This window comes from Lactuca saligna, chromosome 5 (assembly GCF_052625555.1).
Source record: "Lactuca saligna cultivar CGN05327 chromosome 5, ASM5262555v1, whole genome shotgun sequence".
In the NCBI taxonomy this organism is placed as follows: Eukaryota; Viridiplantae; Streptophyta; class Magnoliopsida; order Asterales; family Asteraceae; genus Lactuca; species Lactuca saligna.
In genome coordinates, this window is record NC_136421.1 from 129,713,268 (window position 1) to 129,785,356 (window position 72,089).

The 72,089-nt window shown below is 35.4% G+C and overlaps 3 protein-coding genes across 4 annotated transcripts in view; all 3 read right to left on the reverse strand.

The window, feature by feature from the left end:
* The window catches only part of LOC144997200 (uncharacterized), a 15,848-nt gene extending 15,352 nt beyond the window's left edge, over positions 1–496 (reverse strand). The window contains exons 1-2 of the mRNA XM_078957052.1: positions 419–496; positions 189–321 (exon numbers count right to left, since the gene is read on the reverse strand). Of these exons, the coding sequence (XP_078813178.1) occupies positions 189–317 (129 nt within the window). The 5' untranslated portion in view covers positions 318–321; positions 419–496. The remainder of the gene's footprint in view (positions 1–188; positions 322–418) is intronic.
* Positions 497–37,851: 37,355 nt separating this feature from the next.
* LOC144997104 (uncharacterized) lies at positions 37,852–46,584 on the reverse strand. The gene is made up of 7 exons (XM_078956932.1): positions 46,446–46,584; positions 46,219–46,348; positions 40,589–40,746; positions 40,436–40,508; positions 39,770–39,964; positions 39,324–39,417; positions 37,852–38,750 (listed from the first exon to the last, which is right to left on the reverse strand). Exons 1-7 carry the CDS (start codon positions 46,475–46,477, stop codon positions 38,011–38,013), a joined length of 1,422 nt encoding a protein of 473 aa, XP_078813058.1. The 5' UTR covers positions 46,478–46,584; the 3' UTR covers positions 37,852–38,010.
* Positions 46,585–67,223: 20,639 nt separating this feature from the next.
* Positions 67,224–72,089, reverse strand: part of LOC144997500 (uncharacterized) — a 6,130-nt gene continuing 1,264 nt past the window's right edge. For both annotated transcript variants that reach the window (XM_078957407.1, XM_078957405.1), the window contains exons 4-8: positions 71,230–71,387; positions 71,056–71,128; positions 70,722–70,916; positions 70,400–70,493; positions 67,224–68,111 (exon numbers count right to left, since the gene is read on the reverse strand). In XM_078957407.1, the coding sequence (XP_078813533.1) occupies positions 67,402–68,111; positions 70,400–70,493; positions 70,722–70,916; positions 71,056–71,128; positions 71,230–71,387 (1,230 nt within the window). In that variant the 3' untranslated portion in view covers positions 67,224–67,401. The remainder of the gene's footprint in view (positions 68,112–70,399; positions 70,494–70,721; positions 70,917–71,055; positions 71,129–71,229; positions 71,388–72,089) is intronic.

Here is a 72,089-nt window from a genome sequence, read left to right on the forward strand (position 1 = left end):
TGTATGATGAGATTGTATGATAAGAATAAAGCACATAATAACTTGTTTTGGTATTATCTAGGGATGTAAAGTGGCCCCGGTAAAATAAAATTGCATTCTCCTTCCACTAATCTTCATAAATAATATAGTAAACCAATTATACTTGGCTCTCCATTCATAACAATAATAAAATAGTGTTGTATATGCACCTGGATTCCAAGTATTGTGTCAGCATTCCCTGCTTCAACCAAGAGACGCCTCAGCTTGGCCTCTACATCTGAATGGATTGGACTGTCATACACCCAATTCGGACTGTAGGATGGTCCATCATTATGCATGTTGCTGAAAAAGAATAGTAGCTGGTAAAGAAGGATACATATGACAAAACATATAAATAAAGAATCAGTAGCGACAGGATAGAACTGAAGAAATATTGTACCTGTCGAGAAGAGACTCAACAAATGGTCTCACAATATTTAGATAGCATATGCGAACACTGATCAAGGATGAAAGCCCTGAAACGATGTAAAATGTATATAAATACTCATCTCGAGTATTGTAGTGGCAGGAATTAAAAAAGAAAGATTTTTTTATGATGATAACGATCGTAGGAGCAATGGGGCCAACGGTAGTTTACCGGCATTACAGAACTCCGGGTTAGTTTTTTAGTCTATCCGTCTCTATTAAGTTGCAGTCGCATGCACAACATTTTTGAATGTATTCGTTTATCGACATGTTGGATCAATTATATAATAGTATTGTGTCCAGCCCCCAAATTAGACATACTACGATTGTCCATGTTTCTTTACATTAAATATTATAATGAGCAGTAGATAGGCCGATGTTTCTTTTTCTAGAATTTTTTAGCTACATTTTATACAACTACCTTTGTCGGCACAGTTTTGTCCATTTTCTTGGCTTTCTTCCATAAATCACGGGAAAAAAAGCATTTGTATATGGCCAAGGTGGAACAAAACTGATAGTATGGTATTATGGTACATCAACATTGACCGTTTTCTTTTGCTTTATGTAGTCTTGACCGTTATTGTGACTAAAATTTTCAAGTACAAAGAAACCATCCATCTGTAAAAGTAAAACAGTAAAACTAAATAAGGGTTCGAATCTTAACAGCTTTAGTAGGAGAGTTTCAATTCTAATATGTATCCAATAACGTGTAATTTATATCTATGTTTTCAGAGTGGGGTGGTGTGGGCTGTTGCGCTTATCTATAACTAAAAAATAAAAATTTCTTTATAAATTGTTTGACTTTTCCATGAGATTGTTTGTATAAAAAAAAAAAAAAAATTTTGAAAAATGATTTTCAAGTGTAATTAACTGTCGTTTGTTCTTATTTGGTTAATTTTTTTTTTGTACTCAATATACCATCGAACTTGTTATTTGAGTTCACCCTAACCCTTTTGACCGGCTTTTGACGAGTGATAGTCAGTCAAAGGGTTATGATAAACACAAACAACAAGTTCGATGGTATATTGAATACAAAAAAAAAGGAAATTGACCAAATGAGAACAAATGCAACAGTTGGTTACCCCCTGATTCATTTTCGCTTTATTCATTTACAACAAATCTCACGTTATTTCCTGCTGATATTAATGAATTTATGAGATTCTGTCACACCACCAAACCGAATTGGTGGAAACATTCGGGGGGCGGAGGAAGTCATGTACAATATCATAATAATAGATAATAGTAGACAAGCAACAATATCATCCATTGCATTAATAATATAATCCAATACAAGTGTGTTATGTATAGTAATAAGACACCAAAAAATGAATACTCAAAATGAAGACGAGTCTTGAAAGCTCCGCCTTCTCAAAACCTGGCATCGGTACCTGTCTACTGATGACTTGAGAGTACAAATTATTTTGAAAGAGAGGATCGACATTTAAGCTGATGAGTTCATAAGTATTTTAGTGTCATTGTTTGTATGAAAATGTTTGTACGTGTTTGATGTAAAAGTTTGTAAGTGTTTGTAAATATTTGTGAATGTTTGTAAATGTTTGTTAGTCCTAGAAAATCCTATATTTTCTACTAAAATGTAGCATTCTACCAAGACCCGAATGTTCTGAATGTTTGTTTCTAGTAAAAGTGTGTATTTTCCCAAGTGCGACTATCATTAACAAAAATATAGTTTTACATTACCGTTTATATGAGAAGATCAAAATGTGAATGCAATGGGAAAATAATAAAGTACTATAGTGCTGTATATAATAACTATTGTTGTACTAACTACCTTAAACCAATTGTTAATTAAGGTATAATGTGATATGGTTGTAACCATAGTTGATCGACTAGTAAGACACGACGCTCGAAGACGTCAAAATGGTATGACATTCATCACCCGTAGACCTGAAGGACCCACTGTAGCTAGCAGCAAAGTGTAGGACGACCAGTCCTGTATAGATCTATACACAAATTCACGCTCTCCCTCCGGGAGACTCTGGTTACAAAACGTGATACAACAGAAGACCGTCATGCCATGAAGTAGTGGCTCACATTAATGTAACAATATTTTAGTGTTTGTATAGTATTTTCTAGTGTATTGTATGTTCTCTCTATACTAGTGTATAGTATGTTCTCTTTGTATAGTGTAGTGTATGTTCTCTTAGTTTCTCATCATAGTATGTTCTTTCTATTTCACATAATAGTAAGTTTGTATTGACTTATGAATGAACTGACTCTTGTATGTTTCATTGTAATAGAAGTAGTGAGTAGTAATCTCCTAAACTATACCTATTATAGTTTACTAGTAATGTTGTTTGAATGACTGAGTGTGTTTGAACTAAGATAAAAGCTTTTATATTTATATACATATACATAATATATAACTAAGGTTCAAACGACACTCGGACAAACAACCGGATACTGTAAGTCCACAACCAAAAAAGGAACAGGAAATAAAGCGAGTTATAAGTCCTAAGTCCTTTCAACCTTACTTATATAACTATATCTATATAGACATGATTTTGAAAATATATAAGTTAAAAAAGTTTGATAAATAGTTTTAGCATAAAAAGAGATTGATAAAGATGTCTTGAAATAGATATTTGATAACATAGTTTTGCCGTATAAGAAATCTATATGTTTGTTCTAGTTATTAATCACATATGATTGATATAATAACTACTATGTTTCAACTTGTATCCACCCCCCCCCCCCCCATAAAAGCATTTAAAATCATTTTAAAAGGTTGATTAGGGGCATGAACTCAACTGTAGTGAGTGATACGAATGAAAGATCGGTTTGTAGGATGCGAAGTGTCAAGTGAAGACTTGAGCACAACGGATCCTAATAAGCATATAATGGCACATATATGGATGTAATTAGTTTTTATACAACAAATCAAGTAAGGGAGACACCTTAGGGACTTGGATACACTTGAATGGAAGGGTATAAGACACAAATGATTGTGTATAGGGGAGTTTACGACCATACTTAGTGTTTACAGCCTTAGGAGTTCACGGCCATAGGGTTTACGGCCTCATGAGTTTACGACTGTAAACTCATGATGACTTGTGCCAAATGGTGTTTTAAGGTCTTATAATCAACAAGGATGTGTTCTAGACTCAACTCCAAACCTTAGGAATGGTTTATGGTCACAAAAGCACCCTTAACAAGGGTTTACGGCCAAGGGAGATGCTCTTAGCCGTAAACTCTTATTGATCTAGTGAAATGGTTGTTTTAAAGGTGATAATCAAGTTTTTCAACTAGATAACAAGTATATGGAAGTGATACCAACGATATAGAAGCTAAAAAGGGTTTATTTTGGCCCAAAACACTATACTGTTCTTGGTGTTCTTGAAGATCGTCTTGAAGATCTAACCCCAAAAGATGAAGTTAATGGATGAAATCAAAGGGTGATGCTAGTTAAGAAGATGTATCAACTAATCAAGGGCTGAAACACTTACATTTTTGAAGAACAAAGTGAAGATCCTTATGATACTCTAGAGAGAAATCGGGTTCTTGACTTGAAATGGTGAAGAATGAGGGAAACATGAAGGAATAACACACTTAAAGCCAAGAGTTTATGGCCACCATGAGTTTACGGCTGTAAACTCATGTGTCTTGGCCGTAAACTCCTTATGAAGGAGTTTATGGCTTGTTTGTTGGCTTTGAACTTCAGCAGATACTTCCTAACACTTATTCCTCAGATGTACTAGGCTTAGAACGATCAAACAGGCTCTAAACAGTGCTAAAAAGATAGCAGAGCAACTTTGATTTTGATTGAGTTGAATGGTTGTACAACATAGAAATTTCAGGTTGTAACATCATCCCCCCGTTAGAGAGAATTTTGTCCGGAAATTAGAGTTTAAGAAATTCAGTAGTTATAAATAACTAAGCGAAAAGGTGAGGATCTTTCAATTTCATTTGATCCTTGCATTCCCAAGTGAATTCAGGTCCTCGCTTGGCATTCAATATCGGGATACGACTTTGCTTCATTTGCTTAACCTCTCGGTCCATGATCTCTACAGGTTCTTCCACAAAGTTGAGGCTCTCATTGATCTCGATTTCGTCGAGTGGGATTAGAAGAGTCTCATCGGATAGGCAGTTTTTCATTTTCGAGATGTGGAAAGTAGAATGTACGTTACTAATTTCGCGAGGTAGGTTGAGTTTGTAAGCTACTGAGCTGATTCTAGTGAGAATCTCAAAAGGCCCTATGTATCTTGAATTTAGCTTTCCACGCTTTCCGAAGCGTATCAAGCCCTTCTAGGGTGAGACCTTCAATAGAACACGGTCACCCACCTGGAATTAAAACGATTTCCTTCTCCTGGCTGTGTAATTTTTCTATCGGTCTCTAGAGGATTTCAATCATTTACAAATTTGAACGATTTTCTCTGTTTTTTCCCGTATGATTTTTGGATCTATGAGAGTGTTGTCAGGGACTCGCCCTTTAGCTAACTGGGTGTCACCCACCTCAGCCCTACATAGAGGGGATCTGCACTTTCGGCCATAGAGGGCCTCGAATGGAGCAACCTTTATGCTTGTGTGATACCTATTATTGTAGTAAAACTCGACAACGGGTAGATGAGTATGCCATGCCTTCTCGAAGTCTATTACACAGGCTATCAACATGTCTTCCAAAGTTTGCATAGTCCTCTCACTTTTCCGTCGGTCTGGGGATGGTAGGCTGTACTCATATCCAGCCTAGTTCCTAGGGAACTTTGTAGCGACTGCCAGAACCTCGAAGTAAATCTACTATCTCTATTAGAGATAATGGATATGGGAACACTGTGCAGTTGTACAATCTCCTTAATGTATGTTCTTGTAAGTTTCCCCATCTTGTCAGTCTCCTTGATGGGCAGGAAGTGTGCGGACTTTGTTAATCTGTCTACGATCACCCAAATGGTATCGAGACCACCCGTTGTTTTGGGCAACTTGGTTATGAAGTCCATTGTGATCCGCTCCCACTTCCATTCAGGTATCTTTGGTTATTGTAGTAGACATGATGGTTTCTGGTATTCGACCTTAACCTTTGCGCAAGTAAGGCATTTACTTACGAAGGTAGCAATCTCTATTTTCATGTTAGGCCACCAGTATAACTTTTTAAGATCCATATACATCTTATATGAACTTGGGTGGACAGAATATCGAGTTTTGTGTGCTTCGTTCATGACCAAGTCTATGAAACCACCTTGTTTTGGTGTCCAGATCCGATTTATGAGATATAAGGGTCCGCCACCCTTGACTTCCAAGTTCTTATCCATCCCTCTCAGGGATTCACCCACCATATTTTCAGGTTTCAAAGCTTTGAGATGAGCCTCCTTAATTTGTGTGGACAAGTGTGAATGGATAGTCATAGTCAATGATTTGAATTTACGACTAGAGTATTCTTTACGACTCAAGGCGTCAGCTACTACATTGGACTTGTCGGGATGATTACGAATTTTGCATTCGTTGTCACTGAGTTGCTCGACCCACCGTCGTTGTCTCATGTTGAGCTCCCTCTGGTCGAATATGTGTTGTAGGCTTATGTGGTCTGTAAAGATAGTGTTTTTTTTGTACCATATAGGTAGTGTCTCTAGATCTTCAGAGCAAGCACTATTGCTCCTAACTTAAGATCATGTGTGGTGTAGTTGACCTCATGTGTCTTCAGTTGTCTTAAGGCATAGGCGATGACCTTACCTCGTTGCATCAGGACATAGTCGAGTCCCTAGTTGGATGCATTGCAATAAACCGTGAAGTCTTATATCTCTTCTAGGAGGGATAGTATCGGTGTGGTTCATAAGGCTCGCTTCAGCGTTCAGAATGCTTTTTCTTGCTTCTCTTCCCAGTCAAAGGCCACACCCTTCTGGGTCAATGTTGTAAGAGGTTTTGCAATCCTTGAGAAATTGTGAATCAATTTGCGATAGTAGCCAGTGAGGCCTAGAAATTGACAAATTTCTATAGGCGTATTCAGTGCTGACCATTTCTCAATGGCTTTGATTTTGGAAAGGTCAATGTGAATTCCCTCTTTGCTAACCACGTGACCTAAGAATTAGAATCTTTGGATCCAAAATTCACATTTAGAGAACATCGCGTAGAGCTTCTCTGACCATAGTGTTTCCAAGATCAGTCGCAGGTGTTTGCTGTGCTCCTCCTTATTACGAGAGTAGATGAGTATGTCATCGATGAATACAATGACGAACTGATCCAAGTAAGGACGAAACACTCTATTCATTAAGTCCATGAATATTGCGGGCACATTAGTCAATCCGAATGGCATCACTACAAACTCGTAGTGTCCATAACGAGTTCGGAAGGATGTCTTCGGAACATCCTCCCCAAGCACTCATAACTGGTGATACCCGGACCTCAGTTCTATTTTTGAAAAGAAGTTCGCAACTTGAAATTGGTCAAACAAATCGTCAATGCGAGGCAGAGGGTGACGATTTATGACGGTTAGCTTGTTGAGTTCTCTGTAGTCGATACACATACGGAACGATCTGTCTTTCTTCTTCACAAACAAGATCGGCGCTCCCTTGGTCTTATAAAGACCTTGTTGAGTAGTCCCTTAAGTTGACCGGATAGTTCCTGCATCTCAGTTGGTGCGACACGATAAGGTGATTTGGCTACTGGGGTAGCCCCTAGAACTAAGTCGATTCTGAACTCGACTTGACGTTGCGGAGGTAATCCTGGGAGTTCTTCTGGGAAGATGTCAGGAAGTCGTGTACTACTGGAATACTCTTTAGATCCTTTATATGTTGGCTCGTATCGACAACATGAGCAAGGAATTCATGACATTCCTTTCGCAGAAATTTCTGGGCTTGAATACTTGAGATGATACGAAGGTTCGTGTCAGGTTTGTCATCGTAGATAATAAGGGTTTTGCTAGACAGAAAGTTAAGACGAACAACGTTTTCATAACACATGATGTTAGCATGATGAAGACTCAACCAATCCACGCCAATTATGATGTCAAAACTTTTAATTGAGACTGCCATGAGGTCGATTGGAAATGAATGGTTATCTAAATTTAGAATACATCCTATGTATATACTGCTAGTGCTCTTAGTTCTCCCATTAGCCATCTCTATAGTGAGTGGTTCCTTAAGTGCATGAGACTTATGTTTAAGTAAGTGAGCAAATTTCTGGTTCACGAAACTCCTCTCCGCTCCACTATCGAACAAAATGCATGCATAAGAGTTATTGAGGAGAAACGTACCAGTGACCACTGTGGGGTCGACAACTGCTTCCTTGTGGCCTATAGCCAAAACTCTTCCCACTCCACCGACATTCCCTGCCTTCGGGTAGTTCCTTTTGTAGTGGCCTACCTCGCCACAACCGTAGTAAGACTGTCCCACACCAGCGTCGGGGACCTAGGTGATTGGCCTTGCCGGAGCTTTGCAGAAACAGGCAGTGTGCCCCTTCCTGTTGCAGTTAGAGCACTGGATTTCTCGGTAGGGTCCATTGTGGTCGAAATTGCATTTATTGCACTCCGGCAAGTTTCCAGCGTACCGCTTCATCGGCGTAGTAGCAGTAGGTGATATCGCAACATGAACTGCTATGACCTGCTGCTTTTTGGCAGCTTTCTGTGCAACATTCTTCTTCTTTTCATCCCAGAACTTCTGCTTGTTATCAGCGGATTTGGAGGGTTCTGAGATGGCCAGGGTTGTTGTTGTTGACGGGGTACGGACCCGATGGTCAATGAGCTGTTGTGCCAATCGTTTGGCACTATCGAAGGTAGCGGGGTTCGAAGCTAGGACATTCCCCTAAAATGGAGGCACCAGCCCCCATATATACCTCTCCACCTTCTTCGCCTCAGAAGGGACCATTCCTTGACATAGTGCTACCAGATCACTGAATCTGGTAGTGTAGGAAACTATGTCGGAGCCCTTCATGGTTAGGCTCTAGAGTTCTTGTTCAAGTTTCTGAACTTCACCCCTCGGGCAGTATTCTTCGATCATGAGCTCCTTAAGAGCTTCCCATCCCATAGCATTAGCCACTAATAGAGTTAGTGAATTGACATGGCTATTCCACCACATCAGGGCTCTATCCACGAAGGTTCAGGTGGCAAATTTAACTTTGCTTCCTTCCAGATAGGAACAGATCTCAAAGATCGATTTCGTCTTCTTGAACCATTGCGAGAGGGAAATGATTCCGCCAGTCCCATTGAAGGACCGGGGCTTGCAGCTGGTGAAGTCCTTATACGAGCACTCCCTAAAGCGCACTAGAGCATCACCTTGAGTGGAATGCACAGTCGTTCCACTAGCACTGAATTGAGCTAGGGCTACCGTAATAGCCACATTTACATCAGCTTGGATAGCCGTTGGGCTGTATTGTGGAGAAGGTGGAGGTTGCGTAGGAGTTATCGGAGGGTTACGCCTTGTCACTCTTCGAGGAGGCATTGTTTAACTGAAAGTTTACAAAGATTTATGATGATAGTAAGAATAAATTGGAAGTATAATGAGTGTTATCCATGGACTAACTCTCCATAGTCCAACAAAACAAATGATAGTATGATTGATGTAGAGATCTAGTAGTAGAAGTCTGAAAACATTTGGATATTTATTTTTGAAGAAATTAGATAACAGTCAATAATATTGGTATTAATGATGTAATAAGATCGGAAAAATGACCTAAAAGTAGGTCTTACATCAAACCATATAGGGAAAATTTTGACAGTCTGCAAAAACTAGTAGTTGGAAAGTTCAAAAGTCTAGCCATAGATAGAAACTTAAAACTAGAGTTTTTACATAGACCTAAGTTATATCCAAAAGAGAAGGTAGAGTAGGCTCTATTTGCGACGAGAGCTGTTGGGATGATTCCTTGATTTTGCTAGGAGAAGTTCCAAAAATTTGCATGCGCCTTTCAACTGTGGCCTGACGGGCTCGCAGTCCCCTGACTTCGTCTTGGGTTTCAGTAAGTTCCCTTTGTAGGGATGCATTATGGTTTAGGTCTCTTACCTGAGTAGACTCCAACTGACGTATGCGAACGGTATTGACTCCTGTATCAGCATCAACCTCCAGGATCCGACCTGTATTAGCCCTTCCCTATATTACATTGTGGGAAATCATGTGAACGAAAATTAGCAGGACCCTGTCCTCTGAGCCTCCCTTACTCAGATTGTGGAAGCTTCGGTCTCTGTTGTAGGGTAAGGGCTGACCCTGTTCGTGACTCAATCGGTTCATGTTTGTTGCTCACAGAGGTGTGGGACCTTGAAATCCTAGACAAGGGTTAGGATTTGGGACATGAGCCACTGGGGGTAGATTATTGACTACGGGCTCGGAGTCAGAATCCTCCGAAAAGTTCTCTGTGAAGTCATCATCTAAAGGGATTGCAGGTTCTTCTTCTGGTTCGGCATCGAGCCAACCAGAATTTCCTTGGCTTGGGAAGTACAGGTCACCGGGAAGATGGAATCCATCCATGAGATCTACGCGAGAATAGAGATAAAAGAAATAGGTAATAGACGTACTAATTAGGATAATTATAGGATGATCTTTACCCGTTACTTCAATGCTTGTGTAGTGCATACCAGTCGTATGTAACCAAAATAGAATAGAATTTCGAATAAGTGACCCTAACTCCAAATCCACAACTAAATAAGGAATAGGAAGTAAAGCAAAGATCACAAATTCTAAGTCACTGAAACCTCAGCCACATATAACCATTAGCGTATCCACTAAGAAACTATTTATCTACTAATAAAGACCTTTAGTTCTCAAACAAGTAATTATAGTAACACAAAATACTCCTATAGTATTTTAGGTTTATGTTATGTTCTAATGTTTTAATTGTAATAGTGTTGGTAAGTTTTTAGACTCGTAGCAATACCACAACCATTCTTAGGCACTTGCTAGTTATTCCTCGGAAAATATAGGTGATCAGGTTATATTGCTCCCGAATCTGACTATATATCTCTAAGCCTAATTGTGTTGTTCAACAATCGCAATACTTTTGTTCTGTCCTAGTGACACTGATTTTAGTATGAATGCAGATATGCATACTTAGTTAAATATTGTATTATTTAAAAGTATAAACTCTCGGTTAGAGTATTTTAATCTCGTTGTGTTTATAGTTTGTATATCTTTTATGGGTTGATATACTTGATTCACTAAAAACAATGCTCTAATACCAATCTATCACACCCCCAAACCGAATTGGCAGAAACATTCGGGGGAGGCGGACTGTTGGAATAGTGTCTAAGGCTGCAACTATATTAGGCAAGTATTTGACCCGATTGTGCATGGTCCTTTTGGGTTGCCTTCACCATAGCAACTTGGTAGGATGATTTATTATGAGAGAATAGATATTATTAATATATTATGAGAATAATATAAGGAATAATAATATTGTTATTTGATTAATATAAGTCATAGATTAATTAGTATTAATTTGGTGACTTAAGAAGATTAATTAAATAAGAGGGTATAAACTGTCAATTGGTTGATAGTTAAGCTTTAGACTGTAAATCGTTATTGGATAGGGGTTGGACGATTTCTAGGCTAGGATAAGCCTCAAATCGTCCAAGGCATTATCTTGGGAAGGATTTGGATTGCTTTGAGTAATAGTTATCCAATTAGGGTTTAAGTTGTAACCCTTAAGGAGTCTACAAGTATAAATAGACCCTATGGCAAAGAGAATTCGGTACTTGATCAAAAGTAGAGAACCCCTGGCCGAATTCCCTCCTCTCTCCTCTCTCTCAAATCATCCTCTTTGCTAGTTGGTGTTTGTAAGCCATTAGAGGAGTGACAATTGTGACTCTAAAGCTCCAAGAACAAGAAGATCAATCAAGTGTGTCAAGGTATGATTCTAACTCTGATTTTGTGTTGTTCTTATACCTAATTAGCCATTAGAAGTCTTGGATTGGAAGCATGTTTAATAGAGAAACCTAGATCCGAGCATTAGGGTTTGTATGCGCACTTAGGAATGTTCTTATGTACAAATCCCATTAGTGGTATCAGAGCCTAGATTGGTTTCTATTAAATTAATGCTTGAATGTTTGAATCTTAAATGCAAAATTCGATTTTTGTGTTTTTGAGTCATGGACTCAGCGAGTCCCATAGTGGACTCGGCGAGTTGGCGTGACTCGGCGAGTCCAGTGTGGGTACTCGGCGAGTCCGAGCGTCAGGATTAGCCATAAACGGGATTTTTTCATATTTATCTTATGGAAACTTACCTTAATCATATTAGATCAACCCTAATCCGATTTTATGATATATATGACTATATTTTTTATCTAATTGAAGATATTTATCAATTAATAAAATATTTGATTTCCTTATATGATAATTATTAATCAAATATGGATAATTATGTGATTATTTGTTAATTTAAAATTATTTGTTATTTGATCCTTTATGTTTTAAATGTTTAAAACCTGTCCTTAAGTTTTGAAATTTATGTTTTGTGATTAAAAGTTTAATTTAGACAATTTAAATTTCAAACCCTAGAAGTTTACAAGTTTAAAATACAACCCTATACTAATATAATATTACAAGATTAATATCTATATATGTATAACTTAAATGCTAGTCTTACCGTTAGTATGCCTCATTCACGAAGCCGGTCTATAAGGTGGGTATAAGGTTGCGACCTATAAAATAGCGCTTAATGGGTGTACACTCACACCCACCGCTCGCTTGATTGGTGGAGGGTCGTTAGCCGATCGGGTAGGATAGGGCAACCTCATCCTCTCATTAAAAGTATAATAAGAAATACAAAGTAACTACATGTTTTCTTAAAATTTCCCAATCTTAGTTACTTTAGGAAAAGTGAATTGATGCAATCCCATGAAATTACACTTTGCACCTTGCTAAGAAGTTAGTGGAGCGTGTGTGGTTTACCGGCACACTAATTAGTTCTAAGAGAAGGTGGCAAAGGGTGATTCATTGTTTATCATAGTTCGATGGAGCGTGTGTGGTTTACCGACACATCGAATAGGTGATCGTTACAATGAAGGCACCATGTTAATTTGCATGGTAATTCACACCCGCTTTGTGATCCTCGGTATCCCAGTCACAAACAAGAGGGGCATATCGAGATTTATACATGCCATTGAAAAGTTTCAATGAATCTCATCCGAACCTAGGAATTCTCAATACATTTAGGACTTAAAGTTATGTTTTTCATGGTGGAGAATTAGTGAATCGTCATTCACTTACCTTCAAATTGTTTGCATATTAGATTACGGCATCCCTTTTCTAGTGTGTAAATATTTGTTGTTGGATTCTAGCCCTAATTTTTCTTATTGGGTGATAATTAGGGATTCACATTCATATCTATCTTTGTCCTTTCTATTTATAGATGTCAAACGCCAACAATGCTGCTGCGAGTTCTTTCACTTTGATGAGCCTTTGTCAAAAGGTCACCTTTGATGGAACGAACTTTAGCGAATGGATAAGATACATTCGTACGATTGCTCGCTATGAGGATAAGGAGTATGTCCTCGATGAGAAGCTCGAGAAAATCAACCCCGAAATTGCTACTCCCGCCGAAATCACCGCTTTGGAAACTCACGAGCATGATGCAACGAAAGTGCATTGCATCATGATCACGACAATGAACTCCGAATTCCAAAAGTCCTACGAGGACATGTATCCGTACAAAATGCACCAAGACTTATTGGAGAGATACCATCAAAACGCGAGACAAGAGCGTTATGAGATTTTCACGAACATGATTTCCGCTAAGATGGGTCATGGAGAGTCTCTTACCGTGCACTTTCAAAAGATGCAAAGGTATGTCGGCCACCTTCGCAAGTTAAATGTTGACTTTGGGGAAGACTTGGCGATCGACATGGTGCTTCACTCTTTGCCTCCAAGCTACAATAAATTTAGGATGACCTATCACATGAACAAAGAAGAGGTCACCCTAAGCAAACTCCAAGATCTCTTGAGGGTCACTGAGAGCAACTTCAAGGACAAGTCTGTTGCAGCAACTCCCAATCCGCCCGCTGCTCCTGTCTTGGAAATTGGACAAGGAAAGGGAAAGAAGAGGAAGGCTTCATCAAAGAACTATCGAATGGTTAAAGCCCGAGATGGTTCCTCTTCTAGTGGGACCAAAGTTGATCCCGCTAAGCCCTGCTCTAACCTGAAGGAGGCAAAGTGCCACAACTGCCACAAGATAGGACATTGGAAGAGAAGCTGCCCGGAGTACCTGCAAGCCATCAAGGAAGGAAAGATCAAGCCATCTTTCGCAGGTATATATACAATTAAATCTAATGATTCATCTCACAATACTTCTTGGGTTCTTGATACCGGTTGTGGTTACCACATTTGTTCTAATGTGCAGGGACTAAGAAGAAGTAGAGACGTGGAGCATGGAAGAATAAATCTAATCATGGGAACAGAAGATCGTCGCATGTGACCCAGATTGGAGTGTATTCTTTAGTGCTTAGGAATAGTTTATCTTTAGATTTGAACAATTGTTGCTATTCGCCAGAAATGGCTAGAAACATCATTTCTTTTCATGGTTTGTTTAGACAAGGTTTTAGATTTTCTTTTAATAATGAGAATGGTTCTATTTTAGCTTATCTAAATGGTGTCTTTTACTTTGAAGCTATACCATGTAATGGAATTTATGAAACTGTTCTGATTGTTGATAACTTAGGAAATGATGTTTTGTACTTGGATTCTTCCAATAGTATGGATAAGGCATCCTTATGGCATTATCGTCTTGGACATGTCAACAAGAAATGCATAGCCCAACTCCAAAAGGATGGAGTGTTGGAGTCATTCGACCTTAGGGAAGATGACACATGCGAGTCTTGTTTACTTGGAAAGATGACTAAGTCACCCTTCGCTGGTACGTGCGAAAGGGGTGAGGGTCTATTGGACCTCATACATACCGATGTGTGTGGACCGTTTAGATCTACCACGAAGGATGGTAACCGCTTCTACGTGACTTTTACCGATGACTATAATAGATATGGGTATATCTACTTAATCAAGCAAAAGTCAGAAACTTTTGAAAAGTTCAAAGAGTTTAAGAATGAAGTGGAGAATCAATTGGGCAGGAAGATCAAGATGTTTCGATCCGATCGAGGAGGAGAGTACCTAAGTCTTGAATTCCACGATTATCTCAAGGAGTGTGGAATAGTTTCACAATTGACGCCACCTAGGACACCACAATTGAATGGTGTGGCAGAAAGGCGTAATCAAACCTTGTTGGACATGGTTCACTCTATGATGAGTCGTGCTTCACTATCTATCTCTTTTTGGGGGTATGCCTTAGAGACTGCCACCCATATCCTTAACCGATTCCCTACTAAGAAGGTTACCAAAACACCTCACTAGATGTGGATGGGGAAAGCTCCTTCGTTATCACATATCAAGGTTTGGGGTTGCGAGGCTTTCGTAAGACGAGATACTCACGACAAGCTCGAACCTCGTAGTGAGCGATGTATTTTCATCGGCTACCCACAGAAATCCTTTGGATATCTCTTCTATAGACCGAAGGACAATGTTGTCTTTGTTGCGAGGAGAGGAGTTTTCCGAGAGCGAGAACTCATAGGCCAAGGAGACAGTGGGAGGCAAATCGATTTGAAGAGATTGAAGAGTCGATAGATGAAGGAACCTCAACCGATGGCGCTCAACCCGAGGAGGAAACTCCGGTTGAACCAATTGACGTATCATTACCTCTTAGACGTTCCGAAAGAGTTAGATTTCAACCCCAGTTGTATGGTTTTCATATTACTACCGAAGGGGACACGTATATTAGTGATAGTACACTAATAAATCTTGATGAACCTAATAGCTTAGCCATGGCAGGCCCGAAGTCTGCGAAATGGAAAGAGGCAATGGATAGCGAGATCCAATCCATGTATGACAACCAAGTTTGGAATTTGGTTGATAATGTGCTTGTACGTAAGACCGTTGGGTGCAAATGGATCTTCAAGAAGAAGACCGACGTGGATGGAAAGATACACACGTTTAAAGCGCGATTAGTTGCTAAGGGCTTTACTCAAACTCCCGGAGTTGACTATGAAGAGACATTCTCACCAGTTGCGAAGATAAAATCTATTAGAGTAATGCTAGCTATTGCCGCATTTCATGATTATGAGATTTGGCAAATGGATGTCAAGACCGCTTTCCTTAACGGGAAGTTGGCTGAGGATGTTTACATGGCTCAGCCAGAGGTGTTTGTGGATCCAAAGCATCCGAATAGAGTGTGTAAGCTTGAAAAGTCCATTTATGGACTAAAGCAAGCATCTCGCAGATGGAATCTTTGCTTCGATGAGAAAGTCAAAGAGTTTGGATTTGTACGAAGCGAAGATGAATCGTGTGTATATGTCAAAGCCAGTGGGAGTGTAGTAAGCTTTCTCGTTCTATATGTCGATGACATATTACTCATAGGAAACGACATCCCGACTCTGCAGGAAGTTAAGTCCTAGCTCGGGAAGTGCTTCGCTATGAAGGACCTCAGAGAGGCTTCCGATATTTTGGGAATAAGGATAGTAAGAGAAAGAAGGACTTAGTCAGAACACTTACTTAGAGAAGGTACTAAAACATTTTAGTATGGAAAACTCAAAGAAGAGAGAATTACCGATACAAAGCAATGCCAAGTTGAGTAAGACTCAAAGTCCGAGTACTGAAGCCGAGATAGCTGAAATGAGCCGAGTTCCATACGCTTCTGCAGTTGGCTCAATCATGTATGCTATGACTTATACTCGCCCTGATGTAGCCTTTGCTTTGAGCATGGTTAGTAGATATCAAGGGAATCCAGGCAGAGCCCATTGGATTGCGGTGAAAAATATCCTTCAGTACCTTCGGAGGACGAAGGAATGGTTCTTAGTCCTCGGAGGGAGTGATGACTTGAAGGTGCGAGGGTATAGTGACGCCAGTTTTCAGACCGACATGGACAACTACCGTTCGCAGTCGGGCTGGGTCTTTACTTTGAATGGAGGAGCAGTAACTTGGAAAAGTTCCAAGCAGGAAACCGTAGCTGATTCAACGTGCGAATCAGAGTACATCGCAATGAGCGAAGCATCGAAGGAGGCAATATGGCTAAAGAACTTCATTGGTGATCTTGGAGTTGTACCTACCATAAAGGAGCCCATGGAGATTTTCTGTGATAATGAAGGAGCGGTTGCCTTGACCAAGGAACCGAGAGATCATGGTAGATCACGATATATCGACAGAAAATATCACTTTATTAGACATCGTGTAGAAGAAGGACAACTCGTAGTAAAGAGGATATCATCAGAAGATAACCCAGCAAATCCGCTTACGAAGGGACTGAGTAAGGTTAAGCATTTGCAGCATGCAAGGAGTATTGGGCTGAAGGATGATATTAGCATAGATTAGATAGTATTAGAAACGTGTAATAGATAAATGTAATTAACATTTGATGATTAAATAAAGGAGTTTTATTCATAAGTAATGTTGTTGTCTTATGTTAATTGTTTAACTATTGTTTCACTTTGCATGTTTTGACTTCCAGAATAATTGAGTTTATTAAGAATAATCGAATTGTTCAAATAATCCACAATCGTTCATATGTCGGAAGTAGATATGAATGAAGATTGTCATGAATAGGTGTGTAGAGTGTCTAAATGGTGTTAGACATAGCAAAAGATTGTTGCAACATTCATGAGTGCTTATGAACTAGATTTGAGCATTGGAACAAACCCGTGCTTGCTGGAATCACCTTATGGAATAAGATAGTACAAGGTGATCGCAAGACGATAATATCATATAGTCTTAAAACCTAGATATATGGTTTGTTATTGGTTAATTGATTGTACATTGATAATGCGAAAACGCATTGGTAACTCGATGTTATAAAACGCATTGTTGTGTGTAGTTGGTTAATGAATAAGTAAATGCATATAAGTCGAAGTTTATCTGTAACTTTTATCCTTTGAAGGAAAAAGTGATATCTCGGCCGCTTGATGATTTGATTTGACTTATGTACCGGGCCCAGTCAGAACTGAATTGATGTGTTCGATTAAGTTCTATGTCAAATAAATCGGAAATCGAGAAACCAAATGCTAGACTAACTATTCCATAGTATTGTCAGCATCATATCTAACAGAGGACTGTACGATCACTTATCTGAAGGACAAGATTGATTAGATCAGAGTTTGACAGCGTCTTTGAGAGCAACGATTGCAAATCGGAATGTACTTGCGCATATAGTTACTAGACTTATCCAAGTGGGAGACTGTTGGAATAGTGTCTAAGGCTGCAACTATATTAGGCAAGTATTTGACCCGATTGTGCATGGTCCTTTTGGGTTGCCTTCACCATAGCAACTTGGTAGGATGATTTATTATGAGAGAATAGATATTATTAATATATTATGAAAATAATATAGGGAATAATAATATATTTATTTGATTAATATAACTCATAGATTAATTAGTATTAATTTGGTGACTTAAGAAGATTAATTAAATAAGAAGGTATAAACTATCAATTGGTTGATAGTTAAGCTTTAGACTGTAAATCCTTATTGGATAGGGGTTGGACGATTTCTAGGCTAGGATAAGCCTCAAATCGTCCAAGGCATTATCTTGGGAAGGATTTGGATTGCTTTGAGTAATAGTTATCCAACTAAGGTTTAAGTTGTAACCCTTAAGGAGTCTACAAGTATAAATAGACCCTATGGCAAAGAGAATTCGGTACTTGATCAAAAGTAGAGAACCCCTGGCCGAATTCCCTCCTTTCTCCTCTCTTTCAAATCATCCTCTTTGCTAGTTGGTGTTTGTAAGCCATTAGAGGAGTGAAAATTGTGGCTCTAAAGCTCCAAGAACAAGAAGATCCAACAAGTGTGTCAAGCTATGATTCTAAGCCTGATTTTGTGTTGTTCTTATACCTAATTAGCCATTAGAAGTCTTGGATTGGAAGCATGTTTAATAGAGAAACCTAGATCCGAGCATTAGGTTTTGTATGTGCACTTAGGAATGTTCTTATGTACAAATCCCATCACGGACATCATGTACAGTATCACAACAATGCATAATAGTAAACAAGCAACAACATCATCCATTCCATTAATAATATAATTTAATTCAAGTGTGTTCTGTATAGTAATAAGACACCAAAAACGAATACTCAAAGTAAAGACGAGTCTTGGAGGCTCCGTCTTCTCAAAACCTGGCATCAGTACCTGTCTACTGATGACCGGTGAATACAAGTTATTTTGAAAGAGGGGATCAACATTTCAGCTGGTGATTTCATAAGTATTTTAGTGTCATTTTTTGGATGAAAATGCTTGTGCGTGTTTGATGTAAAAGTTTGTAAGTGTTTGTAAATGTTTGTGAATGTTTGTTACTCCTATAAAATCCTTTATTTTCTACTAAAATGTAGCCTTCTACTAAGACCCGAATGTTTTGAATGTTTATTTCTTGTAAAAGTGTGTATTTTCCCAAGAGCGATTATCATTAGCAAAAATATAGTTTTACATTACCGTTTATGTGAGAAGATCTCAATGTCAATGCAATGGGAAAATAATAAAGTACTGAAGTGTTGTATATAATAACTGCCATTGTAATAACTACCTTAAACCAATTGTTAATTAAGGTATAATGTGATATGATTGTAACTATACATGGCCGACTAGTAAAACACGACGCTCAGAGATGTCGAAATGGTATGACATTCGTCACCCGTAGACCTGCAGGTCCCACTGTAGCTAGCAAGAAGGTGTAGGACGGTCAATCCTGTATATATCTATAAAAAAATTCAAGCTCTCCCTCCAGGAGAATCTGGTTACAAAACGTGACATTGCAGAAGATCGTCATGCATGAAGTAGTGGCTCACATTAATGTTACAGTATTCTAGTTTTTGTAAATTATGTTCTAGTGTATTGTATGTTCTCTCTATACTAGTATATAGTATGTTCTCTTTGTATAGTGTAGTGTATGTTCTCTTAGTTTCTCACTGTAGCATGTTCATTCTGTTTCTCATAATAGTAAGTTTGTATTGACTCATGAATGAACTGACTCTTGTATGTTTCATTGTAATAGAAGTACTGAGTAGTAATCTCCTAAACTATACCTATTATAGTTTACTAGTAATATTGTTTGAATGTCTAAGTGTGTTTGAACTAAGATAAAAGCTTTGATATCTATATACATATACATAATATATAACTAAGGTTCAAACGACACTCAGACAAACAACCGGATACTATAAGTTCACAACCAAACAAGGAACAGGAAATAAAGCGAGTTATCTGTCCTATGTTCTTTCAACCCTACTTATATAACTATATCTATGTAGACATGATTTTGATAATATATAAGTTAAAAGAGTTTGATAAATAGTTTTAGCATAAAAAGAGATTGATAAGGATGCTTTGAAATAGATATTTGATAACATAGCTTTGCAGTATAAGAAATCCATATGTTTGTTCTAGTTATTAATCACATGTGATTGATATAATAACTACTATGTTTCAACTTGTATTCCCCCCGTAAAAGCATTTAAACTCATTTTAAAAGATTGATTAGGGGTATGAACTCACTTGTAGTGAGTGATAAAAATGAAAGATCGGATTGTAGGATGCTAAGTTTCTAGTGAAGACCTGAGGACAATGGATCCTAATAAGCATATAATGACACACATATGGATATAATTAGTGTTTATACAACTAATCAAGTAAGGGAAACACCTTAGGGACTAGGATACACTTGAATGGAATGGTATAAACCAAAAATGATTGTGTATTAGGGAGTTTATGGCCACACTTAGTGTTCACGGACAAGGTGTTCACGGCCATAGGGTTTACGGCCTCATGAGTATACGGTCGTAAACTCATGATGATTTGTGCCAAATGGTGTTTTAAGGTCTTATAATCAACAAGGATGTGTTCTAGACTCAAATCCAAAACTTAGGAATGGTTTATGGTCACAAAGGCACCCTTAACATGGGTTTATGACTTAGGGAGATGCTCCTGGCCGTACACTCTTTTTGATCTAGTGAAATGGTTGTTTTCATGGTGATAATCAAGTGTTTCAACTAGGTAACAAGTATAGGGAAGTGATAATTACGATATAGAAGCTAAAAAGTATTGATTTCGGCCCAAACACTAGAGTGTTCTTGGTGTTCTTGAAGATCTTGAAGATCTAACCCCAAAAGATGAAGTTAATGGATGAAATCAAAGGGTGATGGTAGTTAAGAAGATGTATAAACTAATCAAGGGTTGAAACACTTACATTTTTGAAGAACAAGGTGAAGATCCTTATGATACATGAGAGAGAAATCAGGTTCTTGACTAGAAATGGTGAAGAATGAGGGAAAAGTGAAGGAATAACACACTTAAAGCCAAAAGTTTACGGCCACCATGAGTTTACGGCCGTAAACTCATGTGTCTTGGCCGTAAAATCCTTATGAAGAAGTTTATGGCTTGTATGTTGGCTTTGAACTTCAGCCTATACTTCCTAACACTTATTCCTTGGATGTACTAGGTTTAGAATGCTCAAACAGACTCTAAACAGTGCTAAACAGATAGCAGAACAAGTCTGATTTTGATTTAGCTGAATGGTTGTACAAGATAGAATTTTCGGGTTGTCATAGATTCATTATTGGATATCTTCAGAACATAACCCACGAAAGAACATTATTCATACCTGTACAACTGTGTAAAACACTTGAATATTTATTAGGGGAATCTTGAATAAGCAGATGCATTTTATGACTACATTTACATTCAATCAAATAATTTATTGTATCATGGATTCTAGACAGGTCTACAAACGAGTGGAATCACAAGTGTTGTGATTTTGAGTTTACTTAGACTTAAGATCGAATTCATGGGATAAGATATGACATCAATATGTACAATATCATGCAACTTTTGCAGACACGTCACCGTAATATAGCTTGAGGTAACGTTTATGTTGATAACTATACCTCTCATACACAATCATATCCTTTTGTAGAGAGGTATTCACAACTAACCACAATAAGCATAGCATAGACCATGTTTTAACGAAATTACCCCTCCGAAATGTTCTCCATATACGTTATGACCAAAGAAGGTTGCAGTCTTTGATAATTTTGCAACTTTAATTTCATTTAACTTTTCGGTGAAAATGACTCACGTGGGTAACCAACTGTTGAGTTTTTTTTTCTCATTTGGCCCATTTCCTTTTTTGTGTACTTAATATACCATTGAACTTGTTGTTTGTGTTCACTATAACCCTTTAACCAACTATCATAGGTCAAAAGCTGGTCAAAAGGGTTATGGTGAACACAAACAATAAGTTCGATGAAAGGAAAGTGATCAAAAGAAAACAAACGTAACAGTTAGTTACCCTTAAGAGTCATTTTCCTAATTTTCTCAAACTCTGTGTCCTACTAGAAAATTGAATGAATACCTATAAAAATCAATGAATGAAGTTTGCCATTGGAAATAAGTTACAGAATTCCAATGGAATAGTGACACAGATAAAAACTCTAATTTTAGTGACACAATTCTAAGACAATAAGGATAGAATTATTTCTGTCGGATATCCGTTGGTTATTACTGACGAAAAACTGTCATATTACAAACAAAATCAAACTAATGTTTCCTTTTGCTATTTGTTTACGTCAGTCATCACACTAATGAATTTTTGAAAAAAAAATGTTCTTTTAGAAAATAAATGAATTTTTTAGCATTAAGGTAATTTGATTATTATTATTAGTATTAGTAGTTAAATAATTTTTTAAATTACGCACAAAAATATTTTATTAGAAAATAAATCTTATATAGTATAAAAATAATTCAATTATTATTTGTATTTGTTATTACATTTAATTATTTTTGAAATAATTTAATTCTTCTCTTTATTATTAAGAGTAAATTACTGAAATCGTCCCTGTGGTTTGGTCGAAATTCCACGTTTGACCCTTAACTTTTTTTTGCATTCGGATCGTCTATGTGGTTTGATTTTGTTGCGTTTTTCGTCCCTATGGTTTGGTAAAAATTGCATGTTTGGTCGCTAACTTTAAGTATGTAAGGGACGAAAAATGCAACAAAATCAAACCATGGGGACGAAAAACGCAACAAAATCAAACCATAGGGACGATCCGAGTGCAAAAAAAAAAGTTAGGGACCAAACGTGCAATTTTGACCAAACCACATGGACGATTTTAGTAATTTACTCTATTATTAATTACTAATTATCATAAATATCATTAATATTTATTATCATAATAATAAAAAATTAATTAATCTTAATACTATTAATAATAATAATAATAATAATAATAATAATAATAATACCAACAACAATAATAACAAGTAAAAACGATGATGATGATAATAATAATAATAATAATAATAATAATAATAATAATAATAATAATAATAATAATAATAATATATAAAAATACTTACAATAATAATTATAATAAATTAGAAAAAAAATGTAGTAAAACAACAACAAATAGGAAATAAAAAATGTATAACAACAACAACACCACCACTACCAAAAACAAGAACAACAAGAACAACAACAACAATCATTTGAAAGGTTACCCCCGCAACGCGGGGGCAGAAGCTTTCAATATTGTTTCCGAATCGATAAATATGACAGACGTAGAAAGTGCAATGATGAAAAGCCCGAAATTTGTCCCGGACCGTTTTTTTTTCATGTTTTTATGAAAAAATGTAAAAGTTTTAACTGCAATGATCAGAAGTTTCAAAACGATTAAAGAATTAAAGGGGTAGGAATTAGCAAATTTTTAGAAAAGGGTTCAAAGTTGTCAAACCCTTAAAGTTTTGTGACCAAACTTTAAATATTAAAAGGTTCCTAAAAAGTGTAAAAATATTGACTGCAAGAACCAAAAATGTCAAAATAGGTAAAGAAGAAGGAGCAAAGTGAAGGGACCATTTCTGCTAAAAAAATCGATAAATATGACAGACGTAGAAAGTGTAAGCATGAAAAGCCCGAAGTTTGCCCTTGACCGTTTTTTTCATGTTTTTATGAAAAAATGTAAAAGTTTTGATTGCAAGGATCAGAAGTTTTAAACGGTTAAAAAATTAAAGGAGTAGGAATTAGCAAATTTTTAGAAAAGGGATCAAAGTTGTCAAACCGTTAAAGTTTTGTGGCCAAACTTTAAATATTAAAAGGTTCCCACAAAGTGTAAAAATTTTGATTGCAAGGACCAAAAATGTCAAAATAGGTAAAGAATGAATATCAAAATGCAGGGACCATTTCTATCAAAAAAATGTCAAGTTTACTATTCCTAAGCTTCATATCTTTATATATATATATATATATATATATATATATATATATATATATATATATATATATAATAATAACAATAATAATAATAATAATAATAATAACAATAATAGAAAGTTTATACGATTGTATGTACTATATTTGCTCTACTTTGTACCGTATGTATTAATTGATGTATAATGACTACTACAAAAATACCCTTTAATGACACGCATTGCGTGTCATAAAAGCCATAGATGACACGCAAATACGTGTCAAGTAAGACACTGTCATAAAGGAAGACGACATGCATTTGCGCGTCCTAATCTTATGACGTGCTCTTACGATACGAAATGCATGTCAAGGAAGGCCCTATCATAAGGAAGATGACATGCATTTGCGTGTCGTAACCTTATGACACGCATTTACGACTCATATTGTGTATCATTACGACTCACATTGTGTACCATTAAAGCCCATTTAATAATGAAACGACGACACACATTTTTGTGTGTCATAATTTTAAATGTTTTAAAAATTATGTATTTTGATAGATTTTTTAGTTTTCAAATTAAATAAATATTAGAAGTCTCATAATACAAAATAAAATAAAATAAATAAGAAAGATAATTCATTGCACTAACATGTCAAATACAAATAATCATTCCAGTAGTAAGACTGAGTAAGACTTAGAGCCCTAGTACAGAGGCTAAGTTAGCTAAGATGAGTTGAGTATCGTACGCTTCCACTGTAGGCTCGATCGTGTATGTTGTGACTTGTACTCGTCCTGATATGGCTTTCACATTGAGCATGGTCAGCAGATATTAGGGGAACCCTGGCAAGGCTCACTGGACTGCGGTAAAGAACATTCTCAAGTACCTTCGGAGGACTAAGGAATAGGTCCTTACCCTCAGTGGGAGTGATGACTTAAGAGTAGTAGGGTATAGTGATACTATCTTCTAGACTGATAAGGATAATTTCCTGCTCTCAGTCAAGTTGGGTCTTTACCTTAAACGGAGGAGCAATTACTTGGAAAAGTTCCAAGTTGGAGACAGTGGATGATTCAACTTGCGAATTAGAGTATATAGCAGCAAGTGAGGCAACGAAGGAGGCTATATGGCTAAAGAACTTCATTGGAGGCCTTGGAGTTGTATCGGCTATAAAGTAGCATATGGAAATTTTCTATGATAGTGAAAGTGCAGTTGCCTTAGCTAATGAACCAAGGGATCACGGGTGATCCAGACACATCGACAGAAAATATCATTTCATCAGACATCGAATAGAAGAAGGACTCATCGTGGCAAACAGGGTATCATCGGATGAGAACCTAGCAGATCCCCTCACAAAGGGACTGGGTAGGGTTAAGCATCTCTAGCATGCGAGGCTCATAGGGCTGAAGGATGATATTAATTTTAATAGTTAGATAGCTTTGAAATTTGTACAGTGTAATTGACATTTGATGATAAATAAAAGTTATTGTTTATTTATAAGTATAAGTATTTCTATCTTTTGTCAATCGTTTACTATCATTTCATTTTTGCATGTTTTGACCTCCAGAATAATTATGTTATGATATATCAAATTATTCAAATTCTCCACAGTCAATCATATGTTGGAAGTAGATATGAATCAAGAATGTTATGAGTTGGCTTGTAGATGTCTAAGTTGTTGGACTAGAAAGTGGTGCTACAACACTCATGAGTGCTTATAAGTTATGAGTATTGGATTCAACCCATGCTCAGTTGTATCACTTCATGGAATTTATCTCGAGTGATCGTGAGATGGTAATATCATATAAGTATTCAAACCTAGAGATATGAGTTGTTGACAATGAGTTGGTTATACATTGATTGTACGAAAACGCATTGGTAACTCGATGTTATAAAATGTGCCTTTGTGTATAATTCAACAACTAGTAGAACAAGCATATGAGTCAAAGTTTATTTGTTCCTTCTTGGATTAGAAGCGATATCTGGGCTCCTCGATGATTTTGTTTTGACCTATGTACCGGGCCCGGTCAGAACTAAATTGATGTGTTCAATTAAGTTCTATGTCAAACAAATCAGAAATCGGGAAACAAACTACTGGACAATAAGCAAGACATTGTTCCATGTATTTGTCTAGCTAATATGTAGCACATAGGATTATATGATCACTTATCTTAAATGGCGTATCATCATCATCTCAGTTCCGCGAGACCTTGATAGAGCTACAATTTTTAATCTATTCCTGAAGTCATTCTTGTAGTAATAGTTATTAGACTTATCCAAGTGGGAGACTACTGGATTAGGTGTCTAAGTTCATAACTATTTCTATAATGTACTTGACCCAGTTGGCATGGTCCATTTGGGTTGCATAGCATTGCAACACTTGGATAGACTAAGTGAGAGAGAGGACACTTAAGTATTATTAATATATTATAAGTTTTAATATATTAATAATATTATTGAATTAGTATTAATGAAAGAATTAATTTGGAATTAATTAAGTGATCAAAAAGAGACTAATTAAATATATGGGGTTGATTGTGTAAATAATCTATTCTTTTATATTTGGGCTAATGATCCATGGTTTGTATGGATTGGGTTAAAACCCATAATGTGCTACATGGATAGTCCATGGAGGTTACAAACCTATGGATCATGGAATATGAAAAGACATGACAATTAGGGTTTACATGATGTAACCCTACTTGTGACACAACTATATAAAGACCCCACGAATTACCAAAATTAGCACTACAAGCAAGTAATAGAGGGCTAGTCGATTTTGGGGTGTAAGTGATCTTCTCTCAAAGTTATTCTAAGTGTTGTGGTGTTGTGTGAGACATTTGAGGTATCACACTTGAGGTGCTAGGTTGATAAGGTTTAAAGGAATCCAAGCAACTAAAAGGTATATTCTTCTACTAGCATTTATTTTTTAAAAGTTCCCCATGCCATGCTAGTTAAGTTAAGAACCTTGGGAAATCATTTTTGGATGTATCTTAGTAAAACATAGATCCAAGGTTTCTAGGTTTGCTTGTACACCTTATGAGTGTTAGAATGCTCAAAACCCTTCAGTTCAAACCTTCATGGGTGATTTTAAAACTTCTTTTGAATAAAAAACTATCATGCCAAATAAAGCGATCACCAGCCTTGGTTCTACACTCCAAATAGAAAAGGCAGCTATTACGAAGGTTCGTACTGAAATACAAGCTGGCAATACGGAGTTTCAAACATCCATCTCGTCCGAAATTGAAAAGCTTCAGGAAGATTTGGCAATAGAGAACAAGATCATGGATGAACTTGTTGTTCAAACAGAAAAGATGAAGGTTCTATTTGTAAAGTTATCTTATGCGAATAAATAAATTGATGAACTCAAGTCTGAGAAAGTTGTGATCAATAGTTGTGTAGTTGGTGTAAATGCTCACTTGCATAATCTCATTGAGACTTGTGATTCACACCTCATAGTTTCTGTTCGTCAGCATCTTACTGAGAAACTAAAGCCCATTTTTTCCATGCTTGACCGAATTGGGGATTTTTCGTAATCCTTTGCAATTCGAAAACAATGGGGAGAAGCAAAGAAAGTATCAGGTGAAGAAATTAAGAAACCAGCTTGTAGCTATGATAAGCACGAACAAAAACCACCCAAGTCAAAAGATCTGAAGGATAATTTAGCTTCGGCATCAAAAGGAAAAGAGAAATTGGTTGATGATGATGAGGAGGAGGAAGAATAAGAAGATGATGAAAATGAAAAATTAACACACAAAGTCTTGGGACATAGAGATTGATGAGAAAATACAAATAGCCAAGGAAGTTGAAGCTAAAGGAATGGAAGCCCGTGAAGCCCAAGTCACCCTGGAAACTCAAAAGCTTCTATTTCCTGCCTGGTCCATGGGGTTTATTTTGAATGAAGCCATTGATAATCTAAATATTTACTAGCTTGAGCCTGTATTATCATTTGATTTGGAGAACTCTTTAGATTCACAACTTGATCTTCCAATCACATAGAAGGCCTTTTAGTTTCATAGCTTTGACAAGATTGCAAATGTTTCTCTTCCATACCATGAAATTGATTAGGTGCTTTTATCGTTCTATCTCAAGCACATAAAGCCTCAGTACCAAACCTGGAGCTCAAAGAAAATTACTCTTGTCAAGGTTTTTAGACCAATTGAATCTGAGAGCTTTATCAATGCTCGTTTCAAGGTTGCTCGTGGGGAAGCGAGTTCTGTCTTTGAATTTACTCTGGCTGATTTTCCCTACCTTAATCCATAAAACTGGATTTCTCTGTTGCATCTATTGCTAAAGGATGAATAGTAATTCGAACCTATAGTTGCACATCTTAAAAGAATGTTGGTTGGTTACATCCAAGAAATTAGGAAGATGGATGTTGAAATTGCGACTGTCCTTCTCAAGTAACCTACATTGCTTCCTATGGAGCCTCCTAAAGATCTTGACAAGATGAAACTGGGGAGAATACTAAAGGATGATTGAAATGTGGCATTTGAAATACAAGAAAGAGCTAATGCTAATTTTCAGAGTTTGCTTCTTTCTATCTGACAAGCATCTATACTCCACCCCATGCCTGGAATACATTTTGGAGTCTATAAATTAGTGCAAAGCGAACAGTGTTGCGGACAATAAATGTTTATCAAATATACTCAGCTAGTACATCTTATTTCCCAAAACTCTGTTGGGAATGATGCCAAAACTTTTCAAAGTTCAAAAGTGCCAACAGAACTGAAGAATTTGCTTTCCTTATTTGACACAAAAGGAGGAGATTGTTGGGTTATTTAATAGATTATGTCAAATTTTGTTATTTATGCATTTAGCCTTTTTACAGATTGGGCATACCCATTTGTCTTGATGTTGCTAGGGCTAGGCTTTAAATACGGCATGCATGTATTGTATTAGGGTGAATCGTTTTTTGTGATTCCTTACCGTGCCTTTACAGTAGAAGTTCTTAATCGAGATCTTCCAAGGCATTTATTATTAATCATTCGACACTACTTTGATCAATGCATTCATTGTTTGATTTACTTTTCTATTAAGAATCTTTTGATCAAATCCTAATTATTCTAACAAAACATCGAATTATATGAAAAAAAATCAATTAATTCTAACTTCATATGATTGAGATATGTACATTTTACAAAGCGGAAGAGATTCCAAAAAAGGTGTTGAAACAAAAAATATGTCGCATTAACATGATGTCTTAGCCAGTTTAATATATAGCGAAAATATGTGTTTGAATAGTCTAAAATGAAGTATAAATATCAAATTACATATTAGAAAAAAAATCAAGTAATTTCGAATTCATACAAGTGATTTATACATATTTTAAAAAGCAAGAAAAATTCTGGTCGGTTTCGGTTTTATATCAGGGTTTTGTATAACCCACAACAAAAGAATGTAACTTTAGCGGTAACACAAATCGTCGCAATTGATGTCCCTCGTCGTCGCTAAAGGTATTAGCGACGACATGTCGTCGCTAAAGGGTTGTCGCTATTACCTCGTAGATAATACTCGTTTGTTGTCGCAAACAGCGTCGTCTCTAATACGTATTTGTCATCGCTGCAGAGTCGTCTCTATAAAAATTCCAGCCACCGGCCGGAGTTTTTCTAGCAAAGCTTCCCGGAGTTATTGATCATTGCAATTGGTCATTGCCATCCCTAAAGGTGTCGCTCCTAATGTTTTTTTTTAGAAAAAACATATTTTTTATGGTATTAGTTTATATATATTATAAAATCCATGTTTGATAAATATAAAAAAATAAATACATACCACATTAATTAAAACATCAAACATAACATATTACATAAAGCATCTAATGCATCCTAAATAAACATCTAATATACCATCCATAAATATCTAATAAATTCACAATAACATCATCCATAACATAAAAAGACGAAATACTATGTGTCTTCATCTTCCTCATCGTTGTTTTCCTCATTGTTGACTTGGTTTTTAAACGAAAGAATAATGTCTCCAATGGCCATCACAAATGTCGGTTTTTCAAGAAAAGTATTCACATCAACATCCTACAATTAAGTCACAAGCACATTAAGTCATAAACAATTCAACAAACTATCAAACCATCAAAGCACCAAATGAATTAAGTCGTTAACAATTTAACAAACTATTAAGTCGTGTGACTGTGACTGCCATTAGGATGGAGAACTTGTACCCGCGGCTGAAGAAAGTTTAAGCCCAATGCCTCTCACATTCCGCCTTCATGTACCCAACACCTTCTCAAATATTGCGATCCAATCAATGGTGTACGAATCACCACCAGAGTTGGCTATGTGACGAGCCTATAGAGCAACCTCAGCAACTAAGGCATTCTGTATTTCACAAAGATTGTTAATATACATTAAAACTAATACAAAAAAACCAACAATTTACTTGCATTTTAAGTAATATTAGCTTACATATTGGTCTTCAACCAAAGGATCAACAAATTCGCCTTTTTCATTCACATGTGCACTATGACATGCTTCAGGTCTATTCAAATTCAGTTTAACATTACAAAATATGTTACAATTGAATAAAAATTAAAAAATATGTTATAACTGAATAAGCATTATCATAACTTACTTTCTTTAAACAAGCACTACCATAGCTGCACGTCCTTCCACGATTCTTAACTATTTGCTTCTTCCGACATTCTTTGTTTCCAGCGGATCGTTTTTTATGCTTTTTTGTTAAGAAGTGGTCAACAACAGCATTCCAACACTGCAGATCCATACCCATAGGGGCTTGAGCCCTTACTGCCTCCACATCCCCTGCTTTTCTGTTAAGAAGTGGTCACCACCGTCTCCTCCATGACCCATCACACCAGCCATAAGATGGAGCAATGCAATCCAAAAAAATGACATTGTGAAAAATTATAACACAATATGAATATATATATATATATATATATACACACACACACAATAATATGATATGATTACAAAATACAAACCTTATTTTACTAGTCAAATGTAAATATTTTTTTAATCATTCTCTCCCTCGGACACTTTAGTGTCTGCTCACACATCACTATCATAATCAATCTTGCAATCAGACACATTTTTAATGATACTCGTTGGTAGGTCAACTTCAATATCATCTTTAACTGATTGAGAATTTTGAAAGTACTTACTAAAGTTGATTGAGAGAGTGAAATTAGAAGAAGCATTACTAAGAACGAAAACAGTTGAATCATTGTCAACATTTTCAATGGGATCATGGCCGACATCGTTCATCGTTAGATCCCAAATTCTTCCATGATTAACATTTTCAACAACCCACCGTTGATTGTCATTTTCGTCACTTCGAGAAGGTTCTTAGATGTAAAATACTTGCTTGGCCTACGTAGCAAATATGAGTTGATCTTCATTGCTTAATTTGCGTTGTGGGTTGATACTGGTGAAATTATTATTAGATTTATCTCATGAAGTATCGAACCACTTGCAATGAAAAAGTACGGTGGAATATTTATGAGGATAATGCAACTCGCTAATCTCTTCTAGCTGACCATAATATTTCTGCTTATTCTCTCCCTCAGTTAGAACCCTCGAGTTTTGTGTTGATTGTTGGGCATCACGCATAAGTACAATAAACCTAACACTATTCACTATGCACTCGGTGTAAGTAAAGGCATTTGCATGCGCACCCATTGAAAGACTCGATAACTCCTTGTTAAACTTTGGAGATTTTTGCTTTTGCATATCATAGACCTTATGAAGGAACCACTTAGGGAATTTGGTATTTTCACCACTTTTAGGATGTAATCATTTGAATTCACTACATTAAAAATAGACAATGAATTAAAAGATAAGAACACTTACGCAATATACTTTCTGACTTCCTCACAACTATCAAGCAAAAACCAATGTAGACGTTTTCTCTCCTCTAGACGAAGATTTTTCATTTTCTTTGTGCTAGCCGGTCGACACATAGACTGAAACACCCATAACATTGGTTCTTCTATGACAACATCCTCATCTCTTTCGAGGCGATTGAATCGAGTCTCGACATCTTTAAGGTACATCGTACAAAATGATAATGCCTCTTCAGAGACATAACCCTCATCTATAGAACCTTCCAGTCTCGCCTTGTTTCTAACATACTTTTTTAGTTTTTTCATATACCTTTCGAAGGGATACTTCCATCTCATACATACTGGGCATCCGAAAATAGCTTCATCAGGTAAATGTAAAACTAAATAAACCATAATTTTAAAAAATGCAGGAGGATAGATCACTTCTAATTTGCACAATATTTTAATAATGGTTGGTTTCACTTCTTTCATATCCTTCACCGATAGTGTTCTTGAGCAAAGTTGCTTAAAACCATACAAAGCACTATTATTGCTATATAAACACCTTTGCCCAAAAGATCTTTAACTCCGATGGGTAAAAAAACGTTGCATAAGAATGTGATAATCATGAGATGTCAACCCAATAATGTTAGTATTGGTTTCATTCACTTTTTAACGACGTTAGATCCAAACCATCTAGCGGTTTCACATTTCTTATAAACTTACAAAAACGAATGCGGTCAGGTTTCGTGAATGAGTAAGGTGGATGAGGTTTAAGGAACTTGTCGTCACTCTTTTTCAACCATTGACTTTTCCGAATGTTCATTTTTGTCAAGTCCACCCGAGCATTTGATGTGTCTTTAGACTTATGATTCATCAAAGAAGTACCCACAAGACTCTCACCCACATTTTTTCAATATGCATAAGATCGAAGTTGTGCTTCAGCTCCAGAGAAGACCAATACTCAAGTTCAAAGAGTATGCTCTTTTTAGACCAACTAAACTCGAAACCCTCACGGTCTCTCTTAATACTAGCTCGTTGAGCAACTACTTTACCCGATGGATGAAACAATAGACGAGCATGTTGTGCTTGTATTTCTTCCTCACTAAACTGTCTTGGAGGACCTCTTGTCTCATGTTCGTCATTATAGTCCAAACTTTTTCTCCATGGATGATCAATGTCTAAAAACCGGCGATGACCAACATATACGACTTTATTTGATACTCGGTATGATGGAGTGTCTTCGTTGCAAGTCAGATAAACTACTACGAGCTGGAAAGTCGTTTATTGTCCATAACAACATTGCTTTCATATTGAAGAATGTATATATCGCTGTGTCTTTAGTACATACTCCAAAACTTTATAGCTGCTTCAACTCATCCACCAACGGCCTAAGGAACACATCCAAGTCCTTCCCGGGTGCTTTAGGGCCGGGAATCAACAAGGTCAACATGAAAGATGAATCTTTCATGCATAGCCATGGTGGAAGATTGTAAGTGGTGAGTATGACGGGCCACGTGCTATGAGGATTACACATGTTACCAAGTGGATTAAAACCATCAGCAGCAAACCCTAAGTGTATGTTTCGGGGTTCCCTCAAGAAGTCAAGATACTTCATATTGAATATTTTCCATGAAGTACCATGAAGAATCGTACCATCTTTAGATCGTCCGGTATTGTTCCAAATCATATCTTTAGTTGTGTGTCTAGAACAATACAAACATTGTAGTCTTGGGGTCACAGGAAAGTATGGTAAAACCTTATAAGCCACTTTCTTACCCTTTGTATTTTCATCAACCCACCGACGCTCATTACAAACTGGACACTTTTTCAACAACTTGTGTTCTTTCTAGAAAAGATAGAAGGCGTTTTTACATATGTGTATCGACTCATAACCCAATCTGATCTTTTTAAGTGTCTTTTTTGCTTCGTAATGTGACCAGGGGAGGGGGTTGTTTCCTTGAGGAAATGCAGTATGCAACAACTCAAGAAGCTGATCGAAAGAACTATCAGTCAATTTGTTGATCAACTTGATATGCATCAGCTTTGCTAAAAAGTCAAGGGACGAAGACGAACATCCATGATATAATTTTAATTGGATTTCCGCTAACAACTTTTGAAATCCATCATCGACACCGCTATCGTCAGTATATGGGTTCCCTTCTTCGCGGTTGGTATCATTTTCAATCACACCCCGTAACATCAACAAAAACATCGGTCATCTCATTACCATGCTGTATGTCTTCGACAACCGGGTGAGTTGTATTTTCACCGTTATACTTCCATATAATATAATGTGGACTAAAACCATGTTGAAGTGTATGGAATTTCATTATGGCTAGTAGTATAAATTTAATGCCATTACATTTGTTACACGGGCATCTGATTTATCCATTGTTATCGATGTGTGGTTTGGACCTCTCGAGAAAAGATTCGAGTCCTTGTTGGAACAAGGTTGAGTTATGGATTTCAATAGTAGTCCACGTTTTATTAATAAACATGTTGCAACTGAAACATAAGTTAGGTTTTAGTGTTTACTCTACAAGAATTAGAATTAGGATTGAATATTTATAATGATAGAGTAACCACTCAATCAGATGGAATAGAAAATCAGACAATGGTAGAGTATTCACAAGTGTAGGCTTCTAAATCTACTTTTTGAATACCTTACTTCATATGGAAATGTGTATTACATGATTGACCATTTAAGAAAAATTCGGCAGCATTTCCCCTTGGATCCTAAGTGTATATATATATATATATATATATATATATATATATATATATATATATATATATATATATATATATATATTTCTCTTTGCTCATCTGTATATATATATATATATATATATATATATATATATATATATATATATATATATATATATATATATATATATATATATATACAGATGAGCAAAGAGAAAATAACAACCGAATATTTCTTAAACAATCAATCATGTGATACACATATACATCCTAAATGAGGTAAAATATTCAAAAAACAGTCTCTAAACGGGGATCACCCGGAATTAGTTTGTAAATCAATTTCGAACAAGTATTTCTAGGCTTTTGATGATTTAAAAAGAAGAGATTTAAAATAAAAAAAATATTTTTATTATAACATTGTAATTTAAATAATTCAGTTATTGAATTAAAACTTAGTAGATGTATTGTATTAACTTTATATTTTTATTTTTTATTATAGCAATATATTTTAAAAGATAGTATATATATATATATATATATATATATATATATATATATATATATATATATATATATATATATATATATATATATATATATATATATATAGTTTCAGTTTCATTTGACACCATTTTAATTTTGTGAAACCGTGAGACTAAATCTAAAAATAATTTTAAAATGCAAAACAAATGAAAAAATCCAAAAATTCTTTTTTTAAATATTATTTTCGGAACTTGAATTAACTAAAAAAATCCCGTTATTTTTGAAAAGTATGTGAAATGTTTTAATAGAATATTACACTGACATATTCTAAAAAATAATTTTAAAATGCAAAATAAATGGAAAAATCTAAAAATTCTTTTTTTGAATATTATTTTCGGAACTTGAATTAACTTAAAAAAAATTGAAAAAAAAAAAACAATAAATAAAAATAAAAAAATGCGTCTCACGGTCTCACAACATATAAGTGGTCACACATGAACCTAACTATATATATATATATATATATATATTTCTTATTTATATCATTTTTTTTTTCATATTTTGATTTTTAGTATCAACTTTTTTTTTATTTTTTTTATTTTTGTATTTTGAGTAAATTATAACTTAGTAGATTTAACATTTTAAATTTAATTTTTTATTTTTTCTTATAACATTGTACTTTTAAAGGATATTATATATTTGTTATTTATTTCATTTTTTTGCCATATTTTAATATTTAATATCATCTTATTTTTGTTTTTATTTTTCTATTATCACATTATACCTTTTGGTATTTATTTTTATTTATATTATCTTACTTATTTTGTTTTTTTTATTATATTATAATAATTTAAAAAGAGTTCTTTTTTTTTTTTTAATTTTCAATTATAACATCCTATCATAACATACATATACATCCAATATACATATATTTTATCTTAACATACAATATAGACACATACTGATGCACTTATACATATTTTTTCTCGTATATTTTTCATACATACAAATACATTTCATATTAAAATCCATATATACATTTGAATACAAACACCGAGATTTTCACATAAAAATATCTACATTTCGTATACATATATTTTTTCACATACATTTGTTCATATATGCCCATATACATACATTTCACATAGAAATACACTTATACATATTTTCACATACACTTTTTCATACATACACATACACATACATTTTTTCATACAAATTCACATATACACATTTGCATATTCATTTTTACATACATATTCATACATGTAGATTTCACATATATACCAAAATACACACATTTCGCATACCAAAATATACATTTCACATACCAAAATGTATACAATTCACATATACTTCATATACATTAAGAAAAAAAGGGAAAAGAAAGAGGAACATGCTATTTTTGCCAGAAAAACAAATAAGTTGCCGGAAAATGGTGACACCGATGGTGCTGGGGTGGTGATCACCACCGGAGACTAGTTGCCGGAAAATGGTGACGCTGATGGTCATGTGATGGTGTTCACCACCGAAGACTACTTAAAAGCACCAAAAACATGAAATTAGAGCTAAATATGGTAAGAAAACAAGAGAAATAGAAAGGAAAAGGAAAACGTACGTTACACGAGGTTTAGGGTCGTCGGAAAAACTTGGAATTCGTCGGAAATCGGTGGTAATCGCCGAAAATCGATGGACATCAACAGAAATTGAAGCCTTACAAGCAACCTACGGTTAGTGGTGGTATGGGTTGGTGTATTAAGCCGGAAAAAACGTAGGTCGTCGGAGTTTTGCGAGAATGAACAGATGCATAAAATGGGTCGTCTGGGACGAAGTGGGAGTCAAAAAGGTGTCACCTTTAGCAGCGACGCATTTAGCAACTACAAATACGCAATAGCGGCAACACGTTGGAGGGAAAAACATGTGCCATTATGTGGTTACTATTCACCGTCTGATCCAAGATTAATCGAACGATCAGGATGACATTGACGCGAATCGCCATCAATAGCGGCAACGTGTCGTTGGTGACGCCGCTATTAGTTCCCACGAGATGAAACCCTAGCAGATGGACCAGTTTAGCATCGTACAGTCACGATCAAATGACGTGTGGCAGAAGAGGATCGCCGGTGGCAGACCTTTAGCGACGACATATATAGAGACAACAGGACGCTTTAGCAGTGATATGAACTATTTTCGTCGCTAAATGATGGTGTCGTCGCTATTGATATCGACATGAACTAAGATGTACCATTGTACATTTATACGCCATGATGAAGCAATAAGTTTTGCTCTTGTAATATGTACAAAGCATGTGCGGCTAGATTATCCTATAGAGAAATTATATATTATGATATTTTTTATCCATATAAATCATTATGATATTATGATATGTATAGAGAAATTATATATTATGATATTTTTTATCCATATAAATCATTATGATATTATGATATGTGTAATATTTAATGTTAATTTAATGAAATTTAATAATATTTTATTGTATTAATTTTACGAATGTCATTATTTAAATTGATAGATAGGGTATGGATAGGAATAAAAAAACATAATGATATTTAATTTCTGTATCCAATAACATAAACAGAATGATATTTAATTTCTGTATGTTGGGATCAAGAGAGGAACACTTTTCCAATCCTTTAGCCATTAAATTTCTACTTGACGTGTATTCTCTTTTTAACGACTGTGCAACCACAATATATAATTTTTCGGCTTTGAAATCATATCAACGACGATAACACTCATCACCTTCTAGTAATTAATCTGTGTAGGGGTTATTGTTGTATTTCTCTTATTTCTTCATTCCTTTATTGTATCTTTTGTATCTATTTATAGATACCTTCTCATGTTATGCAATTCATTCTAAACCATTTGGGTTGTGGTGACTTGGTAAGGCATGTGGAAGATATGGTGGATAACCTATTGACCCATGTTCAAATCCTGGCACCACTCAACTCAGCCCTTGTGGCCATGGAGGTTCGCCTGCAGTGACTCCAGGGCATGAAGCAAAGCTTTATGTTTGCAGCGGGGGATTAGTCGGTGCGCGAAAGCTGGCCCGGAAACCCTCGTTAGGGAAGTTCCCTTTCCAAAAAAAAAAAAAAAAATTCATTCTATTCATCTTACTGTCACATATTAATCACGACAAAAACAAAAATAAAATAGAATACATGACGTCTATTTTCTTTTTAACTAGTGTGCAACCACAATATATAACTTTTCCGCTTTTAAATCATATTAATCACGACAAGAACAAAAATAAAATTAATGCGCAAATGAGTGAAGAGAAGATCGCTATACACAACAATTGTATACTTCCTTAAAACAGTTTTACTCAAAATTGCTATAAAAATACTAGAATAATATACACGAATACTAAAGTAGTAAAGTTTCCCTCGAATACTATGAGCACGTTTCCATCAAATTAAGCACCTTTAATTGAACACCGGTTTTTCCATGAACTTATAAGAGCCCCCATAATCTTTCGGCACAGGAAGATCAAGTTCCGAGCAAACAAACCGGATTATCTCTCCGGTCAAATCCCCGAAGGACAACTTGTTTAGGGTAACCGCAATAGAAAACCTGTTATTAATGTCACAGTAAGCCGTGGACCCACCCAACCCTGCGTGACCAAATCCAATCGTCGAACATGCATCCACCGTGCAAACTTTCCTAAACCCAAGTCCAAATTTTCCTTTCGGCAAGATTAAATCCTTATATTTTCCGTTTCCCAAGAACGCATCATGAAGTTTTGATTTTGAGTTGCTAAAGATTTTAGTCTCGATTTCATCACCTGTGGCGTCTGTTTCGGGGTTTCGGATGAAATAAGTGTCATTACTTTCATCTTTCTGGTTCTTGGAGGGGAACGTGGCGGGGTGGTGAGGGTGGCTTCCAAGTGGTGGGAGGGAGGAGGAATGGCGGGGAGGGATCGTACCACCGTCCACAAGGGCGGCATAGTAGCGGGCTAATGCACGGGCCGAGAAGTGTCCGTTAGAGGCAGGTAATATAGCACGGCGGATATTGAGCTTGTCTGCTAAGGAAATGAGGTTTTCAAGTATGTGAGGCATGAATGAGGAAGGTACGGCAGTCCTGTACTTACACTTTGCTATTAGATCTGAAAACGTATGGAATTCATTTCTATCGTACGTAAGATTTGCCAGACGAGATTCCACACCTGAATTTTATATAAAATCATAAACTTTTTATGAACTATATATGAGGCAGGACAAGACGTACAAAAAAAAAAGTTATACTTTATCGTTTTGTATTGTCATTTAACAATAAAAAATGGTCCTTTACAAGGTCAAAAAAAGATAGAATAAACTAATCATGATTACTTTATTAATTTTTTTAAATTTTAAAGTATAGAAAACCATGCATTGCCCCGTTACCTAATTTTCCCTTCTTCTTCATCTTACGGAAAAATACATAGAATTACATTGTTTCATAACATTATCCATTTAACAACTGGACTATTATTTTTTTTTATTGATTTAGCCACTTGAATGTTAATATAATACTCATAAAAATAAAACAGGTTAAATTACTGGCTAAATCAATATCATGATGAAACTCTGATCAAGGAAGTTGCAATTTTAATTTTTAAGGGCCACTATGAAAAGCTTATTATTTATATGGTGAAAAATATAGCGGTATAAATAATTCCTACGTAAAATAGTTTAAATGGCTAAAGTAATATAAACAAATGTACAAAGCCTGTCTTCATTGAGTTTTTCATGAATCTCACCAGAAGGAATCCCTATATAAAATTCGCCTTCAACGTTTAGTGGGCGAACAAAAGCTTCCTCAAGAACATCTTGAAACTTCTTTCCGGATGCACGCTGCACGTTCAAGAACACATATATAGATGAATCGAAAATAATGAATACATGAAAATATATCATTATTCCATTCATGTTTCATGTCATTTATACCACAAAGAGGCACCAAGGGCCCATTTGTTACTCAAGACAGAAGATCATAGGATAGGTTGTACTTCATTTCATGTGCATTGGATGGAGACTAGGACCAATCTCAATAGGATAAAATGTATTCTTTTTCCTACACAAAAAGATGGAACAAGGTAGGACATGGAATGTGTCTAAATGTCTTGTCGCTGCAGAACACGTAAAGGTTTTTCTCATCCTCATCAATAAAAATAGCCCTAAACATAGAAGATGCATGTTATCTTACCTCAATGATTCCACCACATAGCCAACCATATGAGAGATAATGATATAATTGATCACGACCAGGTTCGGTTTCTGGTGCAACCTCCGCAATGCGTTTTACACACTCATCCCAATCACAAAATAATGTAGGATCATTTCTAGTATTGTCAGCAAGAGCGTTGTGCAAACCAGATGTATGATTCAGTATATGATGAACCTGCATGAGAAAGGAAAAGTGATGGTCCCTTTGAATATGGATATACATTTACAACCTTATAAAGAAAATATACAACAGAATGCTACCAAATAAAGAGATTGTCACAAGATATCACACTAAATGGTTTCTCTTTTTTTTTTTTCTACAAATAGGTTATTCTTCCGACAACCCTAATTAGCCCACACCAACCTTCCGAATCCACAGTTTGGGATTTAGAGTTTAGGATACACAATGGCCCATTATATGGATGACATAGAGCCTACCATAAGGAGCCAATCAACTATGGAATTAAATCTCCCATGTTATGGTTGTTGAGACTATAACTATAGTGTGTTTCTAAAACGATATATACCACTCCAAACAAACCTCTGTTATGTCGTGAGAGTGTTTTAATAATGTTTTCTCTAGTGAGATCAGGTAAGTAACGATAACATTAAGAATAAGGGGGGAAAACAATTGAATGAGGAGAACCTTTATTTGATCCTTCCCATTTGTACCAAACTCTGGCCAAATGTTTGCGACCTTTTCATCAAGGTTTAGTTTCCTAAAATGAAAATACATATTTGCTTATATTTCCTTGCTTATATTTCGTTGATGTTAAAAATATAAAATTGAAGAAGATACCCTTTATCAGCCAGCCAATGTATCATTCCTGCTGTGACACCCTTAGTTACTGAGAAAGCAGGAAATAAGGAATCAGGTTGAACTGGACGAGGGTTGTCTTTTCCCAGCACTCCAGCTGCAGTATCAATGATCACTTGCCCATCTTTGTAGGCACAAACCTAAGAAACATAAACCAGATTTTGAGTGATTACACAATGTATAACTCATGTACATTGATGTTATTAATGACATGTAAAAAAAATACTAATTCAAGCTAGGTTTTTAATAGCATGCTCCAATCTGCAAAGTAACGTTGCCATTATGAACTATTAAAGGGTATCAATTATAGTTATAGGGATAGGGTTGGAGCAACGAGCAACACAAACTTTCTATGGTTATTTTCAATGATGAAGATATATAACGAGTACACTAAGGTCTTTGATACAATCAAGTAATGTCCCAATCTGCAAAGTAACGTTGCCAGTATGAACTATTAAAGGGTATCAATTATAGTTATAGGGATAGGGCTGGAGCAACGACCAATACAAACTTTCTATGGTTATTTTCGATGATGAAGATATATAACGAGTACACTAAGGTCTTTGATATAATCAAGTAATGTCCCACTTTTCTCGATGGGGCTGAAAGTTGCAATAATCATGCCACATTTTTCCAAGTCAAATGAATGCCAAACATGGTACAAGTAATAAAGTAAACTAATTTTTCCACTTGAACAAGTCTTATAATGTTATTTTCAGTATGAGGATATGGAAGTCTTTGACATCATTTTCAAAATGCGAGATTGAGAGCTAATCTCTATTTCACGGATAGGAAAAAAATTGCAATTTTTGTCCCTCATTTCAGTCTAGCGAACATGTGCCAAGGGCAATACAACTAATATGGCAAACCACTTATACACTGTCTTATTAAGTGTTTTATAGGGATATTTTAGATGATGATTGTTAGCGTAATATTTAATATTTATCATATTTGGTTTTAAGGACAAAGGGGATTAATGTGTTTAAAACATATGTAATTGAACACACATGAAACACGACACAAGTAATATTCATGTAAACCAATTATACATGGACTAAACTCAACCGAATAGACATATTTCTAGTGTTTTTTTAGCCCTAACAATACTAGGAGTGAGGGTCGGAGTTGAAGACGTGTCAAGTGTGTCACCGTACAACCTGTGTCGTAACGGGGACCGAAATATTAATCAATCAATAATTTGCCGTTAATTACTCTCAATCAGTTGCTAATCCGTGCTAATCTAAGTTCTGGGACCTACTTTTAGTCTTCGCACAATCCTACTCGAACCAAGCAACCGTTGGGGTATGAAGTTTTGTCCAACATAGTGCACTTAGAATCAAGTGGAACACTTAGATGGAGCATTTTGAGTTCAATGGAAGACTTTGAACTTAATGGAGCACTTAGGGTTCATGAAGCATGTACTAAACGAACACATCATCTGAGAATGCATCGAATCATCTGACAAAGGAATGGATCTAGTGCCAAAGGAACGAATCATCTAAAAGGGAGTTTGGGGCACCTGGGAGCAACTTGGAGCAACTTGGAGCACTTGGAGCAACTTGGAGACTGCTCGTGGAAGTTTCTCATGAGATGTTTCTAATAGAAGTTGCTCACACGATGTTGCTCATGGAAGTTGCTCACGTGATATTGCTTACATGGCATCGCTCATGGAAGTTGCTCGTGATGATGCTCATGGAAGATGCTCATGGAAGATGCTCGCAGATGATGCTCATGGAATATGCTCGCGGATGATTTAAGGGAACCCCTTCATGGGCTAATTATGGGTGGGCATGACCCATCATAATTAGGGTTTTCCATGCTTGCCTGTAAATAGGCTCATATGCCATCATTGTAAAATTGCTAGAGTTCTGTGAGATTTCAAAGTAAGATACACTTTTGAGTGCTTGTAATAGTTCCAGAAAATTAATAAAATATTATCTCTCTCTTATTTTCCCGTAGACATAGGTCACATTGACCGAACCACGTTAAATGTTATGTTCCTTTGACTTATATTTTTTGAATTCATAATTCTATAAGTTCACCGTAGTTTGTTTCAGTATTTGTCTAAAGTGCTTAACTTGTTTTGTTGCAACCCAACAATGGATGATGTTCGGATTCGTATATGTAAGCCATGGTTCAAAGACCTGTCACATCAAAAATATTCCATTGGGATTATGGGATTTAACTTCTTTAAGATGGGTCCTAGGACACAGTCGACATGGTTTGTCTAGAGTGTTAAACACCTCTCTTCTAGAGTTATTTTGCATGTTAAGAATAAATCGGCCATTATTATCGTTTGAAGGTGAGATAAATAATACATCTTTGTTCAAACTATCAGTCTGATAACTCAAATAAATAAATAAATATTATTTAAATCACACTATATATATATATATATATATATATATATATATATATATATATATATATATATATATATATATATATATAAAAGTTCCTATGTCAGTAACTAAGTAAATTAATTAAGTATAATTAGGAGGAAATTAAGGGTGTTAACATTCAAAATTGTCACACTTAATTGATTACTATATAGATTGAATGGGGACATAATGTGAGTAATCTTCAATAATATAATGAGCTCAAGAAATTGTGTAGAATGCTCACTGGAAATGTGATCTATGGGGAAATTGAAGTAATATGTACTTGAAGATTTTTGGAGTTGTGTAGATAATTAAGGCATGCTCTCCTGATTTAAGTCCAAATTAGTTGTACAAATAACATTAGATCATGTGTATTGTGGTTTTGATTCGATAATATGCGTTTGTTGGAACCGAAAATAGGTGAAATGATGAAATATTAGTGATTTTGCTTAGTTTTTGTTTTTTAAAATGTAAATGTAACCTTTACTCCTAATAATAGGAGTATTTTAAAAAAGAATTGTACTTCATTTTTAATAATATATATTACTCATCATCGTACAACGAGTGAAATTGCCAACGTGCAACAAGTTGCGCTGCTAAACCTTTTTGTATAGTAAATCTAATTCTTTTAAAGACTACATCTATAGATCTAGGAGATATAACATTGATATGCATGATCCACTGTACTCTATTAAGAAACTTCACCGCATCCGGCACGAGGAAACCAAACATATCAAATGCAAATGGTATGAGCACATGTTGATTTTCTATGCACGATTTCTCTTGTTTGGTGACTTTGATTGTAGCAGCTTTTGAAACAGTCTATCCCGTCGTGAAACCCCCAATCCTCCAGCCCACAAGAGGTGATACCCCTATAAGGTCCACACATGCGTGCTTCCCTCCAACCGACCCATCCAAAAATCAAAATGTCAAACGATCTTAGGGCTGAACTTTCTTCTGTCGCGTCAGTCAAGAAATTCATAAGTGTCTCTTTCATGGCGGTAACCCCAACATGCTTAAAAATGTCAAACAAAACATCCCTAACCATATCGTGCCTGTATATTAACTTTGATAGTTCTTTACAGTGAACTGCATGCGCTCCAAAAGAATCCAAACATGCCTTGTGACATATCTCGTCGGCTGGGAATATTGGAATTGTGAGTAGATATTTGAGAATAGTACGATACTCCACAAGAGACATATGTTGGCATAGCCATCTATAGGGATAACTAGAATAAAATCTTGAACATGTGGTACACGTAAGCAAATGAAAAACCGCTTTTTGTCGAGTAGTTATGTCGAGATGCACTTACATATCTTAGACAGTTTTACGAAAAATGGCACTCACCAGTCTATTATGGGATTTTTTTTTTTTTTTTTTTTGTTGGGGGGGGGGGGGGGGGGGGGGGGGGGAGGGGTGTCTTTACATATATGGCCTGCGAGTAATCAATTTTGAAACACAGGTGTGTCTTTTAGTTTTTACAATACTTTTGATCAGTTGTTAGTTTTTTTAGGGAATTAAAACTGATAGTTACACATATGGCCCGATGACTAGAAACTTTCGAAACATAAGTGTGTCATTTGTTTATCTTTCCTAAATCTTAAACTAGTAATTTTTACATTAGTTGGTAGATAAGTATACAAGGTTGGTACCACTTACTAACTCTAATTTATGTCGTTGAATGAAAATATACATACTATATGTGACCGAACTAATACGTCGGAAATGTTCATATATATATATATATATATATATATATATATATATATATATATATATATATATATATATATATATATATAACGGATGGGTCGTGACATGTGAGATGGAAATGAACATTTGGTTTCTTGTTAATATATAATTATAAGTTATTTTTCATAAAAATTCAAAAATTTGTAATGGGGAAAAATTCCTGATTACGCATTGGGGATCCCCCATATATATATATATATATATATATATATATATATATATATATATATAACGGATGGGTTGTGACTTGTGAGATGGAAACGAACAATTGGTTCCTTATTAATATATAATTATAAGTTATTTTTCATAAAAATTCAAAAATTTGTAATGGAGAAAAATCCCTGATTACCCATTGGGGATGTGGATGGGATAGATTTCATCATAACCCTTTAGTTTCAGTATCACCAAAATTGCTTATGTCTCACATCAGTTTAAGATACGTGAGCTTAAACACCCAAATCACGATATGGAATGCATAAACACGGTGTTGTCATTACAATAATATAATTACAAACGAAGTTGAAGAGTTATGAAGCAATTTGGGTGATAGTGGATATAATAACTAAATCAACCAATTTGGGTGATAGTGGATATAATAGTGGATATAATAACTAACTCAACCAACTACATTCCAATTAAAGAGGTGTATTGTGTATCAAGGTTAGCTAAGTTTTACGTTGATGAGATAGTGAAACTAAATTAAGTTGCTATATCAGTAACTAAGTATTTTAACAAGGTGTAACTGCTTTTAACCGGAGCAAATTATGGGTTTTAACATAAAATTAGTCGACATAAGCATCATGAACACGTAAGACACGATTCCCTTAGAAAAACGTGTTGGTGGAATATAAGTTGGAGGTAGCATAATAAGCTTTGGTTAGGTTCGTCAAAGCACGAGGTGAGTTTTCATATCAATTTTGTAACTACTTGCATGAAAATATCTATCATGCAATAATTGATTCAAATATACTTTGTGAAAAATGTTGTCGCATGAAAAGTGTTCGGACTTGTTTATCTAGTTTGTTACTATCCGGGATGACACCTTTAGTGGGTACTAATGGGGTATTTGATAGTTAGACATATGAGGGATGTATTGTGACTCTCATGGATACGATTTGACATTTTACTATTTTCTTGGATATATAAATGCTTGAGCATAACGTATAGGTTGTGCCAAGTGGAAAGGGAAACAAATAATTGGTTTTTTCTTTAGATATTTGAAATATTCCTTAAGTTGTGTCTTCAGTTGAAACGTAATAGAGTAACTTTTGAATTAGAAATGCATGATAAAACTATAAACTTATACCTTGTTTTATTTTATGGATTCCATGCACGAAAGTTAAGACAATATTAAAAACTTCAACTGATTTAGGAGATTTTGGAACTTATTGATCGTCTATCGTATTTTGAAATTTGGAGTTTTACAACCTGTCATATACTAGTAACACAACTATATTGGAGGAGGGAGTGGTATGCACCTGGATTCCAAGTATTCTATCAGCATTCCCTAATTCAACCAAGAGGCACCTCAGCTTGGCTTCTACATCAGAATGGATTGGATTGTCACATAACCATTTTGTATTCGAGGCTGCTCCGTTAATTGTGTTGCTGAAACAAATAAAATCTAGTAAACATGGGTATGCCCGAATATGATTAGAAAATCAACAGCGACTGGTTGGAACTTGGAAGTGAAGAAAAATCATACCTTTCCAGAACAGAGTTAGTAAAACGTCTCATGATATATAGATAGCTTATCGGAATAACACTCAAGGATGAAAGCCCTGAAACGATGAACTATACTTTTTAAATAGTCATGGCTTATCCCAACAACACAACATGTACAAGGCTAGGTCTAAACGCTGTCGAGTTTTTAATTGATGGAAATGGAAGGAGAAACCGGAATACACGTGTTCTCATGTGGCAAGGGTTGGGAAACAAATGTACATCAGGTCTTAAAACGTTTAACTTTCTTGTATAAGTTTCAATCTTGATGTTTTGCCTTTTGCTCTTTCAAAGGTTTCATGTTTTCCAGGACCAAAACGAATCTGTGTATTTTATAGTCTATCGTCGTCATCCACTTTTAGTATTATTTAACTATGATGACAAACTTTTATTTATAAAAAATTAAAAGTTTTTAAGAAGACGCTTTAGTTAGGTGTTTTGGTTATTTAACTCCGGATTCTTTTTCCAACCACCCTAAATGTATCTAAAATCTAGATAATAAATTGCAGAAAGCTATTGGACGAATATTTGTGATTAAAGTTGCTTTTCTTTTAAGACAAAAATACATGGTAGTAAAAAATATATGGTTTTGGTAATGTTTCGTAACAAGTGATCTAATTGTGGATCCTTTACTGATTTTGGTCTCAGTACAAATAAAAAAGCCGATTATAGCTTTTATATCTTTTTATCTTTATATTAATTTAATGATTTAAAGTAACTAAAAATCTCTCTCTCTCTTTTTATATATATATATATATATATATATATATATATATATATATATATATATATATATATATATATATATATATATATATATATATAGACACACACAAGAAATGCGAGTATTAGCGGTTAGCGGTAAGAGACATCGCCGTTGAAAGTCAGGTATGTCACCGCTAATAGTTTCTGTGGTGATGCATTGCCACTAATAGGTTATCGTTGTTGCCTCACTGCCAATGGTAAATATGTCGCCAATATTGCTTTACGTCGCTGCCAATACACGGTCGACGTTAATGTTGTCGTCGATGCTAAAGCCTCGTCGCCACTAATACGTGTTCATCCCACTATTTGTAGTTTCCGTTTTTTTAGTAGTTAACATTAAAATTGGAAAACAAAATTGCAGAAAAATAGTTCGAAACATTAACAACTTAATAATATATATGGTATCTGATCCAAAATATTAATCCGAACATCCGGTCAAAAAATCTCATCCAAACATAGTGCAATATATATCCAAAATATTAGTCTAAAATACTAACACAAACAAAGAATTTCATAAATCCTAAAAAAAATAGCTACTCATCCTCATCATTCCCCTCGTTTCGATGGTTTTTATTTCATGGCAACAACGATCGAAACCATTCTTCCAGTAAGGTACTACAGGCCAGGTCTTTTATTATTGTTTGCAGCATGTCCAACTATAAAGAAAACAAAATATATTACCAACATATCGTAATAGCATTCTACTTTCCATTACAACATTGTACTTTCCAAATACAGTTAAACATGCTTGCTACACAATATCTTTGTACTTTTTTCCATTATTGCATATACATTAACATTGTACTTTTTTTTCATTTTTCCATTATAGCATTGTATTATACTAAACTAACAATTACCAACATATCATTATAGCATTTTACTTTCCAAATACACTTAAACATAAATCATACACAATATTGCATATATATTATATCATTGAAATTTCTTTCGTTTTCCATTATAGCATTCTACTATACTAAACTAACAATTACCAAACTACAAAATACCAATATATCAAACAATAAGCAAACTACAACCTATCCAATATTTCATATACATTATAACATTGTACTTTTTCATTTTTCCATTATAGCATTATATTAGACTAAACTAACAATTACAAAACTACAAAATACCAACATATCAAACTATAACCAAACTACATCCTACACAATATTGCATATATATTACAGCATTGTACTTTTTTCATTTTACCATTGTAGCATTGTCCTATACTAAACTAACAACTACCAACATATCATTATAGCATTCTACTTTAGAAATTAAGGTCATGATGATTATAGAATCCTATTTTTTTTTCATTTTTTGTAACGACCCAAAATTCAAGACCAAAAATTTCTTTTAATAAAACATTAATTAAAGCAAAATCATCAATCCAAAACATAAACATAGTATTAATTTCCAAAACACATGTTCATTATCAGAGTAAAACATTCATAGGCTATCTAATCAATGGTGTGTGCCATGCGATCACCCCGAGATCTTCCCTCCGCTACTGGAAGTACCTGAAACCAACACTGAAAACCGTAAGCACGAAGCTTAGTGAGTTCCCCACCCTTCCACATACCATGCATAACAACATACTGCACATACTAGGCCACGCCCGCTATCCTGGGCCTCGCCCGCTATAACGGCCCCGCCTGGCTTCAAGCACCGCTCGGATACAGATCTGTTTCAATTAGGCCTCGCTTGTCACAGGGCCTCACCCACTAACAAATAATAACACATAAACATGTCACAACACATAAACTAAACACATACAACTGGTCCTGTACTAAGGCCTTGCCTATCGTGGGCCTCGCCCTTGTCCTACTATTGATGAGTCATGGAACCCCGTCCACGCTCCTTCTAGTAGTGAGATATGGGCCTAGCCCACTCTCACTCCTTCCCTAACTTGGGCCTCACCCCTGTTCTGCTACTAATGAGATATGGAACCCCATCCACACTCTGCTATTAGTGAGATACGGGACCTCGCCCACACTCACCTCCCTACCAGGCACATACATGTATCATACAGACAACAAGTATAAACTATCATATAAACAAATCCTTAGGCACCCGCCCGCTATTAATGGACCTCGTTGGAATATCATACTAACATACGGTGCCTAGGGCTAACCCCCGGGCCTTCTACTCATAACTACATGGGCCGACATTGTGGCCTTAGACCCATTCACACAAGGGGAAACTCACCTACACTGGCTGAACTTGTTGATGATCTCACTAGCTACTGCCCAACAACTCTCTGAACTCCTGCTCCCCTTGCGCCACGAACTACCAATATCAATGCAACACTGAGTCTAACTGACCCCCGAGAGACAACCAAATCAACTTTGGTCAAAGTTAAAGTCCTGGTCAAAGTCAACCTCCCAGGTCAACCCTACTCGCCGAGTCACCCTACTAACTTGCCGAGTTCATATGTTCGGAGTCATTCCTTTCGCGTCTCGAATCACCTAGTCAGTCCATGACTCGCCGAGTCTACCGATTTCTAAGTCCTAGCATGTCCAACTCACCGAATCTCCATTCGACTCACTGATTTGAGTCTCATCTCGAAGGGTTTGGGGTATCGCGACTTGACTCGCCGAGTACAAGGCAATCTTCATCTGACTCGACGAGCTGTTCATCCCACTCGTCGAGTTGCTCCTAATATTCATGCTACTCGCTGAGTCCATTCAGATCTCCTTACAAGCAGAGGACTTTTAAGTCATGCACGGACTCCATACTGTAGATCTACCCTTCCCAAGCCTATTCCTCACGTAAAGTTGCAAAATTTACGTGTAGAGAAGGAGATCTAGGCAAACTACACCATAAATTAGGGTTTAAAGCAAAGAGGCTCCATAATCAACTCAAGGGCAGATACTTTATGCTTCTCAAGACCATAATATGCTTAGATCCGAAGTAGCAACTTCAGATCTGGCTTTTAACTCAAAAGGGGTAGCTAATCATGGCTAGAAAACCCACAAAACTCTCAACCATAATAGATCTAAAGGAGAGAACGACTTAATACCTTCAATAACTCGAAAAGTTTCCCCCAATATTTAGCTCTAAGGCCACTCCTTAAAGCTTCAATGATTCCCCTTCTTCTTCTTCCTTTAAATCACCCAAAAATGGCTTCGAAGCTTGAATGAGCAACAATGGGGCTTAGGGTTCGATGTTCTGAGTGAAAGAGGCAGTAAAGGAACCCTAGGGGAAAGAATGAGACATTTAAATAGGCTCCAAGTCCCGAATTTAGGGTTTTCCTCACACAGACCAGACTCGCCGAGTCCCTTTGGCCGACTCGCCGAGTCGGTCACTTACTCCTCGACCCGGATCCCGCTCGGACTCGCCGAGTTCCTCCTTGGACTCGTCGAGTCACCGCTTAAAATTAGGGTTTTCTTTCCTTTCTTGGCCTTCAAGACTTTTGGTGTTACAATTCTCCCCCACTTAAACTAAACTTCGTCCTCGAAGTTTACTATGATCCACCGCCTGCGATCTGCCTCCAATACCCCACCAATTATTCTAACACCAGCTTCCTACCTTCGCTGGCCTTTCGCTCAGTCATTCAGACTAACATTAATCCTTACGGATAATAATCTCGGGTCAACCTTGACCCTGAACATCCTGGAAACCCAAAATTACTCAACCGACAATCCTTCTGGTACTTTCCGAGTACTACAACTGAACCCATAAGGGTTCACCCCTTCTTTCCTTGCACGATATCCTTGCCTTCCCAAGGCAATGCTCCATAACCATCTATTCCCTCTACCACTGTGAAGACCCTATCTTCACCAAATCTATTACTCCTGCTACTTCCAGTACGGGTCATTATTGCCAGTATCCACTAGGCATTTCTTTCTTCTATAATTTGGTGTCAAGAACCCCACGATCAACTAACTGAATTCCACCGTATGCTGCATACTTGTGTTGGATTAATGTCTAAGTCCATCACTATAATTGGTAAGACTTGACCCGACCCGGCATGGTCCATTTGGGTTGCATGACATCATGCACTTGGATAGACTATAATGAGAGAAATAAGACACTTATGGTTATTAATATATTATAAGTTTTAGTATATTAATAATAAGAATAATAATATTATTTAATTAGTATTGATCAAGAATTAATCTAGGATTAATTAAGTGATCAAAAGAAGACTAATTAAATATATGGGTTGATTGTGTAAATCATCCATACTTGTATAGTGGGCTAATGCTCCATGGATTATCTAGTTAGGCCAAAACCCATATGATGCTCCATGGTGTATTTGAACCCATGTATCCAAGGAAATGGAAAGTCATGACAATTAGGGTTTACCCTAATTGTATAACTATATAAGCATCTTATTCTTGAGGAAAATCGGCCACTAGAACTAGATTATTCTAGAGAGGGCTAGCCGATTTCATGAAGTGTACAATTCTCTCTAAGTTATTCCAAGTGTATTTGGTGTTGTGTGAACCATTTGAGGTGTCACACTTGGGGCACTAGGCACTCAAGCTTCATGAAGACATTCTACATCAAAGAGGTATGTATTCTATCTTGCCATATTGATAGTTTTGTATGCTAGATTAGGATAATACCTTGGATGTTCATATTTGCATGTATAATAGAGAAAACATAGATCCAAGGTATTTAGGGTTGCATGTACACTTAGGAGTGTTAGAATGCTCATAACCCAACAGTGGTATAAGAGCCTAGGCTTGTTTTCTTGTTATACCTGCAATAGAAGCTGAAAAATCGAGTTTTGATGCTGTCAGCCCAGCAGACTCGCCGAGTCCATGAAGGGACTCGACGAGTCCAAGGCAAAATGCATCCAACTCGCCGAGTTTTGTTCATGCACTCGACGAGTTGGACCCCAGACAGCATATCTTCGAGGTTTTTGGCTAGAAATGGACTAGGAACATTATCCTAAGTTGTTTTTGAACTTATAAACTTGTTTTTTAATGTGGTAATGTTCATGCTAATCCATTTTCAAAGATAATTGTCAATAGATTCATGTTTTGTATTAGTTTAAAGGTTAGACTAATTACATGAAAAAGTTTGATTTGAATTATCTTGTTCTTATGAGTTGCTTAGATTAATAGAAAAGCTAATTGAATTAGTTGTTTTCAATCCATTTTAATCTAAGAGTTGAGTATAAAATGTGTTTGTGTAACTTGTCCTCAAGTTACATGAAGAGTCACATTAAAGACTCATAAAACTCATAAAATTGGCAAAGGTTACAAAAATGAAGAGTTTAGTTCTAATTAATTGGAGTTATGACTCCATAATTTGTCCTCAAGTTATGGAGGACCAAGAGTCTCTTCATTAAATATAAAAAAAAAGTGTAACCTTAATTAATTCCATAAGTTATAAAAATAAAGAAAAGTTAATTCTTTTATTAGTTTAAAGTCTTCCATAAGTTATGGAACTTGAAGAGTTTTTGGATTAAAACTACTTTAAACACATAAGTTATGGAATTAATTAGTTTTGAATAGTTTCAAAACTTGCCCTCAAGTTTTGGAATTTGTAAAGTTTTCTCTTATGAATACTTTAATTCCAAGTTAGCCCTTAGAATTTTAAAAGTTAAAATTCAACCCTTATACTTTATAATATTATAAGTTAATAATATATATATGTATAAGAGTAAAGTCGGTCTTACCGCTAGTACGCCTCATTCACGAAGCCGGTCTATAAGGTGGGTATAAGGTTGTTGCCTATAAAATGGCAACTTAATGGGTGTCCACTCTCACCCACCGCTTGCTTGACTGGTGGAGGGTCGTTAGCCGAACGGGTTTAACAGGACTATAATTCTCCCTTCATTAAAAGTATTAATGATAAATACTAAGTAACTAAACTCTTAATAATTCCCAATCTTAGTTACTTAGGAAAATGTGAATAAGGTGCTAATCCATGAAATTACACTTTGCACTTTGTTTAAGTCGGTTAGTGGAGCGTGTGTGGTTAACCGGCACACTAACTCGTATTTAACAAGGTAGGCAAAGGGTAACTTAATGTTTATCATAGTATCGATGGAGCGTGTGTGGTTAACCGGCACATCGATTGAGGGGTAAACACTTAATGGTACCAAGTAATTTGCATGGTTACTTCACACCTTGTTTTGTGATCCTCGGCATCCCAGTCACAAAACCTGAAGGGCCCACTCGAGATTGAAACATGCCATTGAACAGTTCAATGAATCTCAAAAGATCTAGGAGTTTCCAAAACCAATTAAAACCTAATAATACATTTCGTTTATCTTGGTGGAAATTGGTGAATCATCATTCACCTACCTTCAAATTGTTTTATAGCTTGGATTACGGCATACCTCTTCTACGTTATAAAATAGTTTGTTGGGTCCTAGCCTTAATATTTCATATTGGGTGTATATTAAGGACTTTAAGATCAACTATCTTGAATATCTCCCAAAACATGTCTGGTTTAGACATTTATGATCTTCCCAAATCTCTTGAAACAAGCTTTCCTAAATGAAGATGATGTCCTTTGGAAATCTTACTTCATTCACCTCCTTCAAATTATTCTCCCAACCCACAAGTTCAAAAGTCACTCAAACCCTATTGGCAAGGCAAGGTCTTGGTGTGATCACATCTTGGAGATGTAGTCACATATTGACAAGCCGGGAGAGTTGGGTGTCAAAGTCTTGAGAAAGTTGGTGGTTCAACTACTTTCTAAGTCACATAGTGAGTTCTTTTGGAACACCTATGAAACAGACTATGACAAGACCCTTAATGATCTTATCTATTTGTTAATATCAACTTCCTGAAAATTATGGACATTGACAATGGTGACACTGGAAATACAGAAAAAAGCATTCTCTTCCCAATGGAAAGGGATCGGCCATAGTCAACTCGGTTGACCAAATGGTAAAGAGAAAAACTAAGTCTGTGATAGTCTCGTGTACCATTATCAAAGGGTCCATATGTTTATATTGCCAAAGGAAGGGGCATTGGTTGCGAAGCTGCCAAGTTTACCTAAGGATGTTAAATTCAATAAGTTTGACTCTACTTCAGGTAAAGTCCACTATCTAACTCTGTTAAGTTTCTATTCTGAGATTCTTGATACATGATGTGACTGGGTCACATGGTAATGTTTTAAGAATCAAAGAAAAGTAAAGGTACTCAAAGAAAGAATATGCTGAATCTGATCGCATAGATGGATTTCTATCGCGTAGTTTGAAAATCGGATTCTTGAGCTACTTCTTAGGAGTTATGAGATATTGCTTAGGAATAGATAACAACAAGTTTTCATATGGGTTGTAAGGATAAGTTTTTCCGCATAGTTTTAAAATAAAAGAAAAAATTTTGATTTTAGTTATTTTAAAATATCCTTACAATGGCATTTGAGGAAAAATTGTTGCTTATATGATTCCATTAATAGCAAGAATGGAAATATGAAATTGATTCCTTCATTTGTGGTAATGTCTAAATTTACCACACAAGGAAAGATTCTCATCACCTAAGTTACAATTGGACCGGGACTTGGAATCATGCAAGTTATATAGCATGATGAATGAGAGCTTTCAAGTATTGGAAAAATTAAGACTAATTACTTATTCACATGGATGTGTGAGTAAAGTAATGGACTAAGGGATCGAGTACATGGATGTGTGAGTAAAGTAATGGACTAATCTTCATGCTACGCGCCGAGTCCAAGAACCCCCAAAACTCTCAACCATAATAGATCTAAAGGAGAGAACGACTTAATACCTTCAATAATTCAGAAAGTTTCCCCAAATCTTTAGCTCTAAGGCCACTCCTTGAAGCTTCAATGATTCCCCTTCTTCTTCTTCCTTCAAATCACCCAAAAATGGCTTCGAAGCTTGAATGAGCAACAATGGGGCTTAGGGTTCGATGTTCTGGGTGAAAGAGGCAGTAAAGGAGTCCTAGGGGAGAGAATGAGATGTTTAAATAGGCTCCAAGTCCCGAATTTAGGGTTTTCCTCGCACAGACTAGACTCGCTGAGTCCCCTTGGCCGACTCGCCGAGTTGGTCACTTACTCCTCAACCCGGATCCCGCTCAGACTCGTAGAGTTCCTCCTTGGACTCGCCGAGTCGCCCCTTAAAATTAGGGTTTTCTTTCCTTTCTTGGCCTTCCAGACTTTGGGTGTTACATTTTTTCATTATAGCATTGTACTTTCCAAATACACTTAAACTAACAATTACCTGTGATTGTGGTGGGGGCTGTGTCAGTGGTTGTTCCTGATCGTACATAAACACAACCAAAGAAGGTTTACACCCAATACCTCTAATATGGTGGCGTTAAGCACCCAATATTCTTTCAAAACAAATTTTTGTATCCTCTAACATTAGACCACTTGCTTCAGAAGAAGCTTGAGTATGTTGATTGATCTCTTGGAGCAAAGCATTCTGCATTTTCAAAAAATTATAAACATCATTATATATATATATATATATATATATATATATATATATATATATATATATATATATATATATATATATATATATATATAACACTGATATGAAAATACAAATTAACCACTTTCATATTGTAGCTCGACTATGAGACTACTACATACCCCTTAACGATCAGTGTTAGTCGTACGAAATTCTTCGAGTCTAGTGATCTCCTGTTTACTATTAAAAATTAGATTAATTGTACTTTAAATACATAGTTAAATATATAATAAATTACTTCTTTGAAACAGGCATTTCTATACGAGCATGATTCCCATATGTTTACAACTTGTTGGTATGCTCGTACTTGTTTGTATGCCGCTGAACACTTTATAAATTCAGGGGTTTGAAAATGTTTGATTACGTGCACCCAAATTTCATGTGAAATACCCTCGGGGAGGGGTGGATAATACCCTTGGGATATCTTCAAGCCCTACGACAATCTAAAAATAAGTATGCGCTTTACTTTTCCGGTCTCTATAATTTTTTTGTGGAGTCACTTCAATGATCTGCAATAAATGAGCACGTTGGGGATCCAAGTTAACCTTTCCAAATCAAACTTTCTCTACAAATACAAAAATGTTAGTTAATTAAATACCAGTCACAACTAAACTTAAAATATTATCCAAGTTACCTTAAGATGCACGAATGAGGCATTCCTTAAAGGGGGGGAAACATTATCCTAATCAGATAAGCTAAAAGGGATGTTCTCCCACATATACCTCACAATCTCATGGGTAACCAATTACCATGTTTCCGGAAAGGGGAGAACGAGAGCTCCATGTCGAAATCCAAATCTATGAGCTTTCCCTTGTTTGCATGTATCAGCTTTGATAGTTGGATGTTTTTAGATAGACCTCTTTTTTTGGGTAGCCCAACTGAAAAATATAATTAACAGTATTAGTCACGATAGTTTATAATAAGTGAATAAGAATATCTAATAAATATATCATAACCGGACATACCATCCTATTCTTGTTGTCCACGACCAAAGTCTCTTGGAGGTGGTGGATCTTCGACCCCATCACCTACATGTCCTAGCCCATCACATAAGCCATCATGTACAAGATTATCACCCTACGAAACCCCATATATAGCCTGCAAAATTATAAGATGTACAATATAGAAACACAATATGAATAAAAGTTAGCCTGCAAAATGATACGATGTACAATATAGACAAACAATATGAATAAAAGTTAAAATTTGAATCTGGAATTCAAATAAGGTTTCCTTTACAAAAAAACGTACACATATAAAGTTTTCCATTACATATTATGAAACATCCCAAAAACCATGACCAAAATTTTCATTTTTATTTATTAAAATAACCATAGTTATCAAAATCATTTCATCCAAATACATAAGTTCATAATAGTATCAAATAAGAGTATCAAATCAAAACTCATATCAATATATCAAAGTAAAACCATCACTGGCTAAACAAAATGATGTGTGCAATGCAGTCATCCTGTGCTCTTCCCCTTACTACCGGAAGTACCTAAAACCAAAACTAAAAACTGTAAGCATGAAGTTTAGTGAGTCTCCCAAACTACCACATACCATACACATAATCATATAATCAGATAATAACATATCATGGGCCTTGCCCGCTTCATCGGGCCCCATGCGGAATCGGACAATGTCCAGCATCGGGCCCTGCCAGGCATCGGACCGAAATCCGGCATCGGGCCCTACCCGACATCGAGAAAATCTAGGTATAAACATATCAACAAATACACATAAATAATCACATGAAATAAACATATAAACATTCCTCGGGCCCCACCCGACATCAGACCGAAATTCGGAAACGTATAAACATTCCTCGGGCATAGCTCGACATCATACCGAGATCCGGAAACATGTAAAGTTGATACATGAAAGAATCACAAAGACATCAAGCATATAAGTATCCCTCGGGGCATCACCCGGCATCGAATCGAAACCTAAAACATATAAACCTACATCGAGCATTGCACGACATCAAACCTTAGTACGGCAACACACTAACATAACTATATGTCCCGACATTGGTGCCTTCGACCCATTCATACATGAGGAAACTCACCTCACTGTAGGATGATAGTTGAAACGTCTCTGCCCGGAATCAGCTCTACTTACTGCCTGAATAAAAAAACACTTAGATACCATTCCATATTCATAACCCCTAAGGGTCAACTCTGGCCAAGTCAAGTCAAAGTCTACGCTCTGAGTTGGCTCACCTCGTCGAGTTTACCCTTCAACTTGTCAAGTTCTCATGAATCACAGAATCGTGAAATCGCGATCTAACTCGTCGAGTTTTCCTCCAACTCGCCTAGTTCCTCATTCTCAACAGAAACAAGACTTCCCTAGTACAACTCGTCGAGTTCCCTTGTGGACTCGTCGAGTTCCCTTAACAGAATCGGGAATGTTTCACCAAACTCGTCGAATTCCTCTATGTACTCACCAAGTCCCTCTCATTTCTAGTCGATTCTTTTTAGACATGCATGGCCAATGCATGTCTTGAACCCATATTATATAAAAAAAGGGGGATTTATGACCTAATCTCTAAGCATGGCATCAAAACTTGGTTAAAGACCGGATCCAAGCCACTACTAGGTGACCTTGACCTGGAGATCCATAAAGTTTCAACTCTATGAGATTCACCCATTGCAACATTCAAGGAGAAGGTGAAAAGGGGCAAAAATCAAGATCTAACAACTTCGAATGATAAAAATCGGGTCTTGGACACTTACAAAGGTCTAGGAGAGTGCGAAACTGAAGAATGGGGCTTGCTTGTTGGATCCTTGCTTCCTTTTTTCACCTTCTTCCTTCCAAATACCAACTAGCTTCACAAATAGGGAGGAAATAATGAGGGTTTGTTTCAGAGCTTGAGGGGCTGATGGAGGTTGTAGGCAAACAAACCCTAGCATCCACATTCCTTTAAATAGGGAGAAAAACCTAGAACATTGGGGTTTCATTCTTAGCGGTGAACACGCCATGTTCCAAGAAGAAACACGTTGTGTTGCCCAAATAAAACCCGCACCTTTTAATATTTAGAAACGCGGTGTTGGTGCCTGCAACACACCATGTCCAAACCTCAATGATGCCCAAGGATGCTACCACTTAACCAATTGACACGAAATGGAATTTAATGGATAAATTTAGAAGCGCCTGAACATCGAGATGTTACAGAATCTAGCCACAACACACACCCATTAGACATACGAGCTAGACAGAACACCCCCGCATAACCAATTACAAGACCCGATATATATATATATATATATATATATATATATATATATATATATATATATATATATATATATATATGTGTGTGTGTGTGTGTGTGTGTGTGTGTGTGTTTGTGTGTGTGATTTTAAAACTCATTATGTAAAGTAGGGTCATGTAACACCCAATTTCTCGGTATGTATTTTTTATATTGTCAAGTCTTTGAATTTTGTTTAGGGGCCATTTTGGACTGAGGTGTGTTAGCAGACGTTGTGCCAGGGCGCTTGTCGGCCGCGAAGCGCTTAAATATTTATGCAACACTCCCTAGGTGGTAGATAAACCCTAATTTTTGTGCCTTGGGATCTATTTAAGGGCATTAACTTCTAGTATTGCCTCATTTGGAAGCCCCCATTCTCCAAAACTAAATCTCTCGAAATCATGGCCTCCATTTCTTGTGTTCTTGAGATTTTGTGACTTGATTTTGTAGCTAAGGTAAAGGAAGATGATTTTGGCTCAAGAGAGTTTAGATATAAAGTAGATCCAACCATTTCAACACATTTTTAGACCGTTGTAAGTTTAAAATCTCTACATTTATGCTTTCTTTCCATAGATCTAAATTTTGAGTGAGATATTCGTCTCATTTTGGTCTCTTTTATGATGTTTTTGGAAAAAAATTAAAAACATCATTCTTGAATTAGAATGACTTTTGGAAATTGTGATGGTAGAAAAATGAGTGTTCATGCATTCTTTTTAAGCCATGCATGGGATTTTTATCTTAATGGTTACATTTTGAGTTAGGGTTAGAGTTTGGGGTTGATTAAGCCAGGGATTTAGATAAAGTTAGAAACTTTATCCGTTAAGATCATTTTGAGGTTGTTAAGCCATAGAGCGTGGCACACCTCTAGAAACCTTTCATGGATATTTTTTTCAAGTTGTGGGGCGCGGAGTGTCTTGTCTGGCCACATCTCCCCGTTGATTTTGATCGTTGTCTTTTTTACTACTTTGACTTTTTGTCTAACTTGGAAGGATTGGGTTATCGACCGAGTTTTGACCTTTGATTGTTATTTAGTTGGTTCGTGAGACTGATTCTTATGAGGAATCAAGTATGTTTGTGAGTTTTCAACTCTTCGGTTTTCAGATGATTTTTTCTCGTTATACTTCGTATGACTGTGGATATCATTCGTATGATAGGATGTACTTACTCTTAGTGTATGTTTATACAAGTATATTAGATTAGTCTTTTGTATGTATGTTAATTGCTTGATTATATGGTGCAATTATGTACCATGAGGGTTTGATGATGGAAACTGCAAGTCGAAGTACCCATAGTCAACACGAAACGACAATTATGTTTGAGGGGTTGATGACGGAACAGTAATAGTTTGCGAGTTTAGATACCCAATGTCAACACAAAACGACAATAGGCTGCTAGTTAATTTGCGAAATTGAAATTAATAGGCCGTTATAACACTACTAGAAAACTAGGGCAATAGCTACTGCACAATCCGTAGGTATAAGGCAATACCTATGGATTTGCTATGGAAAAAGGCATGTAGCATAAATGCCCGTGGAAAATTTATACCTACGGATTTGCTACGGATTAACTACGGAATAGCTACGGCCTATTCCGTAGATATAATACCTAAAGATTAGCTACGGAAACGAATTGCTACGGAATGCCTACGGATTGCCGACGGGTGTGAAGTTTGACTAAAGTTGACTTTTTTCCTACGGAATAGCTACGGAACAGTTTAGCTACAAATTTCCTACGAATTAACGACGGATTTCATGTTTGACAAAAATAGATATTTTTCCTACAGAATACCGACGGACCTATTTAGCGACAGATATTCCGTTAGAAATCCGTCACTAAATTAGTAAAAAGAAAACTAAAAAATTCAGTTTTTTCTGCATAAAATGCACAAAAAAAACACAATATATTAAATTTATAAAAAATTATTACTCAACCGCAAAACTAGTAAACATCACAATATATGTTTTTGGTTATAGCATTGTACTTTGCATTTACTCAATTTATTTCATAAAAATAACTTAAATACAAACCAATACAATTCATACAAATACAATACACTAGGCGAATGCCCGCGCGTTGTGCAGTGTGATAATTATGTAGTTTAATATGGTTATATATGGTTTAATGTATTGTAAATAAGCCATACATAAAACTTATATGCGATTAAATAGCATGTATATTTTTTGATTTACAGATTTTTTTATCATAATAAATAATGAAATTTTTTTACTATTAGTTTAAAATTTTAAATGTAATTTTTATGTACACATTAGTATCTAATGTAATTATTTGATGATTGATTAGATATGGATTCTCATTTGTGGTCGTGTATTTATGTTGAACCTCATAGAAATACATATTTAACGACTTTTGTTAGTTTTACTATTGAATAGAAAATGGTGTCGTATTTTAAGTAAATATAAAAAATCTCATTCTCAATCTATTTTAAGATAGTGACATATTTTAAGTTAATATATAAAATCATATTCTAGAACTAAGGAAAAGAAAAAAGAGAGCCAAAATTTTTAACTATAATAAAGTTGATTCCAATTAAAAATTGCTCAATCGAAGATAATATCATTCAATAAACATCATAAGATATTACGTTATATTCAAATTGCAGACATCATTTTTGTAAGAGTCATTCAAAATATATTTGACTATAGTGCCTAATACAACAATGTAATAACCAAATGACCCTAACATATTTTAAATGAAATATAATTATAATATATTCTGCACAACATCTGGGATTTGTCTACTATATGGTATTCTTCTAATATATTATATTATAGTATAAACATTATATTTGGAAAACCACTTTGAGTTTTATTGTAGTTTACAGCATTAAATTTGTGATGGGTTGTATTTGATACACATTTTTGTATTTATATCTATATTATATATTTAAAACAAATCTTACATAAACATCCAACCTAAATATTCATCTTCAAGTTTTCTTTCTTCGCCACGTAAACAAACTTTTGTTATAAAGCCAAAAATGGAATAAAAACACCTAATTGTATGATCATGATATATTGTATTTTGATTGGGGCTTGTACAAAACATGCATGAACATATATTATTAATTTATCTCTTGTTTTGGGTAATTCGAATAAGATAGCTTCAAATACAACATATCAAACGGATTACCCATTTACTAAAGTCTAAAACCCAAAAACTCAAACATGTTCTAATACCATACAAATGCATGATGTTTTAGCAAATTATTATCTCATATGAATTACCATTGATTATGTGTGATTAATTATTAAGAAGGTGAAAAGGTTTAGGGGTTTCAAATGCATGAGGTTTTAGCAAATTATTGTGGGGGGTTTCAAATGCATGACAATCAAAGGAAAATGCAAGCTTTATAAGTATGTAAGATTTGAATGTATTATCTTACTTTGTACAAGATATAGCTCTTAAACCCTTGGTTGAAAGACTTGTAATAAAATCAAAATCCCATATTCAATACATGAGTTAATTACAAAATAAAGGAAATGTAAAAAAAATAATAAAAAAATAAAAAAATAAAAAATAAAAACTGTAGAGAACAGCAACGTGCTTTACTCCCGCTGCCAATTTGGGTAATGCGCTTTAATTTTTTTCCCATTAGAGCTACATATTTATGTATTTGACCAACAATTGCATTTTTTTCAATAATTTATTTATAGAATCCTAACTATATTTCTTTTATGGATAGAAGTTACTAGTCAAGTTGTTTTCAACCCTTTATGGCATCATACTTTAATTTCTTCATATTGCATTACAATATATTTGGCATGCATTGGATTATTAAGACATTAAGATAACATGTTCACAATTTGAAAACAAATTGGTTTAAAAACTAAAATCTTAAAAAGAGTACCTGAACGGAAACCAAAAGTAGGATGTTATACCAAAAAAAACATAAAAACTACAATGTTAATTCATGCATTTAACCCTAAAAACAACTTTCCAAGTTTCATGAAAACTATGTTGCTATATGTAGAATTTCTTACCCAAGAAATGCATCCAAGTTGTTGAACTTATGGTTTTCTGCTTTGTGGTGTATACATAAGCCTGAAACATAACAAAATCGAATTAAAAATGAAATAAAAAGACATTTGCATCGAACCTTCAATATTGACCATCACATTTTTAGCAATGTACATTCTCTTTATCAAGAGACTTCAATTAAGTATATTACTCCAATTCTCATATAACAAAATGACTATGCTCATCTAGTCATTCTAACAATCTTTCAACTCTATTCCAACAGTTATTTATGCTCCATGAAGCTTAATAACCAATTTTAACAATTTACTCCAATTTTACCCTTTGAAATTAGTCATCTTATACCCATTTTGACAATCTGCTTTCAACAAAGTTTCCAAAAATAACAAGTTATCAAGTTCATGAATACACATTTCAAGTTACAAATTCAACCTAACATTTTAACAAATTCAACCATAATTTAACCTAACATTTAACCTAAAATCTCACATTCAACAAAACAAATCAACATTATCAATGAAGTAACCATATAAAGTGGTAGACATGAAGTAATATAAAAATAAACTAGGGTTTTACCACTCTTGGAGAAGAAATCAAGAATAGAGGAGACGAGTTGCAAAGGGCCAGCGACGGCGAGAAATCGAGCAGCAGCCACGATGCGACCGTGAAGGGGAGGAGTTCGCTGCAAAAAAATGGAGAAAGGAGGAGCGATTCGCAGTAGAAAAATGGAGAAGGCTGAACAAATCAACATTAAAATATAAAAAAAACAAAAAAACAAAAACAAAAACAAAAAAACAAAAAAAAAAAAAAAACAAAAACAAAAACTAGGATTTTACCTCTCTTAGGGGGTGTTTGGATTAGATTTTTAGCTTATTGCTTATAGCTTATTTGCGGTGGGAATAAACAATAAGCAATAAGCATGGGGAGGGATGCTTATTAAAATTAGTTTATTTAGCCTAATAAGCTGGATTTTATCCAAACACTTAAATTAGCTTATTGTGGGAATAAGCAATAAGCACCTCTTTTTTTCCTATCCAAACACCCCCTTAGAGAAAAAATCGAGCAGGGAGGAGATGGGATACGAAGGGCCGGTGACGGCGAGATGCAACGGTGAGAAATCGAGCAGCTTCAGGGGCGGAAACGGCGAGATGCGGCCGGGAAGGGGAGGAGTTCGCCGCCAAAAAATCGGAGAAGGAGGAGCGATTGGGAGCTGAAAAACGAGGAAGGAGAAGGCATTCCCGTACACGATTAAATAGGGACGACTTCCCTACAGTATAAAAATGGACCACAAAAGGTAAAAAAAACATGAGATTCGAACTCGGACCTCTTACGAATTAAAACCACAAACTTACCATCCGGTCGGGTATGCCACATCCTTACTAGATTAGTCTCCAATTACTTTTATCTTGTTTACAAAAAATAAAGAAAAATAGCTTTGGGGTAAAAATTGAACTCAAATCTCACATGAGAATAACCAATTCATTTACCTTTTGGCCGGGTATGCCACATCCATATCGGATTAATCTCCTACTACTTTTATAGACTTTCTGTTATGGATTATTATTATTATTATTATTATTATTATTGTTATTATTATTATTATTATTATATTCTAGTCTCAAAATTTTTTCTTGGATCGTTTTGTTTTTACATATTTAAAACACAAATAATTAAAAATCATACTAATAGTCCTAATAATAATAATATTTTTAACATAATTAATAGTCCTAATAATAATAATATTTATAAACATAATGATAATGTATAATAATGATAACGAATGTGTTTAACACATAAACAAACGAACAATCGAAAAAAAACTACATTTAACACATCGACAAGGATCAAACTTGCATCTAACACATACATAACCCACAAACTTACCAAACGGTCGGGTATGCCAAATCCTTATGAGAATAGACTCTAATTAGTTTTATCTTGTTTCCAGAAAATAAAGAAAAATGGGTTTCGAACAGAACTCGAACCCACATCTCACGCAAATATAACCAACATTCTCACCAAACGTCTGGGTATGCCACATCATTACTTAATTAGTCTCCCATTAGTTTTATACACTTTCTCTTTTCGATTATTATTATTATTATTATTATTATTATTATTATTATTATTATCATGTATATAGTGGTGATGATGATGATGTAGGTATACGTGTTTGTGAGATGTATGTGAACGTATTCAAAAGCATTATAGTGTTAAACCACTAAACGAGCAATGGATCCCGTATGGTCATCGTTGTGTTAATCTGCAAACAGAAAACCGTGGATCAATAGAGAGAATAGTGAAAGGGGCACAGTCGTGGTGAACTACCCGATTAGGTCTCGAAGACGAGCCCTACCAACGCCAACAAAGAAGATGGTGGTTGCTGAGGCGGCAGGCGGTGAAGGTCGTGGTGGTGGTTGTGGTGATGATCGTCATGGTCATGGTCATGGTGATGTGATGGTGATGGTGGTGGTGGTGGTGGTGGTGGTGATGGTGGTGGTAGTGGTGGTGGTGGTGGTGGTGACGATGGTGATGGTGATGGTGATGGTGATGGTGATGGTGTGATGGTGGTGGTGGTGGTGGTGGTGATGGTGATGGTAATGGTGATGATGGTGATGGTGATGGTAATGACAGTGATGGTGATGGTGATGAGCGGTGATGATGGTGGTGGTGGTTGTGGTGATGATGATGATCATCATCATCATCATCATCATGATGGTGGTGGTGATGATGATGATGGTGGTGGTGGTGGTGGTGGTGGTGATGGTGGTGATGATGATGATGGTGATGATGATGATGATGATGATGTTGATGTTGATGATGATGACGACGTATATGAGTTTATGAGATGTGTGTGAACGTTTTCATAAGCATTATAGTGTTAAACCACTAAACAAGCAATGGATCCCGTATGTGCATATGCCTTTATAAATGATATTAATAGCTATAAATTTGTGAAAATATAGATAATCATGTATAATAGAGGTATGAAAAAACAGAGCGAAAAAAACGACGTTTTGTGCCTGAAAAATCAAAAATAAGAAAAATCCATAGCTAATCCGTAGCTAATTAGCTACGGAATTCTAACAGAAAGTCGTATCTAATCCGTAGGTAATTACCTATGGATTAGCTACGGTATATGCTTTCTGTTAGAATTTCGTAGCTATTCCATAGCTAATTAGCTACGGATTTTTCTTATTTATGATTTTTCGGGCACCAAACATCGCTTTTTTCGCTCTGTTTTTTCACACTTCTATTATACATGATTATCTATATTTTCACCAATTTATACCTATTAATATCATTTATAAAGGTGTGTGCACATACGGGATCCATTGCTCGTTTAGTGGTTTAACACTATAATGATTATGAATACGTTCACATACATCTCACAAACATTTATACATACACATATACACGTACAGATATACCACAACTCATTCGTGTGTATAAATATACATATACAAACATAATCCATCACAAGTTGGTGAAAAATATAGGCATTATAATGTTAAACTGTGAAACGAGTACTTGATCCCGAAGGGGCACACGACTTTAAGAACGATATTAATAGCTATAGGTTGGTGAAAATATATAAAATCATGTATAGCAGAGGTGTGAAAAAAACGAAGAGAAATTTGGTACCCGAAAAATCAAAAATAAGAAAAATTTGTAGCTAATCCGTAGCTACTTAGCTACGGATTAGCTACGGAATTCTAACGGAAAGCATACTCCGTAGCTAATCCGTAGGTATTTCGTAGCTAATTAGCTACGGAATAGCTACGGATTTGCATATTCGGTAGCTATTCCGTAGCTATTTCGTTACTAAATTAGGACATCCTATTATGTAGTTGATCTGTAGCGATTCCGTAGCTAATTAGCTACGAACATTTTCCGTAGCTATTTTCCGTAGGAAAACCCTATGTTTTCTAGTAGTGTAAAAGATGGGAAAGATGGACTCTCACGAGCTAACTTAATATTTTTGATTTCTCCTTTTATTTTGTAAGCTTTATTAGTTTGCGAAATTCAAATTAATAGGCGATTCTAAAGTTTTATTTTGTAAACTTGAAATTACAACAATAAAATCCATCCTTCACAATCAATATAAGAAAGAGACAGAAGCTTATTGTCCATCGACGATAAATGAAAGCAAATTACAATACAACAAATGTGATTTCTAACCTAGACAATATTATCCGCTGGGATGATGACCCGCTTAATATATGAATCATAATCAAAACTTTGTAATCAACAACGATAACAACATTTATTCAAAGTGTGATGAAAACGTTTTTATCAGGAGCATTAAGTTTTTCCATATTGCAATCATATTTATCACAACAATAATAACATTAATAAACAAATGAGTGAATAGAAGGTCACTTCACGCAATAAATGTAAACTTCCTTCAACTGTTTCAACTCAAATGTACTATAAAAAACAAGTACAATAAAGTTTCCCTCAAATACTTTTCATGTAAGTATGAGCATGTTTTGATCAAACCCCCATTTAATTGATCACCGGTTTGTCGATCACTTCCAAAGATCCTGCATGATCTTCAGGTACAGGAAGATCAAGTTCGGAGCAAACAAACCGGATAATCTCCGAGGTGGGTATATCCATGAAAGACACCTTATTTACAGTCACAGCAATAGAAAACTGGTTGTTTATGTCACAGTATCCCGTTGAACCACCTAAGCCTGCATGACCAAATCCAATCATTGAACCATTGGTTGTGTTAACCCTCCTAAACCCGAGCCCAAATTTCTCATTTGGCAAGATTAAATCCTTATAATCTCCATTACCCAAGAATGCATCATGAAGTTTTGATTTTGGTGTGCTAAAGATTTTAGTATTGATTTCATCACTTGCGTTGTTGGTTTCATCGATTTGGTTATTGGATGGGGATGTGGGGTGGTGAGGGTGGCTTCCGAGTGGTGGGAGAGACGAAGAGGAGTGGTGGGGAGGGGTGGTGCCGTCCATGAGGGCGGCATAGTAGCGGGCCAATGCACGGGCTGAGAAGTGGCCGTTGGCGGCAGGTAGTATGGCACGGCGGACACCAATGGTGTTGGATAAGTGAATAAGATCTTCAACCAATTCCGCAGTGAGTGAGGAAGGCGTGGCGGATGCAGTCCTGAACTCGGTGTTTCCCGCTAAAGCGGCAAACGTACTGAATTCGGTTGTATCGAATGTAAGAGTTGCCAGACGAGATTCCACACCTGGATTATTCGCATAAAAACCAAATTTCTTATGAATTATCGAACATACTCTTTTCTATAGTGACTAAACCATCATATACCTTTTCCTAGTTTAAATATCCATTTGACAATGTACATGTATATCATGAAAATATATAGAAAAACACAACCTAGTTTCACCATTTTATAGATTTTTCGTAGTTTAAAATTCCACAATGTACATGTATATCAAGACAATATAGAGAAAAACACAACCTAGTTTCACCATTTTATAGATTTTTAGAAACCAACTTTTCACAATGTTTTAATGTTGCTAAGTGACTGATTTTATGATTTAAAAAGGTAATTAACCCATGTTTTCCCGGTATATGGTTATGGTTACATGCTATCTCAGGTTGAATTGGTCACCCCCTTTTAAAATTTCACACTTTGACCAAAATTTTAAATTTTATTACAAATTTGATCCGAATTTAAAATTTTGTTAAGAATTTGCCCCAATTTTTTTAATTTTTTTAACTTTTTTAAGAATTTTTCATAATTGTTTATAAGATCTTTTCTTAAGTTTTTTCCAACTTTTTTCAAAAAAATACTCTTACAATATTTTCTTAACTTTTGCATTGCCTCATATATATATTAGCAAACAATTTTTTTCTCGTTGATTTCGCATGACTTGGATTTGATGAAATAACAAACATGATTAAAAATCACATGACATAATAAAAAAAGGTTGATTTGAAAATGTATATAAGGCAATGTTGCCAATGTAAAAGTTGGGACAAAAAAATTAAGAAAATATTCTAAAAGAATTTTTTTTTTAAATTGTAAAAATTAAAAGAACAAAAATCTTATAAACCCTTATAAAAATGTCTAACCAAAGTTGTAGAAAAAAGAAATTGTAAAAAAAAAATGGGGGTGAATTTGTAACAAAAAATTTAAATTCAGACCAAATTTGTAATAAATTTTAAAATATGAGCCAAAAGTGTAAAATTTAAAAGCGCGGTCACATATTCAGCCTGAGATTATGGAAAGTAACCCTGCACAAAACATGAATTTGTTACCGTTTTAAAAAATAAAATCGATTAATTGGCAACTTTAAGACATTCTAAAAAGCTAGTTTCCTAAAAATAGTGAGAACCCTTATAAAATCAAAGGCAGTTTAGATCATCTTCAACCCATTCCCATTTTTTCTCTAAAAATGGAGTAAAAAATTAGGTAAATAGTATTTAATCTCCAACCCTACTTCATTTTTTACCCTATTTTTACCCCAAAAAGGTATATTCTTAGGGTGTGTTTGGAATTGCTTTTTAAACATAAAAGTCCTTTTTGTAAAAACCCTTTTTGCAAAAGAACTTTTTTCTAAAAGATGAAGTTTAAAATGTGTTTGACTTGTTTTTTATGATTTTTAAGTGGTAAAAGCTAAAAATCACAAAAAGATAAGAATTTCTATCTTTTCTCCAACCAACTTTTTGTTCTCGACTAAAAGTTGATTTTAAAATATCTTTTTAGTTTACCAAACTATTAGTATTTTTTAACTTTTTAAAAAAGTTAAAAGTCAAAAAGATGATTAATAAGGAATCTCAAACACCCTCCTATATTTTATTTTTCCAACTTATATAGATTGTCAATTACAACCTTCTACTAATTTGGTTTTAACAAATATATAATCTATATTGTTTTCATTACAATACTATTAAATAAATAAGATTATATTTATAACACATAATTATAAGCTTTTGTAAAATACGTTATCTTATTTTAAATTTTCAATATGTATTTAAATTTTCATATGAGTTTGATAAGCAAAAAATAAACTTTATATTTATAATTAATTAATATAATTTAATACATAATACAATATTATAAGTATTAAATATAACATTTAAATTATAATTAGTAAATAAAATAACCTAATAATGTATAAATATATAAAAAGAACGATTAAAACTGACAACTCAAAGTTCAACCATATTTTAGGGGAAATGAATAGTGGTGTTATACTATTTATTTCCCTCGAAATGTGAGAATAAATAGGATAAGGTTGGAAAGAAATTGGGGAAGAAATAGGAAAAAAATTGGAAAATGAGAATAGGTTTGAGATGTTTTTAGTGGCTAAATTAATAAAATGATGAAAACACGATGTTCATTTCTATATCTGAATACTTTTTTTTCCAAAATCAGGTACCGAGGAAAATTAGTTGTTAAATGGTAAAAAACTGTATAATGTTTAACCTTTAATCTGAACACAAAATAGTTAGGTGGCTAAACTGATAAATAAACAGTACAAGTCATTCTTATTCCCTGAATCTCACCATGAGGAATCCCTATATAAAGCTCTCCCTCCACATTAAGGGGGCGTACAAAAGCTTCCTCTAGAACATCCTGAAATTTTTTCCCACTTACACGCTGCACATTTTAAGATAACATATACATCAATGAAAATAATTAAAAAAAAAAAAAAAAAAGCATCTTCAAGTCATGTAGAACATGATGACACGACACAAAAGGCCGAACAAAGTGGGACTATATGGGACACAAACTCAGTCTAGTTTCTTTTCAAAGTAAAAGACGTAATTACCCTCGTCGTATATCACTAAAAACAGTCGTAAAATAGAAGATGCATGTAAATGTTACCTCAATGATCCCACCACATAGCCATCCATACGAAAAGTAATGATATAATTGTTCACAACCAGGTTCAGTCTCTGGTGTCACCATTGCAATACGTTTTACACACTCATCCCAATCACAAAACAACGCAGGATCATTTTCAGAAATGCCAGCAAGAGCATTGTGCAAACCAGATGTATGATTAAGTATATGATTAACCTGTATACATTATAAAAAATATATACCAAAATAAAGAAATTGTCCCTACTAATGTGTGTTCAAGTTGTATCAGGTTATAAAGATAACATTAAGAATAAGGGAAAAAAAAAAAAAAAAGAGTTGGGATGATCAAGAGAACCTTTATCTGATCTTTTCCATTTGTACCAAACTCAGGCCAAATGTTCGCAACATATTCGTCAAGCTTCAGTTTCCTGTGATGAAAAAAATATCATATGATTATTTCCTTTCATGATATGATAACACATAGTTCCTCCTCTTATGGGTTTTAAAAATATCGAATTGACGAAAATACCCTTTATCGACCAGCCAGTGTATCATTCCTGTCGTGACACCCTTAGTTGTAGAGAAAACGGGAAACAAGGTATCGGGTTGAACTGGACGAGGGTCATCTTTTCCCATGACTCCAGCTGCAGTATCAATTATCACTTTCCCATCTTTGTATGCACAAACCTAACAAACATAATAATCAAAGTTTGTGTAAAATACAATCACAAAATGTATAATTCATGCATACATTTTTGTTATAGTTGAGAGGTAAAACAAAGACCAATTGATCAAGTTGGTAGATAACTTTAAAGTTTGACTCAAGGTGAAAATTGGCATATAGGTTGTATTTTTGCTAGTGGGGACATGACTTGACCAGACTGGACAAGCTTTTTATGGTTAATTTCGATGATGAGAATATAGAGGGCATTAACGTCTTTTGAACAAATGAGAGTTCCTATCAATCTTTTTGCTATTTTTTTGGGTGGCACAAAAAATTACAATTTTGTCAGGATGATAGAATAATCACAAAAAAATTGAAATTTAAAATGCAGTACAAGTAATATAGTAAACCATTTATAGAGGGGATAATGACGAAAAAACCACTATATTTTGTCACTTTTTCTGGTTTAATAATCCAATTTTCATTTGTGCTAAAAAACCACTTATTTTTTTATAAAATTTCTATCACAACCACTATAACCCGCATTTGTGGCTAGAGATGTCAACGGGGGCAAACGGGACGGGGAGTGCATCCCCCACCCCCGCCCTTGAAATGTTCAGCTTTCCTACCCCCGCCCCCGCCCCCGAATCCCCTTTATTACCCCCGCCCCCGTTCCCCCGCCCCCGATTGATTTTGGGTTGTCCTTTTTTTTTACTAAAAGAGGT

Coding starts and splice junctions, on each gene's coding strand:
- LOC144997104 (XM_078956932.1), bottom strand. CDS start 46,477: ATGAGACGTTTTACTAACTCTGTTCTGGAAAG. Junction 46,349..46,445: donor ACTAACTCTGTTCTGGAAAG/GTATGATTTTTC, acceptor TATTTGTTTCAG/CAACACAATTAACGGAGCAG. Junction 40,747..46,218: donor ATAGAATACTTGGAATCCAG/GTGCATACCACT, acceptor TATGTTTCTTAG/GTTTGTGCCTACAAAGATGG.